At 58.0% G+C, this 60,948-nt stretch overlaps 5 protein-coding genes across 10 annotated transcripts in view; 4 read left to right on the forward strand and 1 right to left on the reverse strand.

The window, feature by feature from the left end:
- ABCD1 (ATP binding cassette subfamily D member 1) overlaps positions 1-14,071 on the forward strand; it is a 15,451-nt gene extending 1,380 nt beyond the window's left edge. Inside the window, exons 2-11 of one of the 4 annotated variants that reach the window (XM_068962152.1) lie at positions 3,076-3,251; positions 6,412-6,440; positions 7,067-7,161; positions 7,268-7,436; positions 7,842-7,936; positions 9,582-9,727; positions 9,986-10,131; positions 12,470-12,554; positions 12,798-12,923; positions 13,012-14,071. In XM_068962152.1, coding sequence (XP_068818253.1) covers positions 3,076-3,251; positions 6,412-6,440; positions 7,067-7,161; positions 7,268-7,436; positions 7,842-7,936; positions 9,582-9,727; positions 9,986-10,131; positions 12,470-12,554; positions 12,798-12,923; positions 13,012-13,219 — 1,275 coding nt within the window. In that variant the 3' untranslated portion in view covers positions 13,220-14,071. Of the gene's footprint in view, positions 1-3,075; positions 3,257-6,411; positions 6,441-7,018; positions 7,162-7,267; positions 7,437-7,841; positions 7,937-9,581; positions 9,728-9,985; positions 10,132-12,469; positions 12,555-12,797; positions 12,924-13,011 lie in introns of all 4 variants that reach the window. The other 3 variants (XM_068962151.1, XM_068962153.1, XM_068962154.1) reach the window with 3 other exon arrangements.
- Positions 14,072-24,176: 10,105 nt separating this feature from the next.
- PLXNB3 (plexin B3) lies at positions 24,177-38,860 on the forward strand. The gene is made up of 36 exons (XM_068963165.1): positions 24,177-24,290; positions 25,545-25,658; positions 27,064-28,158; positions 28,801-28,980; positions 29,437-29,565; positions 29,646-29,746; positions 30,182-30,311; positions 30,438-30,594; positions 30,685-30,793; positions 30,873-30,987; positions 31,071-31,196; positions 31,269-31,385; positions 31,655-31,748; positions 31,832-32,001; positions 32,168-32,319; positions 32,554-32,659; positions 33,188-33,318; positions 33,502-33,678; positions 33,773-33,965; positions 34,061-34,303; positions 34,395-34,550; positions 34,638-34,789; positions 34,933-35,033; positions 35,123-35,346; positions 35,492-35,670; positions 35,842-35,908; positions 36,159-36,486; positions 36,594-36,697; positions 36,787-36,883; positions 37,111-37,289; positions 37,444-37,604; positions 37,846-37,993; positions 38,138-38,202; positions 38,272-38,347; positions 38,425-38,499; positions 38,756-38,860. Exons 1-36 carry the CDS (start codon positions 24,177-24,179, stop codon positions 38,858-38,860), a joined length of 5,970 nt encoding a protein of 1,989 aa, XP_068819266.1.
- A 1,726-nt stretch (positions 38,861-40,586) lies between these two features.
- SRPK3 (SRSF protein kinase 3) lies at positions 40,587-44,929 on the forward strand. The gene is made up of 15 exons (XM_068962691.1): positions 40,587-40,639; positions 40,711-40,841; positions 40,975-41,083; positions 41,217-41,304; positions 41,595-41,682; positions 42,248-42,354; positions 42,441-42,606; positions 42,717-42,742; positions 43,227-43,356; positions 43,428-43,667; positions 43,755-43,855; positions 44,205-44,312; positions 44,388-44,457; positions 44,540-44,632; positions 44,745-44,929. The coding sequence occupies exons 1-15, from the start codon at positions 40,587-40,589 to the stop codon at positions 44,927-44,929; spliced, it is 1,695 nt and encodes a 564-aa protein (XP_068818792.1).
- Positions 44,930-45,255: 326 nt separating this feature from the next.
- IDH3G (isocitrate dehydrogenase (NAD(+)) 3 non-catalytic subunit gamma) lies at positions 45,256-53,809 on the reverse strand. Of its 2 annotated transcripts, XM_068962692.1 has the most exons (13): positions 53,663-53,809; positions 50,205-50,243; positions 49,879-49,890; positions 49,507-49,604; positions 49,086-49,198; positions 48,086-48,146; positions 47,871-48,003; positions 47,612-47,745; positions 47,328-47,430; positions 47,090-47,236; positions 45,854-45,948; positions 45,710-45,770; positions 45,256-45,449 (listed from the first exon to the last, which is right to left on the reverse strand). In XM_068962692.1, the coding sequence occupies exons 1-13, from the start codon at positions 53,741-53,743 to the stop codon at positions 45,348-45,350; spliced, it is 1,179 nt and encodes a 392-aa protein (XP_068818793.1). In that variant the 5' UTR covers positions 53,744-53,809; the 3' UTR covers positions 45,256-45,347. The 2 variants fall into 2 exon arrangements, with proteins under 2 accessions (XP_068818793.1, XP_068818794.1); XM_068962693.1 differs by lacking the exon at positions 49,879-49,890.
- Positions 53,810-54,016: 207 nt separating this feature from the next.
- On the forward strand, positions 54,017-57,888 carry SSR4 (signal sequence receptor subunit 4). 2 transcript variants are annotated; one of them, XM_068962561.1, is made up of 6 exons: positions 54,017-54,164; positions 55,955-56,073; positions 56,836-56,910; positions 57,074-57,163; positions 57,426-57,491; positions 57,672-57,877. In XM_068962561.1, exons 1-6 carry the CDS (start codon positions 54,098-54,100, stop codon positions 57,774-57,776), a joined length of 522 nt encoding a protein of 173 aa, XP_068818662.1. In that variant the 5' UTR covers positions 54,017-54,097; the 3' UTR covers positions 57,777-57,877. The 2 variants fall into 2 exon arrangements, with proteins under 2 accessions (XP_068818662.1, XP_068818663.1); XM_068962562.1 differs by having other exon boundaries at positions 54,064-54,164; positions 55,958-56,073; positions 57,672-57,888.
- The last annotated feature ends 3,060 nt before the right edge of the window (positions 57,889-60,948 follow it).

Raw genomic sequence — 60,948 nt, forward strand, 5'->3', positions numbered from 1 at the left:
GACGACCAGGGCCGTGGGCAGCCCGGATCGGCACAGTAACGGAGAAGCAGGAAGGCTGGGTGGAGACTGTCCTGGGTCACTTCTGCTTCCTCTCCACCTCCCTTGTCCTGGCCTTAGGGCTGTGGACCCTAGTGATGGGAGACCCAAGAGCTCCCAGCTTGCCCCCTGCCTGCAGCCAACAGAGAAGGGGCTCCTGCCATCTGGGGGCAGGGATGACAGGATGCAGCCTGCTGTCTGGTCCCCTCCTATTCCCCCAGGCCCTTTGAAGCCTGGCGTCCGGCCGGGCAAGTGGGCATTATGGGCATGACTCAGCCCAAGCGGAGGTTAACAAGCAGCAGTGCTCGGTGTGTCGATCGGATCTCAGCGCTCCAGATCAAGCTTCTCCCCCCTCCGGAGCCCAAAGGCTGGCCTGGCTGCGGGCTTGGCTGCCTCCCCGAGGCCCCAGCCAGGGGTGCCGGGGCCCAAGCCGCCACTGCAGCAGGACGCACTTCCTGCCCTCCCAGCGGCCACCTTGCCCCCAGTGTGGCCGCCCTTCCGCCCAGGTCCCAGCCGTGCAGCTCCCCAGCAGGCTGGGTCAGCGGCCAGCCGGCTAGGGCCAGGAGCCGGGGCCTGGGAGAGGTTACTCCAGGCCAGTGCTCCGGCCCCTCCCCTCCTCCTGCCTGGGTTGCAGCTGCCTCCGGCTAGGTTCTCTGCGACTCTGGTTTCGGTTCCCCAGTGCTTCTGGGGGAGGGGTACAATGGCATCCAGCTCCTGAAGGCCCATGGATCCTCCCTAGGTCAGATGGCCTTGTGTCCTCGACCTTGTCTCATTGGCAGCCCATCTTATCAGGCAGGGAGGCAGGCTTGTCCCTGATTTTTTTTTTTTTAAGACTTATCCCTGAGCAGATGGGGGCATTCCCGGCTGGGCTCCAGATAAGGAGAGAAAGGGCCGGATCTGCAGCCGCAACCCCCGTCCTCCTCCCCTGTGCTCCAGGGACGCAGGGTCTTGGCAGGCAGCCGTGGCCCTGGGTGAGGCACTTGGCACATTCCCCGCAGCTACATTGTCAGCCCCAGCTGGCACTCTTGCCAGCTCCCAGCACGAGCCTGGATTGCCAGGGCGCTCAGAGTAGACGTGCTCACTTCAGGAACGGCAAAGCGATGCCCAAGACCTAGCTGGGGACATGGGAGGTGGGAAGAAGGGAGAATCACTAGCTCTTTGAAGGATTTCCTCTGGGTTAGTTTCAGGAAATAGCATGTTCATGGGGCAGATTCACCGGCGGGGGTGGGAGGGGCCTGATGTGCGTCCCCAACCTGTCTGTCAAGGCCTCGGGCAAAGGGCTGTGTGATGTGATGGGCCTTCATGGGTGGCTTGATTGCCCTCACTGTGCGGGCACGTGGCTCAGCCCAGTCCCATTGGCTGATGTCCCCATGGACACTGGCCCAGGCTCAGATCAGCAGGCTGGGGCAGAGGTAGCTGGCTGACTGGAGGGCAGACCGCCGAGTATTTTGCTATTCCTGGGATGTCAAGGAGAAGGGTTATTGCTGCTGCTGCTGCTGCTGCTAAGTCGCTTCAGTTGTGTTCGACTCTGTGCGATCCCATAGATGGCAGCCTACCAGGCTCCTCTGTCCCTGGGATTCTCCAGGCAAGAATACTGGAGTGGGTTGCCATTTCCTTCTCCAGTGCATGAAAGTGAAAAGTGAAATGAAGTTGCTCAGTCGTGTCCAACTCTTGGCGACCCCATGGACTGTAGGTAGGCTCCTCAGTCCATGGGATTTTCCAGGCAGGCATTCTGGTGTGGGTTGCCATTTCCTTCTCCACAGAAGGGTTATTAGACGGGCTCATACCAACACATCCAACCTCTTATTAGCCCGAGCACGGGTAGACTTTCTTAATAAGTCAAAGCATCGTTCACAAGAATTGGCTTTGTTTAATGGCTCAGCCTACCTGGTCCAAATGCCATGTCTTACCACCTCCAGGCTGTGTGAACTGGAGCAGGTCACTTTGCCTGTCTGGGCTACCACAGACAGGAGAATACACATACAATGGGACGTGGTGAGAATCAAGTCAAGAGTCAGCTATAACATGGTGAATTGGCAAAGGAAACTATTCCAGGCTGGGCAGCTCTTGTCCGTTGGGTAGGGAGACAGGATCAGAGCAGGCGCCCCTACCAAGCCATCCAGGACCCAATGGCCACCTGGCTGCGACTGCTTCTTGGACACTCCAGCCCATCTAACTGCTGCTGTCCCAGAGAGCCTGTTTCTCGCCCACTCTTTCTCCTGAGATGGCAAGTGGTGGCCAGTGCACAAGCAAGCAGGGCAGGTCCCCTCATGGCCTGGCTGGCGGGCTGGCATCCTCAGCTGGCTTGGGTGTGGGACTGTCCACTGGGGGTGATGCCTGAACGAGCTTGCTTGGGAGTGTGCCCTGCCGTTCACAATGGGAGGACACAGTGCAAGTTTGTCACCCAGAGGAACTGTGGGAAAGGAAAGGGAGGCCAGGGCCTATGGAGGTAGAGATGACCGAAGCACGTTCTTCGAAACCAGCTATTGCCTTTGCGTTTCCTGCACTCCCCTCCGCTTCACTCAGGGTGACCCCTCCGCAGTTGCTCAAAGAAATGGGCAAGGTGGCTGCCCTCAGCCCATGTTGAAAAACTCTCTGGGGCAGAAAGGGGGCATGGTGAACATCCCAACTGAAGAGACAGTGGAAAAGGGGTGGGAGCCTCAGAAATGAGGGGGTGAGCCCCTTCACTGCCGTTGTACCCCAGCTCTGCATTGTCTATGCCATACCTCTCCTGAGTTTGAGACCTGTCCCCCGTCCATGGTAACCCAGACAGGGAAAGTGACCTGCTCCAGCTCACACAGCCTGGAGGTGGCAAGAGGTATGGCATTTAGACCAGGTAGGCTGAGCCATTAAGCAAAGCCAATTCTGGTAAACAATGCTTTGACTCATCAAGCATGGCCCAGTCCTAAGCCCCGGCTCTCAGCCCCGTCATGGCCTTTGTATGCCATGGCCTGTGTAGCCTGGCACTCAGGGATGCTCGCTGTTGCCCCGGGGGACTGACTGCCACGCCTCTGAGTCTCCGGCACCCCTTCCCCACAGGTGGAGCTGGCCCTTCTGCAGCACTCCTACCAGGACCTGGCTTCCCAGATCAACCTCATTCTGCTGGAACGCCTGTGGTATGTCATGCTGGAGCAGTTCCTCATGAAGTACGTGTGGAGCGCCTCAGGCTTGCTCATGGTGGCTGTCCCCATCATCACTGCCACTGGCTACTCAGAGTCAGGTGAGAGGGGCCGGCCTTCTGGACCACTGGGCTAGGCTTGGGAGGGCCTGGTGCCCAGCTGGCCCACCTGCCTCTTCTACTGCTGGGGACCCCAGCTGGCACCCTCTTGGTCCCACTCAGCCAAGCCCAAGGATGGCAGTTCAGGAACACCCTTCAACAGGCATCTGCACAGTTGCCCATCTGGCCCTGTCTTGACCCATCTTGGCAGTGGGAGGATGGGGGAGTATTTTCAAGGAACCCCTTTCTGGCTCAAACCTGGGCTTTCCCATGCCCGCAATAGCTCTTGCAGGTTGTCAAGGGCAGGACCCTCTTCCCTGAGGCCTAGGGGACTGTGAAGGATTCCCAGTTTGTTCCTCTACCAGTTTGCAAGGAATTCATTCTGTTTGCAGTCTTCATGGTTGCCCTTCAAAAGTTAATGTGCATACTTGAGAAAAGTCTGGGTTAACCAATAGCTCCTCCTCATCCCAGCCCTTGCTTACCATACTTTGGAGGACCAGCCCACCATCAAGTTTGCCATGGCTTTATCGGGTCACTGCATGTTCAGATTCGCCCGTGAGTTTCTGCTTTTTTTTTTTGGTTCTCTTTCTCTGCAGTTTTTTCTAGGAAAGCCCTTCCCTGCAGGCCGGTAACCCTCCTTCGGACAGACGTCCTTCAGAAGTTCTTACCATGAGGCTTTTGTCAAGGGAGCTTGAGAATATTTTGTTGCCTGAAAATGTCTTTATTTTACCCTCCCCCCACCCCACGACTGAAGTTTAGTTGGATGAGGAAGTTGAGGCGGTCCGTTGGTCTCTCTTTAGCCCATTGACAACATCCCATTGCCTCTATTGGAAAACCTGCCATCAGCTTAACTGCTCTCAGCTGTGGTCTCCCTGGTTAGACTTTTTCTCTGCAGTTTCTCTGGGAGGAGTTTGCCCGTGTGTTTCCATTTATTCTGCTTGAAGCTTCTTGTATGTCCTGTGAATATCCAGACTGTTCCGTCACTCAGATTGCTTCCATCATGGAAAGTTCTCAGCTGTTCCCTTTTCAAATATTTGAATGAATTGAATGAATTCCTCTCTCGTCCTTTGTGCTCTTTCCTTCTGGCCTCTGTCTGCCCCATTCCCCACCTCGCACTGTCTGTGCTAAATTCTGGGAGGGGTCTTCGGATTTTCCCACTCACTTGTTGGCTAGTTTTCTCTTTGGCTGCATCTAATTTGAATTATTTTAATTTTCAATTTTGTTTCTGTAAAGTTCTACTTGATTCTCTTTTAAATAGACATTTGAAAATAGAAATTTCAAGCTGTGTTTGTCTGCTTTTCTCATCTCTCTGACTGCCCCTTTTCGGCCAGCTACCATACTAATCATGCTTATTCCAAGGTCTCTATCCAGCCATTCGAGACCTGGGTTCAATCCCTGGGTCAGGAAGATCCCCCTGGAGAAGGAAATGGCAACCCACTCCGGTATTTTTGCCTGGAAAATCCCATGGGACGACAGAGGAGCCTGGTAGGCTACAGTCCATGGGGTCACAAAGAGTCAGACACAACTGAGCCACTTCACTATTTATCCAGCCATTTGGTTGTCTGAATTCTTGAAAGTCTAAGCCAATTTCATCTTCCAACTTCCGGTCTTCTTTGCTCAAGGTCCTTGTGGGCTTAGCAAGCACTGGAGGGTAGGATTCCCTAGAGCACTCATTGACTTTGGTTTTAGCTGAGCTCCCAGGTAATGAACCGTTTGGAGGCCATTTCCTGTTAACTTCTCCACTTGGGGTAGAGGGGTTCCTGAACTTGGAAGTGATATTAATTTGAGCCCTAGACACATAATCACCAGTTCGGAGAGGAGACCTTGCATCTTGAGCCCTGGCTTTGTGACAGCAGCTCCCATCTCTGTCTCCAGGGACATCACAGGAGCACTAGCTGCTAGCTTCTCTTCTCACTCCTGGGAATTTCCCTCGCTTCCCTGCAAGCACAGCTCCTATGGAAAAGGTGTTGTATCTTGTGCAGTTGGGTAGTTAGAGGGTTTCCAGTACTATGTAAAGAGAGTGAGCCTGACGTGCACATTCCAGAACCAGAAGCATCTCTCGCTCTCTCTGTATCGGTGCCTTTCTCTTGGGGCTTCCGTACCCTCAGCTGTCTCTCTCTGCCAAGAGGAAAGATCTAGTTGGAGGCAGTCGTTGTTTCCACCAATGGATCTATTCAAAGGGTGGCCTTGATTTAGGCCAGGAGCATGGGAAGGGACCCAGGAGGAAACCAACCTGTGGTTTCTGGGAGGATGCGCCTGCGGCCACTTCCCTCCTCTGCAGGCCTAGGACTTTCTGGAGCCTCTGCCATGTTGGGCTTTGTGGGCAATTCAGAGGCCTCAGCTCCTGTGCCCACCTTCGTGGCCAGACTCAAGGAAGTCAGAGGTGTATCTGTTTTGTCCCTGCTGTGTCTCCAGTAACTGCAAACTGGAGAGCACTGGGAATGAGGTAAGGAGGCAGGCGATCATCAGGGGAAACAGATGTAGCTAACTTTGCCCTTCTGGCCTGCCGGCACCTCCAAGCTAGAAGGCCAGGGAGGGGCCACCTGGCCAGGAATAGCTGTTGAGTGTCTAGCTGCAGGCACTGAGGAAAGCGGCAGAGGGTTATGCTGTCTCCAGGGATGTACCCGCTGTTGCCAGGGTCCCCGCAGACCCTTCCCCTTTGTGTGCAGCCCCTTTCAAGCTCTCAGGACATCTGGAGAAGATGGTTTGTGTTCCCCCCTCCCCAGCCCTGCCTAGGACCACGATTGGAAGGAAGGTCTTGGATCTTAGATTCTCAGAATCGCCAGTCCCCTCCCCTGCCCAGTGCCCTGGATTCCTGGTGCTCTGGCCAGTGGTCTAGCATTGTCTACCCCCTATTGTACCTGCCCTAACCTTTCTGCCCCTTCCTACCCCACCCTCACCATCATCCTTGAGGGCTCCTGGCTCAGAACCGTTTATGCCCATGGATAGAGTTAACCTTCAGAGTCAGCCTGTTTTGCTTCCATCACCATTTAGAGAACATTTCTTGTATAAAAGCCTTGCCCCTCTAGGGGACCCTAGGATCAAGAGAGTCAAAGCCATGGACAAAAGAGGGTTGCACTGGGCAACCATAAGGTCTCAACTGAGACAGAAAAGAAAAAAGCAAGTCAAGACAGGAGCAGGCTCCTTTAGAGAAACAGTGGCATTGAGGATGGCCAGAGAATACACCATCAAGGGGAGAGATGAGGGTAAAACAGGGTCTATCAACATTTTTTCACATGTTTATTTGCTATCTGTGTATCTTAAGATGGAAACGTTTATTTAGATCCTTTGCCCACTGTTTGATTGGGTTGTTTATCTCCTTACTATTGAATTGACAAAGTTCTTTATGTATTCTGGGACCTAGGCCCTTATCAGATTCATGATTTGCAGATACTTTCTTCCAGTCCATAGGCTGTGTTTTCACTTTGTGGATGATTTACTTTGGTGCCCCCAACTTTTTCTCTTTGGTGAAGCTCCCCTCTCTGTTTTGCTTTTGGTGTCCTATTCAAGGAGCTGTACCTAATGCCGAAGTGCTTTCTTCTAAGAGTTACGTAGTCTTAGCTCTGTGTGCAGGCTAGGGCTCCTCTTTGAGTTTGTTTTTGTGTGTTGTGTGAGGTCGAGGTTCATCTTTGGCACATGGAGACCCGGTTGTCCAAGCACCATGTGGTAGAGGGACTTCCTCTCTCCCCTAGTGGGTCAGTTTTGATTTTCCACTGTCCTTGCCCCCTCCCCACCCACCCCACCCACCCCCACCATGTTCTGTAGACTCAGAGACAGTGAAGAAGGCAGCCCGAGCGATGAAGGAGGGGGAACTGGTGAGCGAGCGCACGGAAGCCTTCACCATCGCCCGCAACCTCCTCACCGCTGCCGCAGATGCCATCGAGCGGGTCATGTCATCCTACAAGGAGGTAGCCCCCGGTCCAGCCCATGCCCCACCCCTCCCCCAACCCCATTTGTGCCCTCTCCCCTCCACCCCTGCTGGCAGAGGCTAAGCCAGGATCACCCTCTCTGCAGGTCACAGAACTGGCTGGCTACACAGCCAGGGTCTACGAGATGTTCCAGGTGTTTGAAGATGTCCAGCAGTGCCGTTTCAAGAGGCCCGGGGAGCTGGAGGATATGCAGGCAGGGTCTGGGGCCGTCATGAGGTCTGGCGTCCGCGTGGAGGGGCCCCTGCAGATCCGAGGTAAGCTTGCCCTCCCCAAAGAGGCCCCACAGGTCCCAGCCCTCCCACCACTGCCTGCTGTGCCCTGGAGGGCTTCCTGGGCAAGCTGTGGTCCCCACTGCCCTCCTTCCCAGAGCAATAGCCCTGGCCAGGATTTCTCTTTGCAAAAAAGGTAGAGGGTGGCCCCTGAGTGGAGTAGGGGCTGGGGGGGCATGCTGTGGAAGAGGCCCCAAGCATTGGAGCTGGTGTTGGGGGGCACTGCAGGGCAGGAGCAGACATTGTCCCTCTCCCCAGCCCCGAGCACAGCAAGGGGCGCATGGTAAAGCCACACGCTGGCGGGCTGCCGGGAGGTGGGGACCCATGGAAGCCAGCAGAAGATGGGGGAGCACTCCACCCCCCTCTCTCTGCCTCACGCCCTCTCTCCAGGCCAAGTGGTGGATGTGGAACAGGGCATCGTGTGTGAGAACATCCCCATTATCACACCCACTGGGGAGGTGGTGGTGGCCAGTCTCAACATCAGGGTAAGTAGAAGGCACAGCCAAGCACCAGCCCAGAAGCTCGGGTGGGGCTGAAGCCAACCCTGAGGCCCTGGGCCTGGCCTTCTGCACCCGCAAGCCACCCGCAAGTCTCAGCCCTTAGGACCCAGCCTGGTCATCCTGCCTTGTGTTGTCAGTAGCCATTGACCCCAGGTCTACGTGGCAGGCAGCTGAAGCTGAAGGTGAAAGAGCAATGTGTCTACTTATTAGTTCTGGGGCAATGGAGTCAGAGCTGATAAAAGAGCCTTGTGATTACCAGGATTGGGCAAGAGTCACCCATAGGTTCCTGGCCATATTATTGCCAGCACCCCACACCCTGCCCCATGCCTGAGAAGCCCAGGACTTGGGGACTCTGGTCCAACTGTGTTCCCAGGTTGGTAGAAGCTCTTCCACCAACCTGGGCATGCTGTCCCACCCATCTGCTGCAAGAGGCCCCCAAGGCAGATAGGTGGTGGGCATGGCCTGGCCCCTTGGGAGAGCTCTCATCCACGATGCAGGCTGTCTGTGGACAGGACTCCCTGGGGGCCGAGAGCCACCAGTCACCCGTGTGCCTAGCCAGGGCTTTGGATGGAGTGATGGACTAAAGGGGCATTCTGGGGATGGGAGTCATTCATTCATTCACCTAATGTTCCCTGAGCTCCAGGCTGGGCAATGTAAACCAGAGGTAAATCAGGGAAGCCCTTAAGGGTCACAAAGAGCCTGGGTCAGATGGCTCTCCAGTTTCAGCAAGAACCACAGCTCACCAGCTCTGGGGGCAGAGAAGTCACATGAAGCTTCACCCAGGAGCCTCAGGGCAGGTGGGCAGGCTGCCAGCTAGAGGCTGGGCACAGAGCAGTGGTATGATCACCATTACCCCTGGGAGTAGTCACCTTTGGGAGATTGGGGTGCCGCTGACGGCCAGTTTATCCAGGTTGAACGGTTGCCAGGCAGGCCCAGGGGAAGCCCAGGTGGGCAGCTAGTTAGAAGGTGAGGTGAGGCGAGGGAGTGGGGGCCAGGGGCTGAGAAAGAGCTCCATCCTGGCAGAGCCACTGGTGGAGTTGGGCTCTGGTTAGGTTAGGGACGGGGAGCCCCCGGCCCTGTTCAGCCAGGTGATGGGGTAAGAAGGGCAGTAGCAGAGGTTCAGGGAAGGGGGCGAGGGAGACCGCCTGGGACACATGCTCTGGGATGGTGAGAGGACCGCCCTAGCTGGAAGGCCCGGGGTGTTGCGGTGAAATCACACAAGGTGGTGGGGGGGGGGATCGGGGAGCTGTGCCTTCAGTGCCATCCCCACCCTGCAGACAGCAGCACCCCCCAGATGTCTCCAGATCAGCAGATGTCAAGCTCTTTCTGGAGCCTGAAGCACTTGCTGCCCACATGGCCTCCGGGTGTGCTGGGGGGTACCGCTGACTGTTTGCTGGGCCATGGCAGGACAGGCTGTCCTGCTGTCCCCGTGGTCTCTGGCGTATGTCAGGGACAAGCCAGGGCCCTGCAGCTGAACCCCAGAGCCTGCCCCAGGGGCTCTGCCGTGCTACAGCCAGAGATGGAGGGTGGGTGTGGGCCAGGTTCAGGGTGTTCTCTGAGGCCGGCAGGTCAGCCACAGGTGAGGGGAGGGGGCCTGGGCCATGCCCACAGCTGCCTGCCACCCCCACAGGTGGAAGAAGGCATGCACCTGCTCATCACTGGCCCCAACGGGTGCGGCAAGAGCTCCCTGTTCCGGATCCTGGGCGGGCTGTGGCCCACATATGGTGGCGTGCTCTACAAGCCCCCACCCCAGCGCATGTTCTACATCCCTCAGAGGTGAGTGGCACCCCCTGCCCACTCTGATCCGAGGGGGCTGAGGGTGACAATAGGCTGCCCCTGGGGTCAGAGGGGCTGTGCACCTCCACCTGCCAGTCCCCTACCGCAACCCGCTGGCCCAGAAGCCTCACTGCCATGGGGCACGTGTGCACACGTGAGTGTGTCTGAGTCTGCCAAGGGGTGGGTGTGCCACACTCTGATCGGTCCCCCCCACCGAGGTGCCAGCCTTGCCTCCATGGCCACCCGGCTCTCCTGCAGGCCCTACATGTCCGTGGGCTCCTTGCGCGACCAGGTTATCTACCCCGACTCGGTGGAAGACATGCGCCGGAAGGGCTATTCCGAGGAGCATCTGGAAGGCATCCTGGACATCGTGCACTTGAACCACATCCTGCAGCGGGAAGGAGGTAGGGGAAGGGGTATCCCCACCCACCAGTGCCGCCCCTGCCTCCCTCCTAGCCTCCCCCACCCCGGGGTGAAGATGACCCCAAGCAACGTGCAGGAGTCCAAAGTGCAGTGGAGTCAGGAGAGCCTCACCCTGGTGGAGGACCCACAGGAAGCACACAACTCCAGACAGCCTGAGCATGGAAGGAGCCAACCCTGGCAGGGGCATCCAGAGGGGCACTGTCTCCAGGCGGTGGGCTCAGGGGCAGGCAAGGCCCCCTCGGGCCAGGCAGGGAATGCACAGGTACGTTAGGCATTTCAGTGAGAGGATGGAGCCCAGGTGTGGGCAGGGCAGCCTAGCATGTGCATGGCGACAGTGGAGGTGGAGGGGACGCCTGCCCTCCCATGTGTCTGCCTCCAGCCTGGGGCTGTGTCCCCTGGGAAGAGACCACAGGAAGGAGGGACAGGCCAGTACTCGGGGGCCTCTCAGGTTGATCTTTAAATGCCCACGGTGCCTAGAGGAGGGTAGGGTGGCCCAACTGCCAATTTTGGGATTTCTGTACTGAAAGCCGAATGATAGAAGTCAGAGTCCTGCCTTGGCCACTGAGGGGCAGCTTAACTTTGAGCCAAACCTGACCCCTGGACATGCCCTCCACCTGTAGAAGGGGCAGGTGCTAGTCTCAAGCTCAGGGCTGACAGGTGTCATCGCCTGTGCAGAAAGGGGCCGCAGACAGTGGATTCAATGGGCCGGCTTCTCTGGGGCCCCTGGTTGCCATGATCCCTGAAAAGCTTTATCCTCAGCTTCCTCCTGGCAATGCGGAGACCCGGGTTTGATCCCTGGATCGGGAAGATCTCCTGGAGAAGGAAATGGCCACCCACTCCAGTATTCTTGCCTGGAAAATCCCATGGACAGAGGAACCTGGTAGGCTCCAGTCCATGGGGTCACAAAGAGTTGGCCACAACTGAGCGACTTCATTTCACTTCTCTTCCTCCTGGCCTGCTGGGGCCCCTTTTGCTCACCCTGGGAGCGCTCCCCTCCACCTGGGCTCCACATGTGCCCCTGAGTGCCTGGGGTCCCCGAGGCTGGCTGTTACACCCTGTTAGCATCGAGTTCAGCTGTGAGTAAGTAACAGAACTACCCACCAACAGTGGCTCAGATCATTTACGAGTTTATCTTACTGGGACATAAAAGTCCTGAGGAAGTCAGGCCACAGTTGGCAGGGATTGCCCCACCCCATAAAGGCCCCTGGGTCACTGCTGTATGTGGTCTCCATTCCTGAGGTCACTTCGCAGTCCACAGTGGATGCTATCACATCACATATCCTGGGCCATAGGATAGAGGTGAGGTGGGGGCAATCACTGAGTAAATGCTGTCTTTTAAAGAAAGTTTCAGAAGCTGCCACATGTGTAACACTTAAACGTACACCCCATTGGCCAGGATTCAATTCTGTGGTTAAACCTCCCATCGGGCCAACTTGGGCATTGAAGTGTTTTTTTTTTTCTGGTGGGTGGCCACATGCCCTACCGAAAGTTCTAGTTCTCTGGAAAGAGAGTGGAGGGAGCAAGCCAGGAGGCGTTTCTCATGAATCACCCACTTCCCTCCTCATCCAAGGAACTCTCCTGAGCCTTGCTGACATGCTTCTCACTGGGACACACAGGCCTCATCCCAGTGGGTGAGAAGGTTTCCAGAGAGACCCCCAGAGCCATTCTTGGGGCTCTGCCTTGACTGTCTGCTGCCCACTGGCACTTCATTAGCCCCATTAGGTCCTGTGTGATTTTGCTGGCACCAGAAACTGGGTGGGGCAAACAACAGAAACGTATTGTCTCCCAGTCGTGGAGGCCGGATGTCCATGATCCAGGCGTGGGCAAGGTCGGTTCCTTCTGCTGGCCGTGAGGGAGGGTGTGTTCCAGGCCTCTCTCCTGGGATAGGAGAGGCCGTCTGTGCCCTATGTCTTCACGTCATCTTTCCTTCGTGTGTGTCTGCATCTCCAAGTGTCCCCTTTTATAAGGACACAGTCCCATTGGATTAGGACCACCCTCGTGACCTCCTTTTAACTCAGCCACTCCTAAGAAGACCCAGTGTCCACATGCGGTGGGTGGCATCCTCAGGGCCTGCGGGTGAGGACTGCCCGGTGTCTGTTGGAGGAAATGTGTGTAAATCTGGACCGAGTCCTTTTGGACTAATACAGGGTCCGCAGACGTCCCCAGTGGCCGACCTTTCCCTGCCATATTCTGCTCTCACTTGTGTCTGTAGCCCTTTGAGCAACCCCAAGCCTTCCCACCACACCCACCATGCCCGGGTCCTTCTGCAGATGCTGCCCAGCTCTCTTGAACTGAACATCAACCCTTGTCCTGTGCCAGGTTGGGAGGCCGTGTGCGACTGGAAAGACGTCCTGTCAGGGGGCGAGAAGCAGAGAGTTGGCATGGCCCGCATGTTCTACCACAGGTGAGCTGCCAGCCTCCCAGTCCCGGGTGCTTGGGCTCCCTCGGGCACTGGGAGTTCCCCGAACCTCTTTCCCTGGGACCTCCTAAAGCGGGGAGAGCAGAACTGCTCGGAGGCCTGGCCCCAGTCCTGGGGGCCTGGCAGGACTGGGGGTCAGGCTCCCCGCCTCCACCTGAGGGGCTGGGACCAGCCTGGGGCATTGGCCCCAGAGGCCCACAGCCTCACCCACGTGGCCACACCCCCAAGGCCCAAGTACGCTCTCCTGGATGAGTGTACCAGCGCCGTGAGCATTGACGTGGAAGGGAAGATCTTCCAGGCGGCCAAGGACGCAGGCATCGCACTGCTTTCCATCACCCACCGACCCTCCCTGTGGTAGGTGTGCCCTCCCTTCCCACAGGACTCTGGCCAAGGGTCCTGGCGGCCCGCTGAGTGCCTCCTCCCGGTCCCTCTCCTGACGCAGGAAGTACCACACCCACTTGCTGCAGTTCGACGGGGAAGGTGGCTGGAAGTTCGAGAAACTGGACTCGGCTGCCCGCCTGAGCCTGACTGAGGAGAAGCAGCGGCTCGAGCAGCAGCTGGCGGGCATCCCCAAGATGCAGCGGCGCCTCCAGGAGCTCTGCCAGATCCTGGGCCAGGGCCCTGGGGCCAACCAGGGTGCTGCCACTTGACCGAGGGCCCTGGCTCTCTCTTACTTGGCCCTTGGCCCCCCTCCACCCCCACCCCAACCCTCGGATCACGTGAAGGAGACAGAGAGCCTGCGCAACCCAGCCCCATGCCCCCCCACCCCCCGCTGCATGCTTCACCATCCTCCCAGGCCTCCCAGGGGACCACCTACAAAACCTGTGCCCCCTTCCTGGGGACCTGAGCGAGGGGAAGGGAGAGCAGCCAGAGGTGCACCCTGCTGCCAGCAGCAGCCTGGGCCTTGGAGCCCTGGGGTTTGCCAGGCAGCACCTCCCAAGGCTGCAGCTCATCACTCTTGGCTTTGCAGTCCCTCGGAGACATCATGGTCCATGCCTCTATTGCCATCATCCCAGGGACCCAGCAAGGCTCCCATCCCCTGGGATGCCCTTTTTGCTGTAAAAACAGCCAAGTGAGACCCTCAGAATGAGACACAGCCCCTCATTCATGGCCCCCCCTCCACCCGTCATTCTGTAGAATCCACAAGGAAAAGAATTGCACAGCTTTTCCTACCGAGCCATAATAAGAATGTAGCCCCGTCCCTCCCTGCTTCTCCAAGCTAATTTATTGGATTCCTGTTTGTAGACATCTCCATTGCCAGCGGGAGCACCCGGTCAGCCAGCCCCTGGCCCGCCCACCACCCCACCAGCTTACACTGCCAACCACCAGAGTGTGGGTGGGGGAGGGCTGGCCCCAGGGGTGATGGACCCTGGGGCTGCCAGGCATGAGGGCACCGTGGTGCCCAGTCTAGTGCCAAAGAGGGGTCAGCAGGGAAGCTGTGTCCACAAAGGCAGCCTCGACCTGAGAGGGAGACCCCCACTGCCGCCATGCCGCCGTGTGCCTTTTGGGCCCTCAGCCCTGGGGTCAGGGAGCCTCCCTGAGTTCCTCAGTAAAGACCCGCCGTGGAAAGTGCACTCTTGCCTCCCAGCCTCTCTGTCCACATGGGGGCTTGATTGGGGGAGAGGCAGGAGGGGCAGCTGTGGGCCTGAGTGAGGGGCAACCTTGGTGGCCCACCTGCAGCCAAAGATGCTGGCCTGCACATCCTCTGGACCCGGCTGTGGCAAGGAGGCATCTGTAATATCTCCCAAAAATGATGTTTAAGCCCAAAGAGGACCCTGGACCCTGTGCCAGGGAAGAGGAAGGGGCTGAGGCCTGGTCCATGCATGAAAAGCTTCGAGAGAGATATCAAGCAGCGGACTGGTGGGAGACACAGAGGAACAAGAGTCCTGAGCCAACCAGCCCAAGGGAAGCGGGACATGGCTTCCAGACCTTGTAGGAGTGGGAGACGCTTGTGCCACATGCCAAGCGCAGGGGGAAGGGAGGGGCCAAGGCCTTGCTTAAAGAGCTTGGACTTACTCTGGAAGCAGGATGGAGATAACATGGGAGCTCTGCTTCAAGAGGCTGAGTGGAGGGAGGCAAGAACACCACACCTGACCCTTATCCCCTGCTGGTGGGGCCGGAAACGGGGCAGCCATGGTGGGCAAGAGGATGGTGGGTCTGGGAAAGCTGGGCACGGAGTTCCCACGTGACCCAGAACTTCCACTCAGAGGTTTAGACCCAGAGAATGGAAACTAGATGTTCAGTCATAAACCTTTACACATGAATATTCTTCACAGTACTGTTGATGGTAATCCAAAGTGGAAACAACTGGAATGTCTACCAACAGATGAATGCACAAGCAAAATGTGGTCTCTCCATACAATAGACTATTATTCCACTTACCAAGTAGACCGATGGCTGCCAGGAGCTGGGGAGTGACTGCTGAATGGGCTCAGTTTTCCTTTTTGGGGGTAGTAAGAATGTTCTAGATCTGTAGAGGCCATGGTTGTAGATACTGTCCATCTGCTAAATGCCAACAAAGTATGCACTTTAAAAGGCATGCCTTTATGTGAATTGTACCTAGAAAAATAGATGATATAGACACTGATCCTAAAGAGGTAGAAGTGATGGATGACCGATAGATAATAGAGATGATAGATTGATGATGATGATGGGTGGATGGATGGATAATAGGTGGAGGGATACAGAGAGACATAGATAAGGAGCACACTGCTTGACAACCCAGGCTGGATGTGCTGAGGCCTGAAACCCCAGATGGATTAGAGAGTAATTAGAAATCAACAGGGGGACTTCCCTGGCAGTCCGGTGGTGAAGGCTCTGCACTTCCACTGCAGAGGGCCCGGGTTCAATCCCTGCTTGGGAGAACTTAAGATCTCACATGTGCATGCCACACAGGGCAGCCAAAAAAATAAACGGATGGGAGTGACACAGCTCAAACTCCAGGGCAGGAAAGGGGTGGGGTGAGACTCAAGGTGATGGGTGGCCGGGTGGGTGGTGGCACCTGCTGAAGAAAGGACAGGTCAAAGAGAAGGTGCTCTGCCCAATGACTGCTTGCTGGCCCTGGGCCTACAGCCCCGGCAGAAGGCACGACTGGAGGTGATGAGCAGGCAGTTGGCACTAGGAGGGTGCAGCTGGCTGAGAGCTCCAGGCTGGAGGTCCTCTGAGGGGGCATTGGCCAGCAGAGAAGCAGCATGGGCAGGAGGTGCCTTGGTCTCTTATCTGGGAAACAGGAGGCAGATTGCATTTTATCTGAGATTTGAGGTTAGGAGTTGTTCCTGATCCTGGGAGAGCTAACAATTCAGAGGTTTAGGAGTCGTTCCCCTGTCTCTTGCAAAGATTATGCAAGTTGTCCCTACTTGACAATAAACCCTTTTTTTTTTCAACTTACAAAGCCAGAATGGTTCTGTGGTCTGCCACCAAACCCTAATTGATATCGATGGAAAGAGACATACCCAGTGAATATCACTCAAAAGGAAGTTAATGGAAAGAAGTTAACTTTGGACAAAGGGCACAAATCATTACTAGAAATTCAAGAGGTTGCTGCCCAATGATTAAAGAAGTAATCCATTGAGAAGCACTAACCATTCTGAAGGTGTGTGTGTAGCTGCCTAAAGACAGAGCCTCAAATGTACATCAAACAAAAAAAGTAGCAGGAAAAGGAAAAATTAATAAATTAGTAAATTCACCACAGTAAGTCACACTACCCCTCACTCCAATTGGTAGCTCAAGCAGACAAAAGGGGGAAGAATGTAGCACCAATTGAACAAGCTTGATTAACAGATACACGAAAACTAGGGAGTACACACTTCAAGTTCACTTTGAACACTACTAAAACCCACCATGTTCTCAGCCACAAAACAAATCTCAACAAATACTAGAATGAGCATCACACAGAGCATGTTCTCAAACTGCAATAGAATAAACCCATAAATGGATGATAAAGCTAAAATGAAGTCCTCCCACATTTGAAATTTTAAATTTACAGTTAAATTTAAAAATACACTTCCGAATAATTTATTTGGTCCAGAAGAATGATAATGAAAATCTAAAAGATGTTAGAACTGAGTGACAATGAAGACGTGCAGCATGTAGCTCAAGTAGGACTTATGAGGAAACGTCCAGCTCTAACCTGAGGGAGCTGAACCCCGACACAGGAAGTCAGAAAAACCGCAGCAGAATAAACTCAAAGAAAGCCGAAGGAAGGAACTCACAAAGACAGTAGAAGTTGATGAAATTGAGAAAAAACAAAGATAAAACTAAAAGTTCTCTGAAATTAGTAACATAGATAAGGCTCTGTCAAGAAAGACGGGCTTTCCTGGTAGCTCAGCTGGTAAAGAATCCGCCTGCAATGCGGGAGACCTGGGTTCGCTCCCTGGGTTGGGAAGATACCGTGGAGAAGGGAAAGGCTACCCACTCTAGTATTATAGAGAATACTGGAGAATTCCATGAAGTGTATAGTCCGTGGGGTCGCAAAGAGTTGGACACAATTGAGCGAGTTTCACTTTCACTAACAAGAATGAAAGGAGAGGGTATCCAAATAAATGATGTCAGGAGGGAAAAGAGGTAGAATCACAGCTGCCACGTCCCTCGCCAACGTAATGAGAGGGTCTGGATAAAGCATGGAAGCGTGCACACCTGTGTAGCCCCTGAAAGGTACTCCTTTTCTGTGGTACATTTATTCCTTTTTTCACTTGTCATCCCCTTACCATCACTTTTGCAGTATTTTGAGAAAGCAGAACTAATTTCAAAGTACCGGCCTTTGGTTTTGTTGAAAACAGCATTGAGAGGCAGCCGGCAGCAGAGGCTGGTTTCCACAAGAATTGGAAGCACCAGATAACTCAGAAGAAATACTGTGTGTATGTGCATGTATGTGTGTGTGTGCGTGTATGTGTGTGTGTCTGCATGTGTGTGTGTGTGTGTGTGTGTGTGTGTGTGTGTGTGCTGGGGTGGAGAACAGGAGGATCCATTGAGAGTCTGTGTAAGAGGCTACTAGATCATATGTATTTCAATTATATACATAAATTATATATATATATATACATATATGTATATATAAAGCTGCTAGATTCTCACATCTTTGTCCCACCTCATGCAGAAGAGCTGACTTTACTCTCTGGTGAGTTAGAAAAGGTCTGTGGAAATGCAAATTAAAGTCACAGTGATATATGGAATTTAGAAAGATGGTAACGATAACCCTGTATGCGAGACAGCAAAAGAGACACAGATGTATAGAACAGTCTTTTGGACTCTGTGGGAGAGGGAGAGGGTGGGATGATTTGGGAGAATGGCATTGAAACATGTATAATATCATATGAAACGAATCGCCAGTCCAGGTTCGATGCATGGTGCAGGATGATTGGGGCTGGTGCACTGGGATGACCCAGAGGGATGGTACGGGGAGGGAGGTGGGAGGGGGTTCAGGATGGGGAACACGTGTACATCCGTGGCGGATTCATGTTGATGTATGGCAAAACCAATACAATATTGTAAAGTAATTAACCTCCAATTAAAATAAATAAACATATTTTTAAAAAAATAAAGTCACAGTGAGGACTTCCTTAGGGGCCCAGTGGTTAAGACTGTGCTTCCAATGCAGGCAATGTGGGTTCAGTCCCTGCTCGGGGAAGTAAGATCCCATATGCCATACAGCACAGTCAAAAAAAAAAAGCCACAGTGAGATATCGTTTTAGTCCCATGCACTGACTGACAGAAATGAAAAAGGCAGAGGAGAAGGGGGCGACAGAGGATGAGATGGTTGGGTAGCATCACTGACTCACTGGACATGAGTTTGAGCACACTCAGGAAGATAGTGAAGGACAGGGAAGCCTGGTGTGCTGCAGTCCATGGGGTCCCAAAGAATCAAGGCTTAGCAACTGAAAAATGACAAAAAGTCAGACAATGCCACGTGTTGGCAGTGATCTGGAGTAGCAAGAACTCATACACTGTGGGGGAGATATAAACTAGTACAATCACTCTGGAAAACAATTTGGCATTATCTAGTAGAATTGCGTGAAAAATCTCATGGACAGAGGAGCCTGGCAGGCTACAGTCCATGGGGTCGCAAGGGTTGGACACGACTTAGCAACTAAACCCCAGTGGAATCGAAGATGTACATATTTACAACCTGACAATGTCACTCCTGAGTGTATCCTATAGAAAGTCTTTCACAAATACACCAGATTATGTGTACAGATCATTCACAACTGCCTTATTTATAATAAGCAAAAGCCAAGGGAAAAAAAAAAGTAGGTGTCCATTAACAGGAGAACAATGTTACAGTCATATGATGGAAAACTATTCAGCAATAAAAATGAATAAACTCTAGCTATATGTTTCAAACTTGGGTTCATGTCACTAATGTAATATGAAACTAAAGCAACAAGTTACAGAAAAATACATCCAGTATGACCCCATTTATATAAATTCCAAAAATATAAAACCAAACTATGTATATTGTTTAAGGATTATCCATATTTGGGCCAAGTACAAAGAAAAGTAAGGATAGCGCTTGCTTCTGTCAAGGGAGGAGGAGGGTATATGGGGGCTTCAGAGTCACTGGTAATGTTGCCCTCCAGTTGACACTGGGGACATATGTGTAGTAACAGGATACAATGAACAGAGTAAAACGGCCTCCTACAGAATGAGAGAAAATATTTATGTCATATAGCTGATAAAGGGTTAATACTTAGAATACACAAAGAACTCTGACAACTCAACAACAACAGATCAAATTACCTGATTAAAAATTGTGCAAAGGACTTGAATAGACATTTCTCCAAAGGTGATATACAAATGGCCCACAAGCCTATGAAAACATACTCAACATCACTAATCATCAAGAAATGTAAATCAAAACCACAATAAAATACTTCACACCCATTAGAATGGTTACTACTAAAAAAAACACAGAAACCATCAAATAGTGGCAAGAGTGTAGAAAAATTAGAAGCCTTGCACACTGCTGATGGGATTGTAAAGTGGTGTAAGCTGCCATAAAAAAAAAAAATGGTCTGGAAGTTCTCCAAAAAAGCAAACAAAACTACCAATAGCATTCCCACTTCTGAGTATATATCCAAAAGAACTGAAAGTAGACCTATATACATAGCCATGTTCTATTCACATGCAGCACTATCCACAATAGCCAAGAGGCAGAAGCAAGCTGAATGTCCGCTGACAGATGAATAGATGAACAAAATGTAGTCTATATGCAAAATGGAAGGGAATCCAACCAGATGCTATAACATGGGTAGCCCTAGATGACATTATGTTATGTGAAATAAGCCAGTCACAAAAGAGAAATACACGATTCCACCTATGTGAGGGCTTCCTCAGTGGTTCATAGGTAAAGAATCTGCCTGCAATGCAGGAGCTGCAGGAGACACAGGTTTGATCCCTGGGTCGGGAAGATCCCCTGGAGAAGGAAATGGCAACCCACTCCAGTATTCTTGCCTGGAGAGTCCCATGGACAGAGGAGCCTGGTGGGATATGGTCCTTGGGGTTGCAAAGAATTGGACATGACTGAAGTGACTTAGCACATATGCACCTAGGTGAGGTACCTAGAGTAGTCAGATTCATAGACACAGAAAGTATAATGGTGGGTGCCAGGGGCTGGGGAAAAGGAGGTGTGTTTAATGGATATAGTATTTCAGTTTTGCAAGATGAAAAAGTTCTGGAAATCTGTTTCATAACAATGTGAGTATACTTAACACTGCTGCTGCTGCTAAGTCACTTCAGTCGTGTACTGATACGTAAACAAAAATGGTTAAGATGGTAAACTTTATACAATGCATTCTTTTACCACAATACAAAAAATTGACTCAAAAAGAAACAGAAAACCTGAACAGTCCCACAATTATTAAAGACACTGCTAATTTAAAATGTATGAATAGAGGTGCTGGTGGCTGCAAAAACAAGGAAGGCCTAGATCGTTTTATAGATGAATTCTACCAAGCCTTCAAGGAACTGATAACCCTTGTATTAGATAATTTGTTCCAGGGAACAGAAAAAGAGGAAATGCTCCAAAAACAGTAACAAAACCAATCCAGCCAATACACCATGACAAATTTGAGTTTAGTCCGAAAAACACAAGAGTAAGCATTTCTTTGAAAGAAGGGTTTAAAATTACAAAATCAGTTAACATAATTTACCGCATTAACTGATGAGAGGAGGAAAATTCTATCATTGATCGACTCAGTCCATTCAGGAAAAATATTTGATAACATTCATCATATGGCAAACTAGGACTGGAAGGGAACTTCCTTAATCTCATAAAGGTGTCTATAAACACCCCCTGCAAGCATCATAATTAATGATGAAATCTTAATAATATTCTCTTTGCTTCCATTCAACCTTGTACTGTCTAGGGAAATAAAGTGAGAAAAAGAAATTGTACTTAAAAAGACTGAAAAAAAAACAAACACTCATTCCTTGTGGAAGCTATGATTGTGTAAGTAGAAAACCAAGAAGAGTCCACAAAAAAAGAATCCAGAAAGAATTATTAGACTTCATGCAAGCATTTATGAAATTACTTGATACAAAATCCATATACCGGAAGTAGACAACCACTTCCCTGGTGGTCCAGTGGTTGAGACTCCACTCTTTCAGTGCCGGGTTCGATCCCTGGTCAGGGAACTAAGATCCCACATGACACATGGTGTGGCCAAAAAACCCATCAAAATCCATACACTGAAGTCCACTGTGTTTCCTTTGTTGTACACCTGAAACTAACACAATATTGTAAATCAGCTAACTTCAATTTTTTAAAAACCAGTTGTGCTTCTATGTACCAGCAACACAGTCAGAAAGTGAATTTTTTTAAAAAGATACCATTTCTAATGGCATCAAATAATAAATAAATCTAACATGAGATGTGCAAGTCCTTAGGGGAAAATGTATTCAAATGATGTTAATAAGTAGAGAGAGGTGTCATGGTTAGAGATGGAGAAATGATATTTTAGAGGTGATTAGTCTAGAAAGGGATTCAAAATTCAACAAAATCTCCATTTACTGCTCAAAAAAGTACCAACAGTTTTTCCTGGAACTTGACAAGCTGATTTGAAAATTCTAAAACTTTCTATGGGCAGGGGGAAGGACGGTCCTTCCAGTCTTGAAATGCAGAGACATCTGCATTTTTTTTTGTCTCTGCTTCCAGTCTTAGTGTCCAGAGACCCTTGCCCCATCACTCTGCCAGCAGCCTGCCCCGCCCAGAGATTATAGATCCCACCCTTCTAAGCCCTTCCATTCTAGGCCCCTTCTTGGGCATTTGGCCTTCCGCCTTGGAGATGAAAGTTGTAGACGGAGACGACTCATTGAGCACCCACGCTCCAAATCTGCTGGACGTCAGGTTCTGGGTGGCTCACCTCCCTTGACACCCTGGTCTCCCAAGTTTCCTCCTGTGACCCTCACTCACCCCCAGAGCTCATCACCCCAAGCCAAGCTTCTCAGGCTAAGACCTCACCGGCTCCATTGGCCACCTTCTTCTGCCTTGTGGAACCCCAACCCTGTCCTCCCCTCCACTGGCAGTCCTGTTCTCTAGGGATCTCCTGGGTTCTCCTGCCTTCACCACCTCAACCAACTTGATTTCAAGGTTGGAGGAAATGCTCTGTGGGCGTGTCAACTGCAGGCTTGGCCTCAGGCAGATCCCCTCTCCCCTGCTGCCCAATGCCTGCTTCCTACTTCAGGGCCTCATGGCCTGATAGTTAAGGGTAGCGGCCCATGGTTGACTCTTGGCCTGGCCACTTACAAGCCATGTGATTTGGTGCAAGTTCCTTAACCTCGCTTGCCTCAGTTTCCCCACCTGTGAACCAGGGAAAATAACTGCAACCCCCTCCAGGGTAATTGGAAGGACTGAATGAATTCACATACACCAAACACTGAGACCAGCCCTTGTTCACTGGAGGACAACAGTAGGGGTAAGACCATGTGGTTCAAGGTCAGCTGAAACCTCACTTCCTCTGTGAAGCTCTCCATGATGCACTTGTTGCTATTGTTCAGTCGCTCAGTCGTGTCTGACTCTTTGAGATCCCATGGACTGCAGCATGCCAGGCCTCCCTGTCCATCAACAACTCCTGGAGCTGGCTCAAACTCATGTCTATCGAGTCGGTGTTGCCATCCAACCATCTCATCCTCTGTTGTCCCCTTCTCCTCCTGCCTTCAATCTTTCCCAGCAGCAGGGTCTCTTCCAGGGAGTCAGGTCTTTGCATCAGGTGGCCAAAGTATTGGAGCTTCAGCTTCAGCATCAGTCCTTCCAATGAATATTCAGGGTTGATTTCCTTTAGGATTGACTGGTTTGATCTCCTTGCTGTCCAGGGAACTCTCAAGAGTCTTTTCCAGCAACACAGTTTGAAACCACCAATTCTTCGGTGCTCAGCCTTCCAAGGTCCAACTGGCTCAGACGGTAAAGAATCTGCCTGAATGCAGGAGACCTAGGTTCAATCCCTGGGTCCGGAAGATCCCCTGGAGGAAGGTATGGAAACTCACTCCAGTATTCTTGCCTGGAGAATCCCTGTGGACAGAGCAGCCTGGCGGGCTATAGTCCATGGGGTCTCCAAGAGTCGGGCATGACTGAGCAACAAAGCCACAGCCACACTCACATCCGTACATGACTACTGGAAAAGCCGTAACTTTGACTATGTGCATGTATGTCAGCAAAGTGATGTCTCTCCTTTTTAATATGCTATCTAGGTTTCTCATAGCTTTTCTTCCAAGGAGCAAGCATCTTTTAATTTCATGGCTGTAGTCACCATCTGCAGTGATTTTGGAGCCCCCCAAAATAAATTTTGTCACTGTTTCCATTGTTTCCCCATCTATTTGCCATGAAGTGACAGGACCAGATGCCACGATCTTTAGTTTTTTGAATGTAGAGTTTTAGGCCAGCTTTCATTCTCCTCTTTCAGTCTCATCAAGCAGCTCTTTAGTTCCCCTCCACTTTCCACCATAAGGGTGGTGTCATCTGCATATCTGAGGTTATTGATATTTCTCCCAGCAATCTTGATTCCAGCTTGTGCTTCATCCAGCCCAGCATTCTGCATGATGCTTTCTGCATATACATTAAATAAGCAGGGTGACAATATACACCCTTGACGTACTCCTTTTCCAATTTGGAACCAGTCCATTTTTCCATGTCTGGTTCTAACTGCTGCTTCTTGACCTGCATACAGATTTCTCAGGAGTCAGGTAAGGTGGTCTGGTATTCCCATCTCTTGAAGAATTTTCCACAGTTTGTTGTGACTCACACAGTCAAACGCTTTCATGTAGTCAATGCAGCAGAAGTAGATGTTTCTCTGGAATTCCCTTGCTCTCTCCGTGATCCAAGGAATGTTGACCATTTGATCTCTGGTTCCTCTGCCTCTTCTAAACCCAGTTTGTACATCTAGAGGATCTGAGCACCCCTAGACTTGAGTCCCCATCCTTAGTGACCCACAGTGCCATCCACAGATGAGCTGGGGTCTCATCTGCTGGTAGGTAGTTATGCCCCTTAGATCCAGGAATGTCTTGAGACAGATGGCAGTGGGTTTTGTCTCTGAACGGTGCCAGTGCCGGGGTTGCATCTGGCACTCAGTAGGCACTTCATGGCAGGCCAAAGACTGCGTGCCTGCCAGTCCCGCCATGGGAGGGCACCATCTCCTCTGGGCAGATGAGCAGCTGGCCCTCTCACCTCTGCCCACCAAAGCCAGCAGAGGGCAGCAGTGCCCTGCCCTGAGTCGTCGGGCAAAGGGGCGGGTACAGAGGGGCTGGACTGCCCAGGCTGGGCCACTGGGATGAGGCGGGTTGGGTGCGATTGCATTGTGGGGAGGGAGGCCGGGACTCATTCCTGGCACTGCCAGCTGCTCCTTGGCCCCAGCTAGGAGCCCCGCCCAGGTAGGCAGGAGCTGGGGCTGGCCAGGCACAGGGTTCAGGGCCCTCCGGGTCAAGGGTGGGGAAGTAGGGGGCATGGATCTCCCCACCCCAGCCAGGGGGGTGGCCCTAAAGCTGGGTGGTAAGACTCCCACTGTGGCCCCAAATGGGAGAGCTGGCTCCTCTGGCCACGGGGCAGGGCACGGGGGGTAGGGAAGCAGCCCGCCTCGCTGCCCACCCCCACAGCTACCCAACCAGCCCAGCCAAGTGGCTGCCAGCCTTGCTACTGCCACCGGGCCCTGGAGTTTGCTGCGGTTGCACACCGTGGGTGAGAGGGGGAACCTGGCTGGTTCCCGCCCCACAGCCACAGCCTGAGCGCTGTCAGCTCGGTGTGCAGACGGGGCCATGTGAGCCTGGCATAGGAAGCTGGCCACCTGCTGGTAGTCTTGTCCCCACCCAAGGCTGAAGGCTGGGTGCTCATCTGCTCCTGTGCATCCTCTTGGCCACGGCCCCCTCCACTGGCACTAGATTGTACCTGGCACGACTTTGCCAGTCCCTGGGGGTGGGGAGTTGGGGGCATAGGGGGAGGTCTCCCAGCAGGGGGTGCTGCCTTGGCCGACGTCTCCCCTGCCTCCAGCCGGAACAAAGGCCGGCATTGAGGGCCAAGGCTTGCCTTCAGCCAGGCGCCAAGGCTGCGGAGGGTGAGGCTGCCCATGCAGGCACTGACCCTCGGCGGGTGGGGCGCTCCGTGACCTCCTCCAGGCCCTTCACAGGGACCCCTGGGGGCACACGGGGAGGAGCCTGGTGGCTGGCACCGGGTGGGCATGGGAGAACTGGCTGTGTGGGTCTCATTTTTTTCTGGATGAAGGCAACTCTGCCCCCTTTGTCCCCAGATCCCCAGGGGGGTGTCTCCCTGCGGGTGGGAAGTGACAGGGAGCCCCCGGGTCAGGGCAGCTTGGATGTGGGACTAGGAACACCAGAGAGTGGGTCCCTGGCCTGGGCCTCCAGACAGAAGGGACATTGTTGGGGCAGAGACAAAGCTGCCAGCTGTGGGGGAGCCCGCCTGCCAGGCCCCGGCCCCCTCCTTCTGCGGAGTGAATGTGAATGGGGCCAAGCCTCGACTGTCTCCCTCCCACTCAGGACAATGCCCCCTACAGCCGTCCTGTGTCCATCACCACTGCCCCGGGGCAGCTGAACCCAGGAGGTATGTGCCACGCCGCCCAGGAGATGCCTCTGCTGCTGCCGTCCGCCAGGGTAAGTGCCCGAGTCCCCCGAGCACAGAAGAGCCTGGAGCCCAGGGGTCCCCTGCCCAGCACCTCCAGCTGCAGGCCCTCTAGCCTCGGACCCCCCCCAGACACGGCCGCCGATACTGGGCTCCAGAGGAAATGGCCCAGTCCCCGAGGCAGGCCTGACTTTCCTGTCTGTGCCCCCAAGATAAGGGAGCAGGGGCCTTCCTCGGGGGCTCTCCCAGCAGCTGGCACGCCCATGGGGGCTGGAGCTGCTGGCTATGGAATGCCCGCAGATGCCCTCCTGGCTGGTGCCTGCCCGCACCCCCAGTGGTATGGGACCCTCGGTCAACAACTCAGGACCTGCTTTCTGCCCGTCTCTGGGGCTCTGCCCCCGGGCTCAGGAGGAGGGAGGCTCAAGAGGTCATGGGCCCAGGGGCTCATGACGTGTGTCCCTCACCTTGTCACCTGGGCACCATGCAAGGCTGCTAATTGCCCCTGGCCAGGAGGTGAGCTGGAAGGTGCAGCAGGGACCCCACTCAGAGCCTTCTGCTTTGGGCTCAACCTTGGGCCCCGACAGGGCCGGGGCAGGGTGAGGGGGTTGCGGGGGGCTCCCTCAGGTCTGGACCCCAGATGGCTGCAGGCCGGAGGGGACGGGGATGCCTGACTCCTGGCTTGAGTTTCCTTTCAAGCACTCCTCTCACTCCCCCGGGCCCACTCTTTCTGCTTGTCTTCTCTCTGCCCTGTCTTTTTTAAGTTTCTATTTAATTATTTGGCTGTACTGGGTCTTAGTTGTGGCATGTGCGATCAAGTTCCCTGACCAGGGCTCAAACCCAGGGCCCCTACATTGGGAGCGTGGAGTCTTAGCCACCGGATCACCAGGAAGTCCCTGCCCTGTCTTTTCTCATACCCCATCCCTATCAACACTCTCCATGCCAGACCCTGGTGGACCCCTGGCTGCCGGAGCCATGGAGCAAAGGACTGGCCTCCCCCGATCCCTGCACCCTGGGTGGTCTCTCGGTCCCTTGCACCTCCCCTGCCTCGGCACTGAGCACCCCCAGCTCAGTCTGGGCCACACCCCCCTCTATCCCCCAAGCCCTCTGTTCTCTGCCTTGGCCCTGGCCACTGGCCCCTGCTGTCTGTAGGGCCTTTCAGGGGTCTCTCCTCTCTCGGTGACTCAGTCCTTCTGTGGGTGTTCTCATGGCCTTGTAGAATCTGCATATAAAGTGAAAGATGAAGAAAGTTCTTCCCTTGCACACACACGAGCACCCCACTGTCATCCCTGGGGACTCTCCATCCCTTTCTTGGTCCCCCAGTCGCTCGGACTTTTTCTCTCTCCTCTCCTTTTGCTTCCATCTGCCCCAGCTTTCTACTTCTGTCTCTCTGCCTTTCTTTCCCTCCCTTTCTGTCTGTCTGTCCCTCCTGCTCCCCAGCGCTGTTCCTACAGCCACCCTGACTTGCGCCCTCCTGCACGGCCTCCCCAGGGCTCCGAGATGGCACCCCGGCGTCTGCTCGGTGCCCGCCTGCTGCTCATGCTGCCACTGCTGTGCCCGCCACCTGCCCCAACCGGGGCGCACCGCTTCTCAGCACCCAACACCACCCTCCATCACTTGGCGCTGGCACCGGGCCAAGGGGCGCTGTACGTGGGTGCAGTGAATCGCCTCTTCCAACTTAGCCCCGAGCTGCAGCTGGAGTCAGTGGCCATCACGGGTCCCGTCCTTGACAGCCCTGACTGCGTGCCCTTCCGGGACCCGGCCGAGTGCCCACAGGCCCGGCTCACAGACAACACCAACCAGCTGCTGCTGGTCAGCGGGCGGGCCCGGGAGCTGGTGGCCTGCGGTCAGGTGCGGCAGGGTGTGTGCGAGAAGCGCCGGCTGGAGGACGTGGCAGAACTCCTCTACCAGGCTGAGGACCCGGGTGACGGGCAGTTCGTGGCTGCCAACACCCTGGGGGTGCCCACAGTGGGCCTGGTGGTGTCTGGACCCGACCAGGACCTCCTGCTGGTGGCCCGGGGCCTGGCGGGCAAGCTGTCAGCAGGGGTGCCACCCCTGACGGTGCGCCAGCTGGCCGGGCCACAGCCCTTCTCCAGCGAGGGCCTGGGTCGCCTGGTGGTGGGTGACCTCTCCGACTACAACAACAGCTATGTGGCGGCCCTAGCCAACGCCCAGTCGGCCTACTTTGTCTTTCGGCGCCGTGGGGACAGAGCGCAGGCCGAGTATCGCTCGTACGTGGCCCGGGTCTGCCTGAGGGATGCCAACCTCTACTCCTACGTGGAAGTGCCCCTCAGCTGTCGGGGCCACGGGCTCGTACAGGCCGCCGCCCTTGCCCCAGGCGCCTTACTGGGGGCCTTTGCCACCGGCCTGAGGGGGGTGCAGGCGGCCCTGTGTGCCTTTCCCCTGGCCGAGCTGGATGCCAGCATGGAGCGGGCCCGGCGCCTCTGCTACACGGCAGGCGGCCGGGGCCCCAGCGGCACCGAGGAAGCCACCGTGGAATATGGCGTCACATCGCGCTGTGTCACCCTGCCATCCGTGAGTGACTGGGCTCAGGCCTCACCCCTGCCTTGTCCCCTGAGACTCTGCACGCTGGCATCTGGCAACCTTATCTTATCCCAGTGTGCCTCCCTGGCCCTGGCCCTCTGTGGACCTGAATCATCTCCCAGCCCAGAGCCGCGGCTGTCACAAGTCGTCCTGGCCAAGGGTAAAGTGAAGTCACTCAGTCATGTCTGACTCTTTGCAACCCCATGGACTGCAGCCCACCAGGCTCCTCCATCCATGGGATTTTTCCAGGCAAGAATACTGGAGTGGATTGCCATTTCCTTCTCCAGGGAATCTTCCTGACCCAGGGATCAACCCAGGTCTCCCACACTGTAGGCAGACACTTTCACTGTCTGAGCCACCAGGGACTCTCTGAGCCATCCAGCCACTGTCTGACCAAGGGTGGCTGGATGCTTTCCCCATCACCAATGACCTCTGCTTTAGAGGATGACACAGAGGGCCAGCTTAGGCTAAGTCTCCGGGCTCTTCATCTCTCCCTCTTACTTGTGAACTTGGGCACGTCCTACCAGCTGCCTTGCCCTCTTCCACGGACCGCAGACCAGGGCCTAGGGAAGGCACCTCCAGCCTCCCTCTTCTGGGCACTAATTCCTTCCCTGCTCATCCTCACCTCTGCAGGACTCCCCGGAGTCATACCCCTGTGGCGATGAACACACGCCCAGCCCCATCGCAGGCCGCCAGCCCGTGGAGGCAGGGCCTCTGCTACAGCTCAAACACTCCATCAGCGCTGTTGCGGCCCTCCAGGCGGACGGACACACGATCGCCTTCCTGGGGGATGTCCAGGGCCAGCTGCACAAGGTAAGGGCCTGAGGAAGGCGAAGGGGTCCTCAGCCAGACCCCCAGTGCCCAGCCTCTATGCTGCCAGGCCGGGACTGGCCTCAGTAGCCCGACTGGATGCCCTCTTGCCCTGGGATGGCTCACAGAAGCATCTGTCTCCTTCCACCTCTGGATGTGTAGCTTAGGGATGTCCCGCAGGCAGCTGCAGCTGGTAACAGGGGACTCTTGCTTCTTTGTGGTCTGCGTGTCTCCCTTAGCTGGGTAAGGCTCAATCGAGGAGGCTACTTGGGCACGCTGGATGCCCAGGGGCCTGCCTCACCCTCCATAGCCTGGCCCAGCTTCCCTGTCTTGGGGGGGGAATGGGAGTCGGCTCTGTGGGCCAGGAGGTTCCCTTAGAACCCCAGCCGTGACAGCACCTGCCCCGAATGGTCGGCCTGTGGCCATCTTGAGAGTGGGCTTTGTCCCCCACTCCCCCAGGTCTTTCTCAATGGCACCCAAGGCCAGGTGTACCACTCACAGCAAGTGGGGACCCCGGGCTCGGCCATCAGTCCTGACCTGCTTGTGGACAGCAGCGGCAGCCACCTCTACGTGCTGACGTCCCAGCAGGTGAGGGCTGTCCAAGGGGCCCAGGCACACGAAGCCAGAGGCCCTGCACCCACCACCTCTGCCCTCTGCCTCCTGTCCAGGTGGCCCGGGTACCCGTGGCAGCCTGCCCACAGCTCCTGGACTGCAGCAGCTGCCTTCAGGCCCAGGACCCTCTGTGTGGCTGGTGCGTCCTGCAGGGCAGGTGAGGCGGGGCACTGCGCCTGCAGTGCTTCTAGGTGGGCCTGGAGGTCAGTCCACCTCCCCCAGCCTGGTTGGTGTCCCTTTGCCAACACTGCCTCAGGCTGGGCAGGGCCTCTGTCAGCCTCTCTCGGGTGCCCCCTGGCCCACTCCAGCTCCCCTCCACCTGGCAGCCCCAGGAATCAATCCCCGATGGCGCCCCTCACTCAGGTCCGTGTGCTCGTCTCCACTGCAGCAGCAGCCCTCGACTCACAGTCAAGACCAAAGGCTGTATGTCAGGCCCCAGGCCCTGCGGGGTCAGCCCCTTCCTGTCTGAGCGGAGTCCCTTTCCCTGCCCCCCGCTTGCTGCGCTCTGCCTGGACCGTATCATGCCCCTAACTGCCCATCACCCAGGGAGCCCGAGTCCCACACAAGGCCCCATCGGGCCTCTGCCCCACAGGTGTACCCGCAAGAGCCAATGCAGGCGGGCAACCCAGCCCAACCAGTGGCTGTGGACGTACGAGGACGGCCTCTGTCTGCACATCCAGAGCATGCTACCAGCCCACCACCCCCGCCAGGAGCAGGGCCAGGTGAGCCCCGTTTTCCTTCTCTCCTTCTGCCTCTGCCCACACCCTCCCTGCCTGGACCCCTCTGCCTCAGCCCCGTGGCCCCCTCCAAAGGCCCCCACCTGCTGGGTTTCCTCGCATGTGCCCCAGGTCACCTTGTTGGTACCCCGGCTGCCCACCCTGGCCATGGATGAATACTTCCATTGCGCCTTTGGCGACTATGAAAGCTTGGCTCATGTGGAAGGGCCCCAGGTGGCCTGCGTCACCCCTCCCCAGGACCAGCTGCCACTGAACCCTCCAGGCACAGGTGAGGGGCCCCTGGGGCAAGGGGCGAGGGCGGGAACTGGAAGAGGCAGGAGCCACCTGACCTGTCCTGCCACTGCCATCCCCCTCCCAGACCACATCACCTTGCCCCTGGCCCTGATGTTCGAGGACGTGCCCGTGGCTGCCACCAACTTCTCCTTCTATGACTGCAGCGCAGTCACAGCCCTGGAGGCAGCTGCCCCGTGAGTGCCCAGCCTGGCTGTGGGGTAGGGGTGGGGACCCCAGATAGTGCCCCGTCTCAGCAGCCCCCTGCCCTCCCAGGTGCCGTGCTTGTGTGGGCAGCCTCTGGCGCTGCCACTGGTGCCCCCAGAGCAGCCACTGTGTGTATGGAGAACGCTGTCCAGAGGGTGAGAGGACCATCTACAGCACCCAAGAGGTGGGTGGATCCACCCTGCCCCACACCCCCCCTGCCCCCAGGCCCCTTGCCTTCCAAAGTGCTAAGCGGTCTCCTCCGGCCAGGTGGACATCCAGGTGCGTGGCCCGGGGGCTTGTCCTCAGGTCGAGGGCCTGGTGGGCCCCCTTCTGGTGCCAGTGGGCTGGGAGAGCCATTTGGCCCTCCGCGTGCAGAACCTTCAGCATTTCCAGGTGAGCATTCCAGCAGGTGGGGGCCGGGGGTAGCTGATGGCATTCAGGCTGCTGACAGCATACACCCCCCAGGGCTTGCCTGACTCCTACCACTGCTGGCTGGAGCTGCCCGGACAACTGCAGAGGCTGCCAGCGTCCCTGGAGGAGGTGGCTGGGGACTCGGGCCTCATTCACTGCCAGGCCCAGCAGGTGGGCAGGTGCCCGACCCCCCAGTCTCACTTGCCGCTGGACACCTCCTGCCGCCTGGGCTCATCCCAGGCCCTCAGGGGCTCACTCACCCCCTTTAACCCACTGTCACTCATGAGGCCTGCTCTGGGCACGCCACGGCTGGGAGATGTGCCCTGCACCGGGTGGGGGTGGGGAGGCATACCCGTGGGGAGGAGCTTCCCGGAGGAGGCGGGCAGGGGTCCTGGGAGGTTCTCAGTTGCGTCGGGCCTGACCCTCCCTTCCATCCCCAGTTCCAGCCCTCCACGGTCCAGCAGGAGCTCCCGGTGCCCATCTATGTCACCCGGGGCGAGGGCCAGCGGCTGGACAATGCTCACAGTCTTCATGGTCAGCTTGGGGGCGGTGGGGTGGGCAGGGCAGGGCATGCAGCCAGTGGGGGCGCTTTACCATGCCTCCTAACCCCCCACCAGTGACCCTGTACGACTGTGCTGTGGGCCACCCTGACTGCAGCCACTGCCAGGCAGCCAATGGGAGTCTGGGCTGCCTGTGGTGCAGCCACGGCCAGCCTGCCTGTCGCTATGGGCCACTATGCCCACCTGGAGCCGTGGAGCCGCTGTGTCCCACACCCAGGATCGAGACTGTGAGCCCCTGAACCTTCACCCACTGCCGCCTCCCCCACGGCCTAGCCGTCTGCCTCCTCCCCTCAACCCCTAGCCCCCACTTTCTTGGTCCTAGCAGCCCTGCCCACGCCCCCCCTCAGAGGGTGTGGGTCGAGGGCATTCCCTCACCATCCTTCTTGGTTACAGGTTGAGCCCCTGACTGGCCCCCCTGAGGGCGGATTGGTTCTTACCATCCAGGGCTCCAACCTGGGCCGGGACTTCGCCGACGTGCAGGACGCCGTGAGTGTGGCCGGCTGGCCCTGCAGGCCTGAGCCGTCTCTCTACCGCATCTCGACCCGGTGAGGCATCCTGGCAGCCAGGGGCAGAGGGATGCCATCCCAGGGAGGCCCACAGAGACTGGCCACCCAGAAAGAAGGGAGGCTTGGAGCCAAGACACGTGGGCCCCGGGTCAGATGCACCAAAGGACGATAAGCCAGAGGGAGGGGGGCTGGGCCTTGGGCAGCGGCTGGCAAATGCCCTGTGGCTCCCACTAGGCAAGGGCCCCTGAGCAGCCATGGGCTTTCCATCACCAGGATCGTGTGTGTCACATCGCCTGCCCCCAACCGCACCATGGGGCCGATCCAAGTGGCCATCAAGGGGCGGCCCCCAGGCATCTCAACCCAGTACTTCACCTACCAGGTCAGTGCCTGCCCAGGGTGTGTGCCCACACAGGGGGATTGTAGCAAGAAGGGGCAGAAGGCTACTGACATCTGGGTGAGCACTTCCAACTTGACCCGAGGGGAGCAGGAAGAGTTGCCTCTTGTCCAGGAAGGAAGCCATGTGATCTGAGGGGTCATTCTGGCCACTGAGTGTGGGGTGGGCTGGGGGCCGAGATGGGAGGGTGAGGAGGCCACAGGGATGCAGGAGAGCAGAGATGCCTCCAGGTGCCAGCCTGAGCCCTCCTGTCCTCCTGCCCGGGGCCCTTTCCAGGGCCAGGAAGCCCTTGGCACAGACAGCACCCCCGAGGAGGTGATGAAGAGGTCCCCGAGGAGGTGACGGCATCTTAGGGCTTAGAGCTGGGGCTGAGGACAAGGCGACACAGGGAGGGGACCAGAGCACCCCCTGGTGGGGCATGGCAGTGGGGCACAGGGCTTTAGGGACTGGAGCCAAGGTGAGGAAATGCCAGGCCAGATGGCTATGCCTGTCCTGGCTTGCCTTGTTTCCCAGGACCCTGTCCTGCTGAGCCTGAGTCCCCAGCGGGGCCCCCAGGCAGGGGGAACCCAGCTCACCATCCACGGACAGCGCCTCCAGACAGGAGGCAACATCAGCGCCTTTGTGGGCAGCCAGCCCTGCCCTATGTAAGTGGCTCCTGCTTCCAGCTGGTCGCTGCCAGCTGGGGTGCTCCCGACGGGCCCGAGTCCCCCGGCATACAGTGGTGGTGGGGTGTCTCTGCCCTTGGTGGGGGAGGCAAAGTGGGTCTCTGGCGGGCTGGCCAGGCCAAGGTTCAAACCCAAGGTGCCAGACCGCTCCCCACCCTGCAGCCAAGAGCCGGTGTGTCCTGAGGCCATTGTGTGCCACACCATGCCCCAGGCTAGCCCAGGAGACGCAGTGGTCCGAGTGGTCTTTGGCCAGGCCCAGCGCTTGCTGCTCGCCAGCCCCTTCCACTACACTGCCAACCCCCAGCTTGTTGCAGCCGAGCCCAGTGTCAGCTTCCGGGGGTGAGGACCTGGTGCACTTGCACCCTGCCAGCAAAGTGGGGTGGCAGGACGGGGCCAGGCTGCCCGGGCCACGCTGACTCCCGTCCTGGCGCAGGGGCGGGCGGCTGATCCGAGTCAGGGGCACGGACCTGGACGTGGTACAGCAGCCCCTGCTGTCTGTGTGGCTGGAGACCTCAGAGAGGGCTGCTGTGAAGCTGCAGTCCCAGGACCCGACCCCAAGGAGTGGCTGCGAGGCTCCAGCTGCAGCCCCCCAGGCCTGTACCCAGCTGGAGCGGGGCTGGCTGCAGGTGAGCCTGCAGCAGCAGGCGAGGCTGTGCCCAGCAAGGGATCGGGGCAGGCCCGGAGCCCCCAGCTCACCTCACCTCGGCCTGCCCCCTCACAGTGCTCCAGCGTGTGCTCCATCAACTCATCCACCCTCCTCCTCTGCCGGAGCCCCGCGGTGCCTGACACAGCGAGCCTCCGGCGGGTCTTCTTCAGCCTGGACAACGTGCATGTGGACTTTGCCAGCGCCAGTGGGGGCCAGGACTTCCTGTACCAGCCCAACCCTCGGCTGGCCCCCCTCCATCACGAGGGGGGGTCCACCCGCCCCTACCGCCTCAAGCCAGGCCACATTCTGGATGTGGAGGTCAGGGTTTCAGCCAGCAGTCCTGGGGGGCGAGGGGGACCTGCAGACACAGGCTGAGTGACTCCACTCAGGCCCGCGATCGGCCTCCCAGGGCGAGGGCCTCAACCTGGCCATCAGCAAGGAGGAAGTGCGCGTGCACATTGGCAACAGCGAGTGCCTGGTGAAGACGCTGACGCTCACCCACCTGTACTGTGAGCCGCCCCCGCAGGTCCCACAGCCCAGCAATGGCACCCTGCTGCAGTTCGTGGTGAGGCTGGGACCCCAGGCACAGGCGTGGGCGGCCAGAGCCATCAGAGCCAGTGCTCAGGAATCCTGTGCCTCCCACCACCCCCAGGTGCAAATGGGCAACGTGCGCCTGGTGCTGGGCCCGGTCCAGTATGAGGCGGAACCCGTGCTGTCTGCATTCCCCGTAGAGGCCCAGGTGGGCCTAGGCGTGGGTGCAGCCCTGCTGATCACTGCCGTGCTCCTCCTGACCCTCATGTACAGGTGAGGATCACACACACGCCAGTGTCCAGTCCAGTCCCCTCTTCACTTATGGCAAGGGTGCCCCACAGCCAGCCATCTGGGCTTGGGGGTCTCGGCCCAGGCAGGCCAGCTTGTGTGGCTGACACTCGGTGCCCCGGTGGCAGGCACAAGAGCAAGCAAGCCATGCGGGACTACCAGAAGGTTCTGATGCAGCTGGAGAACCTGGAGATTGGCGTGGGTGACCAGTGCCGCAAGGAGTTCACAGGTGGGGCAGGGGTGGGAGGGCAGGCGGGGGGAGCGAGACGCAGGCAGAGCTGCTCCCAAGCTCAGACCCCGGTGGCTCCTGGCCTGCAGACCTGATGACAGAGATGACTGACCTCAGCAGCGACCTGGAGGCCAGCGGGATCCCCTTTGTGGACTACCGCACCTATGCTGAGCGGGTCCTCTTCCCTGGGCGCAATAGTGGCACCCTGCAGCCGGCCGTCGAGGGGCCGGGTGAAGAGGGTCGCCGTGCACCCGTGCACCAGGGCCTCATGCAGCTCTCCAACCTGCTCAACAGCAAGCTCTTCCTCCTGACCGTGAGGGCCACGTGGGCAGGCTGGAGGGGGGCCTGGGGTGAAGAGGGAGGCTGGGTGGTCGGCAGGCATAGGCTGCGTGGTGGGAGGCCACGTGGGCTGCCGGGCTCCCCAGAGTGAGCGCTGGTGCCCCCCAACTCCCGCTTAGCTCATCCACACCCTGGAGGGGCAACCCAGCTTCTCGCAGCGGGACCGCTGCCATGTGGCCTCGCTGCTGTCCCTGGCACTGCACAGCAAGCTCGAGTACCTGACCGAGATCATGAGGACGCTGCTCAGTGACCTGGCCTCCCATTACGTGCGCAAGAACCCCAAGCTCATGCTGCGCAGGTTGGCCCTGGATGGCTCTGGGCAGGGTGGCCCCGGGGAGCCCCAGGCGGCCAGCTGGGTCCCAAGCCACTGGTAGGGCAAATCAGCCCTGCCTGCCCTCTGCCACTGGCCTTGGGTGGGGGACAAGATGGCCCTGCGCAGCCCCTCTGACCTGGGGCCCACTCCACGCAGGACGGAGACCATGGCGGAGAAGCTGCTCACCAACTGGGTGTCTATATGCCTGTACGCCTTCCTGAGGGTGAGGGCCCCTCTCCCCTCACCCCATGCCAGGGCTGCTGCCTCGGGCCTCCCTGACCTGTGGCCCGATCCCTCCCAGGAGACCTCGGGCACAAGGGCAGGGTGTTGGTAAGGGACAGGTGGTGAGCCTTTGCCCTGGTCGCGTGCAAAGCTGAGCCCGCTGGCATGGACCACCCTCTGCCCTGGCTCTGCGCAGCCAGCTGCCCCTATGAGCTTACGCAGCTGGCTGATCCCCAGATTGATGCTTGCAGGAGGTGGCCGGTGAACCAATGTACATGCTCCTCCGGGCCATCCAGTACCAGGTGGACAAGGGCCCCGTGGACGCAGTGACAGGCAAGGCAAAACGGACCCTGAATGACAGCCGCCTGCTGCGGGAGGATGTGGAATTCCGGGCCCTGACGCTGATGGTGCTGGCCAGCCCGGGGCCAGGGGGGCCATCAAGGAGCAACACAGCACTGCACATCCCCACCCGGGTGCTCGACACGGACACGATCACTCAGGTCAAGGAGAAGGTGTTGGATCAGATCTACAAGGGCACCCCGTTCTCCCAGAGGCCCTCAGCGCACACCCTGGATCTCGGTGAGTGCCCGCCCCTGGCTCTCCCCGCCCCTGGCAGCTCGGCTCTGCCCAGCAGGAACGGGCTGTGGGCTCACTGGCTCCCCCGGGTCCCCACCCTGCACCCCCAGAGTGGCGCTCGGGCCTGGCAGGTCACCTCACCCTGTCAGATGAGGATGTGACATCAGTGACTCAGAACCGCTGGAAGAGACTCAACACCCTGCAGCACTACAAGGTGCCCGGTGGGTGGGGTCTGGGGAGGCCGGCCCCCCACCTCGGGCTTGGGAAGGGAAGGAGCCCAGCCTTTGCCCCCCTCCCCGCCAGGTCCCAGACGGAGCCACGGTGAGGCTTATCCCCCAGCTGCACAACGGAGGAGGCATCATCTCCCAGAGCCTGACCCCCAGCTGCCCATCAGGGGAGAGTGAGTGAGGCCCTCAGGAGCTCGAGGCCATGCCATCGGCCCTATCTGGGTCTCCCAACACCTCATCAGCGGGGAAGCCAAGACTCCCTACTGGACCCAGGCCGGCGGGTGGACGAGGGTGGTGGCGTGTCGCCATCAGGGAGCTCCTGGGTGCGAGCTGGAGCTCCCCGGCTGGTGGCATGGGTGCAGGGGGGCCAAGGACTAAGGCCCAGCTTCTGTGCCCTCAGACACCCCCATGCTGGAGGATAGCGAGGAGGGTGGGGTCCGTCTGTGGCACCTGGTGAAAGCCCCCGAGGAGCCGGAGGCAGCCAAGGCACGGCGGAGCAGCCTGAGGGACCGGGAGCGGGAGCGGGCACGGGCCAAGGCCATCCCGGAGATCTACCTCACCCGCCTGCTGTCCATGAAGGTGGGGCTCCCGGGGAGGCTCAGCAAGGGCACCTGGACAGATGCCCAGGTGGAGAGATACCTGGGGAGATGCTGTGGGACGATGGGGCTGGCCACAGCTCGAAGGGCCTCCCACCTTGACCCCCCACCAAAGTGCCCCGTCCCCTGCCTTCTAGGGCACACTGCAGAAGTTTGTGGATGACGCCTTCCAAGCCATCCTCAGCGTGAACCGGCCCGTGCCCATCGCCGTCAAGTACCTGTTTGACTTCCTGGATGAGCTGGCGGAGAAGCACAGCATTGAGGACCCGGAGACCTTGCACATCTGGAAGACGAACAGGTGTGTCACCTGCTGGCCTGGACCCGGGCAGATGAGTCCCAGATACACCAGGACACTGCCAGCGGAGCCAGGACAGGAGCCCAGGCCTGGGGGCCGTCACCTCGGGTGACCAATCACGCCCACCCCCCCTCCCCACCCCGATATGGCCAGCTCGCCAGGCAGCTCAGGGCCACTGGGGTCCAGGTGGAGGAGCTGAGCTGGACTGGCCGGGCCTCACTCCATGGATGGCCTGTGTCTCCAGCCTGTTGCTGAGGTTCTGGGTGAACACCTTGAAGAACCCGCAGCTCATCTTTGACGTGCGGGTGTCAGACAACGTGGACGCGGTCCTCGCCGTCATCGCCCAGACCTTCATGGACTCCTGCACAGTCTCGGAGCATAAAGTGGGCCGGGTGAGGGCCGAGGAGGGCAGGCCGGGGCGGGGGGGAGGGTAGCCACAGGGGCTCTGCGCTGAGCCCTGGGTGGGGCTGGCTCCCCACAGGGCATGGGGCCAGGAGAGGGCACCTCCCCGCTCATGCCCACCCCGCCCGGAGCAGGATTCCCCAGTGAACAAACTGCTCTACGCCCGGGAGATCCCTCGCTACAAGCAGATGGTAGAGAGGTAGGTGTTGGGCATCATGGACGAGGGACCTCCTGGGCTGCCTGCCCCTAACTCTGTGCCCTTCTGCAGATATTACTCTGATATCCGCCAGAGCCCTCCAGCGAGCTACCAGGAGATGAACTCAGCTCTGACTGAGCTCTCAGGGGTGAGGACACAGGGGAAGGGGGAAGCTGGGGGCTCAAGGTCTGGGCCGGGGCCTCACCCACCATGTGCCTCCCCCAGAATTATACCTCGGCTCCCCACTGCCTGCAAGCTCTGCAAGAACTCTACACCCACATCCACAGGTACTATGACCAGGTGAGACCTGGGGGTGCTCCGGGGAGAGGGGCGTGCCTCTGGAGCCCAGAGGGAGGCCCCAGGAGTCTTCCTTGGGGACGGGAGTGTCCAGGTCCAGTGTAGGTAGAGGAATGGAAGGGCCTGGGGCTGGGGAATGGGGCTCGGCTTCCTCATGGAGGAAGATTCGGTAGGAAGGTCTGGCTCCCAGCCTGCTACTGAGATGGAAGCAGGTCAGAGGCCAAGGCCTCAGGCTGGGCGGCCTCCTCTGTCCTGGCAGATCATTGGTGCCCTGGAAGAGGACCCTGTGGGCCAGAAGATGCAACTGGCCTGCCGCCTGCAGCAGATTGCTGCGCTGGTGGAGAACAAGGTGACCGAACTGTGAGTCAGGCGGCAGCAGGACCCACCATCTCCGCGCCTTCCCGCACTCGACCCCGGATGGAGCCCTGGATGGAGCCCGTGACCAAGGCGTGGTCTGCACAGAGTAGGAGGGCCTCCCCCTCTCCCTCCTTGCCATGCCGCTGGGGGGCTTCTTTCTAATTTATAGCAATCCTTCCCCCATCCCCCACTGTATTTATATGCTTGCTGGAGGATCACATCTGGAAATAAAACACAAACATGTCTTTTTAGAAAATGCCTGGTCCCCAGCCCCACCTTTCCCGTGAGTCTCCTGGGTGCCCTGGCCCAGCCCCCAGCCCGCAGCTAGAACTTCTGCCACATGCTAAAAAGAGGACCCCAAGGCCTTGTTCTCCTCCCTCACATGACCCCTGCGTGAAAGATGCCCCTGCCCTCCCGCCACTATCTATGCCCACCCCACCTTCCCAACTATTTCCTGGTACACGGATATAGAACCAAGAGTGTCCCATCTCGGGATCGCCAGTTACTACCAAGCTCCCTCTACTCCATTCTGACTCCATTCCCTCCCAGGAGCAATCAGTGTGTTCTCTCTAAAGAGCCAAAGTGCCCATGACCCTCTGCAGAAACCCCACATCCGTGCCTGCAGGCTCTGGGGGGCTCCTTGAGCACCTAAACCCCCCTGCCCCACCTTGCCTTCCATACCCACAGCCAGTCTTCAGCAAAGACCAGCCACAGAGGTCTCCAGGGTGTCCTGCTCCCTCTCTGGAGGTTCCCCTGCCCATCCCATTTTGGGGGACCAGATTCTTCAAAACCTGGTCCCTTGGCTACCACCCCAAGGTCACAGGCTTTGGAGGGCTGTGTGACCTGGACCACTAGAGCCATGGGCTCCTTTGCTTCCCATTTGAGGATTCCCCGAGGGCAGGGCCAGGGTGGACACCTCCCTGTGCATCCCACATGGACACGTGCACTTGTTGGAGCCAGAGAGCAAGGCAAAGATGGACCCAGGGAGCCACAGGGACGCCATACTGCACTGGGGTCCCAAGCGGGCAGCCCCCAGGCCTGTACCTCTGGTGGGAAGACCTCACGCCCTCGATCCGCGCCTGGCCAGGGCCCCTCAGGGATGCCTAATGGAGGGACGAGAGGACACTGGACTGCCACGTCTTGGGGCTCCAGGACCCGAGTGGCCAGGGAGTGAGGTACCCACGAGAATGGCTGGGGTCGCCTCTGGGCAGACTTGCACAAGCCAGAAGCCAGAGCATATTTGCAGTTGTGGCCGCTGCCTGAGGGCATATGAGAGGGGGCACCATGCCCACAGGGCCCTTAGCAGGCTCTGGAGCCCCGGGACTCCAGTTTGAGGACCAGGTCACCACCACGTGGCCACTCTGCAGCGCCCTCTGTCAGTCCTGGAGTGCAGGAGCTTAGCCCAGGGTCCAGGTCACCACATCCCGGTGTGGTGGTCCTAGGGTGCCAGGGAACTCCCCGGGGAGGCAGTGGCACACCGTGTCCCCACAGCAGCGCCCTTGCCCAGCCCTGGGATGGGGGCGGGGGGCTCATCCTGGGGGATCGGGCCCTCAAGGGCCGCTGTCACCGCGCCGCCCCCTCCCCGCTGCATACCTTGCCCACAGCCGAGCAGCTGGGAGGCTATTTATAAAGGCGGGTGAGATCAGCGGCCGAGGCTATAAATGTGCGGGCTGTGACCGGGCCCCAGAGGAGCGGCCGCCCGGGGTGCCGGAACTACAGGCAACGGGGCCAGAATGAGCGCCAGTGCAAGCGGCGGCTGCGGCGACGACAGTGACAGCAGCAGCAGGTAAGGCCAGGTCGGGCTGCCCAGGGCCCCTGGCAGCCCGTGCCCTCACTGCCTGCCTGCCCCACCCGCAGCTCGCAGGCCTCCTGCGGGCCCGAGTCCTCTGGCTCCGAACTGGCCCCCGCCGCCCCCACGCCACAGATGCTGCAGGGGCTGCTAGGCTCCGACGAGGAGGAGCAGGAAGACCCCAAGGACTACTGCAAGGGTGAGGCCCCGGGGAGGAAGAGGAGGGGGCCCGGAGCCCGCCCACGTGGGCCAGGGGTCCCAGCAGGACGGCGCCGTGCCGGGGCAGGGGCAAGGTGCCACCCTCAGCGGCCTCTGTGGGCTCCCTTCCCCAGGCGGCTACTACCCTGTGAAAATCGGGGACCTGTTCAATGGGCGGTACCACGTGGTGCGCAAGCTGGGCTGGGGCCACTTCTCCACCGTCTGGCTCTGCTGGGACATCCAGTGAGTGTCCCCCCACCCCCACCCCGGGGCTCCATTCCAGCTGGGATCCTGCCCCTGGGCATGCCTGCAGCTATGGCGAGGGCCCCACGAGTCTGCCTGGTGCCAGCGGCCAACACGGGTCTTGGTGTTGCAGGCGCAAGCGTTTCGTGGCTCTCAAAGTGGTGAAGAGCGCGGGGCATTACACGGAGACAGCTGTAGATGAGATCAAGCTCCTGAAATGTGTGAGGCGCCTCCCCTACCCGTTCCCAGCTCCCTGGGAGCCGCCTGGGGCCTGGCAATGTGGGTGTGAGGCCTGCCCGCCCGGCTCCGAAGGCTGGGGCGGGGCGCCCACAGGGGCAGGCTCCAGCTGGCAAGGCCGAGGGGGAGGACCCAGAGGGCGGGCCTGAGGCTTTTCTTCCAGTGAGGCCCAAGCACAGTGGGACAGGGGGTGCCGGAGGGGCTGCCCACCCTGGGGGAGCAGCCGGCAAGGGGCAGGTTGAAGCCATCTGTGGCCCCTTGGCTTTTACTGCAGGTCCGAGACAGTGACCCCAGTGACCCCAAAAGAGAAACCATTGTCCAGCTCATCGATGACTTCAGGATCTCAGGGGTTAATGGAGTCCGTATCCTTCGCAGGCTGAGCAAACAAGTGTGGCATCTCAGCAGGAGCTAGCTGGCTGGTGCCTTCCAGCTCCAGGGGCCTCAGTTTGCTGATCTGTGTGATGGGCGGTTTATCCCTTCCAATGACACTAGTCTATGAAATACCCCCACCACTTCAGGGATTTGTGTCTGGGCATGGGAGGTGGAGCAGATAACCAGGTTGGCATTGGCAATCCATGGCTAGGTTACCCCCAAGTGGGAGGCACCATCTCTGTGTGCCTTCCCTTTTGGGGGGGGGCTGTCAATAGGCTCTTGGGCAGACATGGGCACAGGACTGGGGCTGTTCTGAAAAACCTGTCTACTCCTCCAGTGCCCTGTCCCTAGGAAGACCACAGAAAGTATGGTGCCAACTGGCACACCAGAGAGTGACAGGGACACTAGGGCGCCACTGGGATGGTGGTGATACAGGACCTCCCAGACCTAGCTCTATGCTGCCTGAGGCTTGGGGCTCCCCCACCCCAGCTGAGGGTGGGCAGGACCTGGGCCCCGGCTGCACGCCCAGCGGCTGCCCTTCACTCCTGGCCCCAGATGTGTGCATGGTGTTGGAGGTCCTCGGCCACCAGCTGCTCAAGTGGATCATCAAGTCCAACTACCAGGGCCTGCCCGTGCCCTGTGTGAAGAGCATCGTGAGGCAGGTGAGCTCTTCCTGAGTTCGGCAGGAAGAGCCCTGTGGCAGGCAGCCAGGGCAGGGCGGGTGGACTTCAGGACTGGCTCTCTCCAGGTGCTGCACGGCCTGGATTACCTCCACACCAAGTGCAAGATCATCCACACAGACATCAAGCCCGAGAACATCCTGCTGTGTGTGGGGGATGCCTACATCCGGCGCCTGGCTGCTGAGGCCACAGAGTGGCAACAGTCAGGGGCACCACCCCCATCCCGCTCCACAGGTACCCAGATCCTGGGTGGGGCTGGGGCAGGGCCCGTGGGCCTCAGCCCCAGCCCCAGCCTGAGTTTTGGTTCCTTTCTCTTCCTCCCGGCTCTGCCTGCTCCACCGCAGTCAGTACCGCCCCCCAGGAGGTCTTGGTAAGTTGGGCCGCCTCTTTTCCTAGGCCTCATTTTCCCATCTGCTCAGAGCTCACTTCTCAGCCTCTCTGGTTCCCCTTTCTCCCTAACTCTCCCTGCTGCCCAATACTCCTGCAGGGGCATTTCCAAAAGGCCAAGTGGCCTGGATGAGGGTGATACAGAGGGGGCCACAAGCCCCAAACGGCCCCGGGTGGCCACTGGGGCTCACCACCACCTCCCCGGAAGGACAATGTGTTTATAGCTGGCCCCAAGGGAGGCTGGCGCCCAGCCAGAGGCTTCTTGGTTCCTCCTCGGCCTCCAGCTCTGGAGAGTGGAGGGCAGGAGGGGACCCAGGAGGTGGGCGAGGTTGCAGGACCACATCCTGATGGTCATGGAGTTCTGGGACCCGCAGACTTTGTCCCCTGCGGGAGCCCTGTGAACAAACTTGGGCTGCTCCGCGGCTGGCTGCCAGGCACCCCCGGGCTGACCCTGGCTCTCTTGGCAGACAGGGAAGCTGTCAAAAAACAAGAGGAAAAAGATGCGGCGCAAGCGGAAACAGCAGAAGCGGCTGCTGGAGGAGCGGCTGCGTGACCTGCAGAAGCTGGAGGCCATGGAGGCCGCGGCCCAGGCCGAGGGTGAGGATGGGAGCAGGGAGCGGGCCCCCCAGCGGCAGCTGCCCACTCAGTACCTTGGCCTGTCTCCCCAGACTCCAGCTCCAGACTCGAGGCGGGCAGCGGCTCCACATCCTCTTCCGGTTGCCACCTGGGCGGCGTTGGGGCTGACCCCTCACCAGCTTCTTCATCCCCGGCCCCCAGGGGCAACCTCAGCCTCAGCCCGGGCTCCCAGACCTCAGGCTTCTCGGGCTCCCTCTTCTCTCCCGCCTCGTGCTCCATCCTCTCAGGCTCGTCCAACCAGCGGGAGGCCGGCGGCCTGCTCTCCCCTAGTAGTAAGTGTGACCAGGCCAGCGGGCAGTGGGCAGGGCTAGGCCGGTGCCTGACTAGCTCAGCCACTCTCCCTTCTCTTGCTTCCCCAGCACCATTTGGTGCCTCCAATCTCCTGGTGAACCCCCTAGAGCCCCAAAACGCAGACAAGATCAAGATCAAGATCGCAGACCTGGGCAACGCCTGCTGGGTGGTATGACCAGGCACCTTGCTATGAACAAGGCCGGTCCCTGGGGCTCGACCAGACCCCCGTGACAGCCTCAGGCTGCAGTCCCAGGGCCGAGCCCAAGACAGCACCTCTCCCACCCAGTCGGCAGGACTGGGACCATGGGCGGGGGTAGACGGCCATGGTGCAGGGGCTGGCCTGTCTCAGGTCACCTTGCCAGGCCCTCTTAGGACAACGGGGTCCCCTGAGGCTCAGAGCGAGCCCCACGATGCTCCTGGGGTGCATGGGCCCACAGGAGGTGGGAGACGTGTGGGGGGCGACTAAGAGCAGCCCAGCCCTGGCCCCAGCCCCTCCCCCGGGCTCCCCTTGCCTCCAGCACAAGCACTTCACTGAGGACATCCAGACACGGCAGTACCGGGCCGTGGAGGTGCTGATCGGTGCCGAGTATGGGCCCCCGGCTGACATCTGGAGCACAGCATGCATGGTATGTCTGCCCGCGGCTGTTCCCCACCTGGGCAGACTCACTGGGGCCAATCGCTTTAGCCTCTGCCCTTTTCAGGCCTTTGAGCTGGCCACTGGCGACTACCTGTTCGAACCGCACTCGGGAGAAGACTACAGTCGTGATGAGGGTAGGAGGTGGTGAACCCTAAGGTCCGGCCTTGGGACCTCCCAGTAGCCTGGCCAACCTCCCAGCTCCCTTTCTGTCCACAGACCATATCGCCCACATCGTGGAGCTGTTAGGAGACATCCCCCCAGCCTTTGCCCTCTCAGGCCGCTATTCCCGGGAGTTCTTCAACCGGAGAGGTGGGGCCACCTGGATGGAGGGATGATGTGGGAACTTGGGGGCCAGCGAGGGGTCTCAGATGACCGGCCTCCCAGGCGGAGGCTGACCTGCAGGGTGCTGGCCTGCCTCCAGGGGAGCTGCGGCACATCCACAACCTCAAGCACTGGGGCCTGTACGAGGTGCTCATGGAGAAGTATGAGTGGCCCCTGGAGCAGGCCACACAGTTCAGCGCCTTCCTGCTGCCCATGATGGAATACATCCCTGAGAAGCGGGCCAGCGCGGCTGACTGCCTGCAGCACCCTTGGCTCAATCCCTAGGCCCTGTGGGCACTTTGGGCAGCTTGGGGCGGGCCTGGCTCCCTCCTTACCCCCCGGCCCCCAGTGCCTTCAGGGAAAGCAGTACAGTTCCTGCCCACCCTGCTGAGTGGGAGCTTTCTCATACCCACCTGGGCGGGGCAGGCCAGGGCAGACAGATCTGCTGAGGCTAGGCCCTGGCCTTTCAGGATGTGTTCTGCCGCCCAACCCTCACAGAGGGGTCCTCTGAATGGGAAGTGTGCTGTTTCTTTTCTTAATAAAGTGTGACCTGAAACACCCGCATCCATAGTGACAGAAGCACGCCACCAAGGGCTGGGGCGGAAGTGGGTTTATTCTGGGTCCACCCACTGAGCCACCGTGGGTGCTGGTTGGTGGCACCAAGCGGGTCTGAAGAGTGGGCCTCCACAGTCCTGGAGACAACCTAGGCCTCCACAGCCCGGCCGTTGATGACGCGGATATGGCGGATGATGTCCTGGATGGCTTCCGATGTGGTGCCCTGGCCCCCAATGTCTGGGGTGTGCATCTGCAGGAGACAGGCAAACTTGGGCACACGCCAGGATCTGGCCAATCCCTGAGCCCTGGCCTGCAGGCGGCCCAGGGCTGCCCACTACACGCTGTGGCCTGCAGGAACTGGAAGGGCCACCAGGCGGGCCGTGGTACCAGCTAAGACCGAGAAGGCCCAGCCAACCTGGTGTCACCCTCCCCGTGGTGGCGCTAGGTCACCATTTCCGGCCCCTCAGGCGTCCTATCAGCTCAACCTGGGCGGGGGTTGGGGGGCCTCACGTTTTCATTGTCCATGGATGCCAGGACGGCCTTGCGGATGGAGGTGGCATAGGAGTGGAGCCTGAGGAAGAAGAACAGAGTTCAGTCCTCTGGGCCTCGGACACAGTCTGAGGGCTGATGGCCAGGCATTGAGAAGCCACTTACTTGAGGTGGTCGAGCATCATGCAACTCGCCAGCAGCGTAGCTGTGGGATTGGCAATGTTCTTATTGGCAATACTCTTCCCTGTGTTCCTTGTAGCCTGGAAGAGGTGACATGATAAAGGAGGGGGCTGGTGAATGTAAGAATGTCGAGGGTACCCTGCATTGGTGTGAACTGTCCAGAACAGGCAAATCCAGACTGAGCAGATGAGACTGGTGCGAGGAGCTGGGGGGAGGGGACAGAGAATGCTGGCCACAATTACCAGATTTTTTTTTTTTTTGGTAAGAAGTGGATTTATTCAGATTCAGAGAGAAGCACACTCTACAGAGTGGGCCATCACAGAGGGTGAGGGCCTACAAGATTTCTGTGGTGATGAAAATGTTCTAGGATTAGTGGGGATGTTTACACAGTTTTGAATATTCTAGAAACCACTAAATCACTTACTTTCAATGACTGAACTAGAAAGTGTATGAGCTATAGTTTTTTGCCAACCTTTGTCGACAAAAGTCTGTCTAGTTAAAGCTATGGTTTTTCTAGTAGTCGTGTATGTGGACTTCCCTGGTGGCTCAGATGGTAGAGAGTCTGCCTGCAATGCTGGAGACCAGGGTTCAATCCCTGGGTTGGGAAGATCCCCTGGAGAAGGAAATGGCAACCCACTCCAGTGTTCTTGCCCGGAGGATCCCATGGACAGAGGAGCCTGGCGGGCTACACTCCATGGGGTCGCAAGGAGTTGGACACGACTGAGCAACTCCACTTTCACTTTCATGTATGGGTGTGAGAGTTGGACCATAAAGCAAGCTGAGCGCCAAAGAATTGATGCTTTTGAACTGTGGTGTTGGAGAAGACTCTTAAGAGTCCCCTGGACTGCAAGGAGATCCAACCAGTCCATTCTAAAGGAGATCAGTCCTGAATATTTAGTAGAAGGACTGATGTTGAAGGTGAAGCTCCAATACTTTGGCCACATGATGGGAAGAACTGACTCCTTGGGAAAGACCTTGATGCTGGGGAAGATTGAAGGTGGGAGGAAAAGCGGATGACAGAGAATGAGATGGTTGGATGGCATCACCAACTCGATGGACATGAGTTTGAGCAAGCTCTGGGAATTGGTGATGGACAGGGAGGACTAGCATGCTTGCAGTCCATGGGGTGGCAAAGAGTCGGACATGACTGAGCGACTGAACAGACTGACTGAGCTCTAGTTCACAAAGGCCCATGGCCTTGGCATCACTGGTGGCACTCACCGTCTCAAACACAGCATACACATGGCCATAGTTGGCCCCAGCCACAAGGCCAGGGCCCCCAACTAGCCCAGCACAGACGTTGTTGACGATGTTACCATAGAGATTGGGCATTACCATGACATCAAACTGCTGGGGCCGGGACACCAGCTGTGGGATGGGGAGCAGCAGTCAGGAGTTGGAGCACCAGCAGGCCCATGCACCCAGGGCAGGGGCCCGTGCAGCATGGCAGCCCAACTACCTGCATGGTGGTGTTGTCCACGATCATATTCTCAAAGGTGATCTGGGGGTAGCGGGCTGCCACTTCCCTGCAGCACTGGAGGAAGAGCCCGTCGCCCAGTTTCCTAGGGTGATGCAAGACACCAGCTTGGCCACGGCCACCGCCCGCCAGAGGGACAGGATTCACCACCACAGAACCACCAGTCCCGTCTGCAGAGTGGGCAGAACCCCGTTCCACCTCCCTCCAACGTGTGCACTGAGAGCAGGCCTGGGCCCCAGTACAGAGAGGTGGCGTTGGGGACCTACATGATGTTGGCCTTGTGCACGGCTGTCACTTTCTTGCGCCCACTCTCCTGGGCCAGTTGGAAAGCGTACTCAGCAATGCGCAGGGACTTGGCCTTGGTGATGATCTTCAGGCTCTCCACCACGCCTGCCACACTCTGGGAAGGTGAGGAGGGACCAGAGACTCATATCCTGTCGGAGCCTGCCCTCCCACATGAGGTTCCCTCCAGGCATGGCCTTCCTGACTGCCGGCCTAGCCAGGCGGCCCCCGTGCCCCACTCACCTCGTGTTCCAGGCTGCTGTACTCGCCCTCTGTGTTCTCCCGGACAATGAGGATATCAATGTCCCGATGCCGGGTCACCACACCTGGAAGGCTCTTACAGTGGATGACGTTGGCATAGAGATCCAGGCTGGTGCTGCAGGTGTACCAAATCAGATCAGCTGGCCACAGCCACTGCCATCCCCACCCAGCACCCAAGCTGCACCCTTGGCTCTCACCGAAGGATGTTGTTTCGCGATTTGTGGGAGGGGGGCAGGTTGTGGTTTGTTTCAATGTTGCCTGCAGGACAGAAACAAGACCGGCAGGCTGGAGAGGGGCCCAGGCTCCAGCGTACTCCTGCATTTGAGCTGGTGGGAGGAGGGCTTCATAGAACACCCTAGCGCACTTGCAGTCGAAGCGCCATGAGGGCGGATGGGTGTGTGCGTCTGGGTGTTGAGTTCACTGATGGCTTCCTGGCGTATAACAGATGCTCGATAAATACTGAATGAAGGAAGGGATGAAAAAAGCTGGGAGCTAGCCAGAAGGTCTTGCGAGACCCTGGGTGAGGCTTGGCAAGGCCAGGGTCCAGCTGCAAGGGCAGCTTGGCCAGGGTTCGTGCCAGGCCTTGTGTCAAGGTGCCACAAGAGCTCCAGCTCGGGAGCAGACAATAGTTGCCTATAAAAGACCACGGCTTCACCTTGGCTGGAACCAGGGCACCCAGAGGGCCAGCTGCCCCTGAGAGAAGGCAGTCAGAGAATGTCAAGTCGAGGGGGCCCTTCTCAGGTTCCCCCAGGGGTGCCTCGGGCACCCTATCGTTGGCATGTCAGCCCCTCCAGGCGACAGCCAGGGCCTGTGTCTCTACCTTCATCTCGGCTCACTCACTGCTCCTACAGAGCAGGTGATGGGCTCAAGTGTGCAGAATGAGTGATGGAAACAGTTTAAGGACCTGGATCCAACTGAGGAACACTCAGCGAGGGTCAAGCTCCCAGCTGTAACTTCCACAGCTGTGCCGACGAGAGCCAAGGCCACTGGCGGGGGCTTAAACCTGCATCGGTGTGACACCCAGTGTGTGAAGGAAAACTCTGAGAGCCACAGCTGACTCCAGCAGAGAGGGCGGCCCCAGGCGGGAGGGAGCCCACGCCTGGACAGGCTCCTGCAGCAGCTAGCAACACCGAGACCACCAAGGTGCAGCACCCGTGGGCACCCAGGGACAAGGGTCAGCTCACAAGGGAGTCTCACCCTTCAGGGCTACGCGGTTCCGACGGATGGCCATGATGGCATTGCGGATGTCCTCCTCGTCGGCGGTGGAGCTCACATGCACTTCTTCAAAGTCCACAGGCACACATGCATGCCTGGGGCAGAGTGGGATCAGGACAGTGACCCTAGGCCCCGAGCACGGGGCATGGGGGGTCTCTCCTCTGCTGCTGCCCACTCTGTCTGGGCTCTGGCCAAGGGGAGACTGAGCCTAGCTATGCCAGCTGATGGGGGTGCCCTGACACGCCAAGACGGCATGAGTCGCTCAGGTTCCACCCTCCCCCTCACCCGGCTCAGCCTGGCAGGAGGGCAGGCACCAGGACAAGGGGCCACCCGCCACTGGCTCGCTACCCTCATGGTGCCCCATTCTCAGGGTCTCCCTGACTGGGCCCAGGGGGCTCTGTACCTGAACACCGACTTGACGTGCAGCATGAGCTCTGGCCCGATGCCATCTCCCGGGATCATGGTCACTGTGTGCCGCCCACCATACTTCGCCGACGGGGGCTGGAAGGGAGGGGGAGGAGGGCAGCCCTTCAGTTCCTTTCCTCCCTCAAGCCCTGACTCAGTGGGCCAGCCAATTGGGAGGTGCCAATTCAGGGTACCCCAACCATATGCCCTGCCCCACCCACAGTGCAGCACTGCTTGTGAGGGGTTTCAGTCCCCCCAAGTCAAGAGGGCAACCACAGAAGCAGGTCCCACCTCCACCTGGAACTGGGTCAACCTCAAAGCCACCAAAAGCCCCCAACCTGACAAACAGGTAGATCGGAAGGATACTCACAATTGTTTGTTGCTAGAGGTGGGGACAGGAAGGAAGAAGACACAGATCAGCTGAGGTTAGAACAAGGCAGGGCCTGGGGAACCGGGCTTTGCCCCCAGGGTTCAGGGGAGGAGAGGAGAGGAGGGAAGGAGGAGAGGTGGAGATTGCATCTCAGGGGAGACATGGAGGGAACAGAGCCAAGAGGTGTGGCACACACACGTGCCCACACACACACCCCTTTACACCCCAGGTGCCCACAAACCCATCCGCATACACCTGCACACACACTCCTCTGCACACACGTACAGATGGACACGTGCCCGTATGCACTAGGGCAGGTTACTTACTGAGAAGCTCCTCCGGGGGGCCTCGTGGGCACCTAGAACCTGGCAGAGAGAACCCAGATGCCAGTGGTTGTTATCAAGCTGGCCAGGGTCAGCCAAGCTCCTGGCAGGGGAGGTGGGCAGCCCCACCATGCCCAGAAAGGCCCTGTGGCTCTGGAGCTTCCGCTGTCCAAAGACATTTACAGAAATGTTGACACTTCCCTCCCCACCTTTTGCTGTTTCTGAGTTTTCTCAGCCAATTTTTCCTGCTCTGTGAGGTCTGTTGAGTGAGCAGAAATTGGCACACTCAACACAGTACAAAAGGGAAACCATAATAGCAAACCACAAGGCTACCACGACCATCATCCACGTCATTTTTTTCCATCATGTCTCCTTTTTACAAAAGCAGCATTCAGTCAGAACATGGCAACGATCCAGATCATGGAAACCAGAGAGGAAAAGATAGCACCCAGCCCTCTGCCCAGCCAGAGATTAGCCCTAGTGGCCACATGGGGAATAGCCCTCTAGGGTCAGAAGAAGAGCAGATGCTCATCCTTAATCAAGGCCTTCATAAAGGTTGGCAAAGATGCTTCATGGCCTGCGTGGATGACAGATGTCCACAACCCCCCACTCACAATGGCCACAAGTGGTCATATCAGTGTCACGCCTGAGAGCTTCAGAGCAACAGCCACTTTAGTCAAATGGGACAGGTGCTCAGAGGGACCCATCTGGAGTCCCCACACTTTCCTGGAGGAAGAAGCCCAGGTCCCAGCTCCTGCCACAGGGGGCTACAGGCTTACACTTTCCTCTCTGGGGGGGCCCCACCTGCGTGCCCCTCAATGCAAAGAGGCAGGGACCGAGCCACAGTCCCTCCTTCTCACTCAGGGATGCCCTGCCACTTGCCTGCTGGGGGAGCAGCAGAGGATGCCAGCCAATGATAGAGTCACTGTGGCAATTTTCCAAAAAGCCCTGCCTTCCTGCTAGGAGTCTAGAAACCTCAGGCAAAGGCTGACCACCCCATCTGGGTCTCTTCGGCTGGTATTCACAAGGTACCCACTTGCACAAAGCTGTGTAGGTACAGGAGTTAGGAAGGGGGTGACGAACAGGACAAGATACTCCTTGGGTTTCTACTGATCCGCAGAGCCCCTGGATCAGGAGCCAGATGCATGCTTGGAGTTTTTCTGTTTGCCTTCTAGCAACTGTCAGTATCTAGATTCATCTGTCTATAGGCTCTCAACACAAACTTGTGCATGGTGGCTTAGACTGCCCTTCCTCCAGGAAGCCTTCCCTGATGCCCTAAGGCTGCTGAGCTGCTGGTCCCCTTGGGCTGCAAAGCCCTACTCGTTCCCTTCCTCCCAATCCCCATCTCCCCAGGTTACAGCTGCCTCACTCCTTCTCCAACCCTTAAGCCCCAGAGAGTGGACGCCACGTCTGTCTGATCTCCTGCTATCACCCCAGGACCCAGGAGAATCCCTGGTCCAGAGCTGGGACACAAAACACATTTCTTGACTGAACGGAACACATCAGAAGATGAAGAAAGATATGGCAGGTTCTGAGGCTAGGGAGACCTCAGTCCAAAGCCTCCGTCCACTACTCCTGGTGGCAAACAGCTTAACCTTGCTAAGCTTCTTCCCCTTTACCTGAAATCCATGGAACAGAAGTGCCTACTTTATCTGACCACTGGAAGCATTAAGCAAAAAGAGGTACGCAAGCTGTTCAGTCCTGAGCTGAGGGATGAGGGCTCCCCTTCACCTCAGCAGCCCCTCAGGCCAGTGTGCAAGGCTGGTGACCAATGAGGAGATGCTGGGCTGGCCCCTATGGCTGCCAACTAATTCCTCCTGGGTTCCAGCTCTCTGAGGCCCACAGGCACGGGGCAGGTAACCTGGCCACGATGGTGAGCCACCACTCACACCGGGCCTGGGTCTATTTCAGTGCAAGGACCCCCCACCAGACCATGGGTCCCCTGACTACCACCAGGGCTGAATCTCTCCTTCATCTGGTCCCAATGCTACATATTCCATCCAGCTTTGGCCAAAGACCTGGAGAGCTCTCGGAATAGCAACTTCCCTGACCTTGCTCTGGACAGAGTCAGGCCCCTTCCTTCAGAGAGTTACAAAGATTCTGTGAACCTACCCACTCTAAGGACCCCAAGACAAGGCAAGATGTGATACATGCATTGGTCTCCAGCTTGTTCATCAACCAGGAAGGTGGACTGTTACCCTTGTCCTTTGATAGTACCACAGAAAGCAGTCCAGAATGGTATGTGGTTCAACCAAAGGGCTCCCGTGCTGCACACCTTAGTGAAGTTTCTCTCTTCAGCATGTTTCTGTTGGATCAAGTATCAGTGGTGTCTGCATGTTTTCCCACAAGGTCCCACTAACTGGGACCAAAGATCCAGGCTTCATCTCTAAAGGTTCCCATATCCAAGACAACCAATCTCGGGGCAAGGCACTGCCCAGCTAGCAGCCTTTCAGTCTCCTCATTCCCGCCCCAATATGGACACAAGCACACACACAGGGGAAGTCAGCAAGGAGACAAATGTCTCCACCAGGATCCTGCAAGAGCCTAGAGGCCAGAGACCTTTGGAAAGCCTCTTGCCAGCAAGTGGGAGAAGTCAGCATTTTACACAGAATTTAATAAGGCAGAAGCTGCGACAGGCCAGCCTTCCCAAGGGCTCAGAGAGGGGAAGCATGCCAGGAGATGTGACCGCAAGGAGTGTCAGCAAAGTCACTGAGTTCTGGAAGGTCAGAGGTGGGTGGATCCTTTGACAGTGAGGGGAAACTGGAGCCCAGAGAGAGAGGTCAGACCTCTCATCCCTTCGGGACAGTCCAGACTTGATGACGCTTCGGACTTCCCACCCACCTAGGGACTACACTATCCTCATGGAAGTGTGTCACGAGAGGAATCAGACCCGAATAAGCAAGATCCCAAACGGAGAACGACGGAAGCAAAGCCCTCGCGGCCTCCCGACCCGCCGCCAGCTTCAGGAATCCTAGCTCCTTCCCATTCCCAGCGCCTGCAGGGTGGGGAAAGCCCCTGGGGCACCGAAAAGTCCGACAGGCCACCTCCACTGGGAGAGGTGGCAAAGCGGTTCATAAGAGGGAAACCCGAGGAGGACGGGCGGCCGGGAACGGATTCCCAAGAGCACAAGAGCAAGGCGGGCCGGACACGCAACCGCCTCACGAGGGTTCCCACAAGGACACTGGGAAGTGACACTGCCACCCGCTCGCCGGGAGCTCCCCCGCCACCACATGCAGACTCCTGGAGCGCCAGACCAGGGTCAACTTCAGCTAACCCCTTCACTGACAGCGGAGGTGGCCAATCAACCCCAGGCCGCGACACTCTCCCCTCCCTGCGAGGCCCGCAGCCAATCGGGCTCCAGAACGGTCCGAGCGTGGCGGCGGCCCGCCTAATCTCGCCGAGGTGCTAACACCTCTTAGTGAGCGCGGCGGCTGTCCCCTTGGGCCGCTCCTCCCTCTCACCTCCCAAGGACGCCAGAGGAGGGCCGGCCTGAGTGCTGCCTTCACAGCGCCGCCCGCGGCCGTCGCCACCTTCAGCGCCATGACAGAACGTGAAGACAGCCGCAGGTCGACACGCAGCTGTCGCTCTCGCGAGAGCTCGGCGGAGCGCAACGTCTCGGGAGGGGGCGTGGTCCCGGCTGTACGCACGCACACGGCCGCGCCGGTTTCCCACGCCTTTTTCCGGCGCCAGAGGCGCCGCCGCCGCCATCTTTGGGGGGCGGCCGGCTGGGCGCCTGGTCCGGGGAGGAGACACGTCAGTACCGCCGGCGACGTCACAGGCCCGCCCAGCCCGCCGGCGCCCGATTGGCTGCGGCGGCTGCTGACGCGTCGCGCTTCCTCGTCTACTCCTCGTGTTCAAGCTAACTGTTCTCTTTTTTCCTTGGCAGAGAACAGGCGATGGCGGCGCTGGCATCTCTCGGCGCCCTGGCCCTATTGCTGCTGTCCGGTCTCTCCTGCTGCTCAGGTAGCGGCCTGGCCGGAGTTCTTTTCTGGCGAGTCTCTCACCCACGACTGGTGGTGCGTCGGGGGAGGACGGATGCGGGCAGAGCGGGGGTCTGGGCCTTCTCCCTTCGAGAGGCAGGTGGTCTCTGGTCGCGGCGGCCGAGGCCACCACGCTCTCGTGCACCACACACGTTCACCCAGCAGCTGAGCTGCTGGAAGAAACAGCCTGATCTGTGCCCCGTCTGCTCCAGTGAGGAAGACTCCCAGAGCCTTTCTGTGCGCCTGGCCCCAGCTCCAGCAGGGAAAGTGACACTCGTCCCTGCCGCCACTCCTAGAGCCCCGGATCTGGGGGTAGGGGGGTGGGGTTGGACAGGAGCAAAGCTCTGCATTTTAGGGCGATCGGAGCGAGAAACTGAGCCGGTGGAGAGGAACCACCTGACCCGATGTGGGGTCAGGCCTCCCTAGGAATGGGGCTCCGAGTGAAGCAGAGACGGTCCAGGCAGAGGGGCCCAGAGTGCGGACGAGTTAGAAGGGACCTGAAGAGGGAAAGATGAGTGTCTAGATCAGACGCTTGGTTTGTGTACCCTAAGGCCTTGTTGGATCCGTATAGAGTTTTTCAGCAGAGTCAGATGGGTTCACATTCTTGAGAGGTTGTTAACAGTGGCTGGGCTGAGTTCTGACTGACACTGGGGTCCAGAAGTGTGTTTAGCAGGAGGTCCTTCCAGGAGCCCACAGTGGGCCTGGGGATCTGGACTGGGTTAGGACCACTTTGAGCACTTTCACTTTATCTGCCCTACTTCAAGCCAGCGCCCCTGAAGCTGGGAGTGTTTCACCAGCCTCAGTGGCCACCCCACCTGCACCCTGGTCACTGGCTCCTCAGGAACTACCCATCCTGTAGGCAGTGATGCCTGGAAAGGACAAACCTGACTGTGAAACTGTGCTTTCCCTTGTTTGGAGGAAGGTCAAATTTGGCAAAGTGTGGAAGCATCTGAGGAACGTGGCTCCTGAGAGCCACTTCCCACCGACGTTCCCAGGCATCTTCCTCCCACTGGTTCAGTCCTAAGCCTCAGCCCAAGTCATGGCCCTGCCCTGACACTGCGTTAGAGCAGTTGGAGCCTGATGGTTTAGGTGGCACCTTTCCTTCCCTGTGGCCTCTAGCAGTGTAGAGATGGTGAGGGTGTGTCCTTTCAGCGCAGCAGGAGGACAAGTTGTGCTTCTGGACCCAGATCGCCCATTTCCTTTCCTCCGGAACCGCTGGGGCCAGTCTTGGCTTTCTGTCAATTGGGGCAGAGACCCTTCATGTGGGAAGCCTGCATAAGTTTTTGTGCTTTTATGTCTGCAGAGCACGCCTTCAGTCAACTAGCTAGGGCCTTGCGGCTCTGAATTGAGGTCAGCCTGGCCCTGAGCTTTTGGGGTGTTCCAGGGCAGGCTGTGTCTCTAAACCGTTGCATGGCTTTTCTGTCTATAGGTCCAGGCACAGAGTCGAGTTGTGCAGTGAATTCACACAGTGTACTCCCCACCCCTCAACATGCTCACCTGTTCTTTTGTCCTGACATCGAGGTTCCACACGCACAAAGTCTTCCCATCCCCCTTTCTCTGCCTTCCTTAAAGGCCACCCCACCCCTCTTGGCCCCTGCACTTCTGATTCGTCATTTGGATCCGTCTCCCAGACTCCACCTGGCAGGGTCCAATGGGCCCGTTGTGTCTTTAGTGGATGAGCTCTGGGAAGTGGGGTAGGATGGTCCCTTCTGCCCTGCAACTCAGTGAGCGAAAGCCATGCCTTATCCCTCCCTCTCTGCCTCCTCCCTGCAGCAGAGGCCTGTGTGGAGCCCCAGATCACCCCTTCCTACTATACCACCTCGGATGCTGTCATTTCTACCGAGACTGTCTTCATCGTGGAGATCTCCTTGACTTGCAAGAACAGGGTCCAGGTGAGGCAGCAGGGCTTCAGCCAAGAGGGCGAAGGCTCAGAGGTGGGCAGGGAGCCTGAGCCTTTGGGCCCTTGGTAGCACCAGATGAGCTCAAACCTAGGGCTCCACGAGGACAGTGAGCATCAGGGCTTCACCGCCCGGCTGAAGGCGAGAACAGGGCACAGATGATTAAAGAACATCCAGCTCACCAGCCAGGTCTACTTCTCCCCCACAGAGCAGTGTAGGTAGACACTTTGCTGTGTCTGGAAAGCATGCTCGTGGGAAGGGAGAAAGCCAGGCTCAGCCCCAGGGCTCCTGTATCCCCTTTCTGGTTGCTCTTGGCTGAAACGTGCGTCTGCGTGGGTGTTTGGTGACTTAAAAACTGAGCAGTCCTGGCCTGGGTCCCTGCAACCTGAAGGCCCAAAGAAAGATGGAAGTTGGGCTTTCTTAGGTACCACCTTCCTTAGGCAGCTCCTTGGGCGCCCCTGATCCCAGTACTTGCTTCCAGACTCAAGAAAAAAGAACACTTCAGTCATCCTACCCCTGTTCAGCTAACAGGCTTGCTGGGGATTAGGGAGGCCAGGCCAGCAGGGAGGTGTGGTCCCCAAGGAGCAAGACCAACATGGACAGACTGGCCCCCATGGTTCTCACTTGGTGCCCCTACCAGACCCAGCGCAGTCGCTGACTCTGCCTGGCACCCTGCTTACCCCAGGCGTGGGCATAGCAGAACCTCACAGACAGCCTGAGGGGAGAAGGTGACTCTCTTTTTATTCCCTCCCCCAGAACATGGCTCTCTATGCTGACGTCAGTGGAAAACAATTTCCTGTCACCCGGGGCCAGGACGTGGGACGTTACCAGGTAAGGGAGGCTGTGGTCGTCACTTTCGGGGGAGGTCACCTGCTTGCAGGCATAGCCTGAAACCCTGGGCGGCTTGGCCAGCCGAGCTGAGGTTCTTGGACTCTGCGCTGGTAGCAGCAGCACATCCATCGTATCCACCCCTTGCCAAATGCACCCCACCCAGGTGTCCTGGAGCCTAGATCACAAGAGCGCCCACGCAGGCACCTATGAGGTCCGGTTCTTTGATGAGGAGTCCTATAGCCTCCTGAGGAAGGTGAGCGTCCCCAAAGCCCCCCAGGCCTGTTGGAGGGCGGGTGCAGCCCACAGCCACAGTTGTCTCTCCCCTGTGGTCCCCATCCCCCTCCCTAACTCAAAGCAGGATGGGTGGGTAGTCACCTTCCTGCCTGACCACCCACCCCAGCTAGCCCCATGCCTTCTTTCCTTTGCCCACCTCTCTTCTCCCACAACTCTGGGCAGGGTTCTGCCCCAACCTGCCCACCCAGCAGAGCCCCCTGACCCCAGCACCTCCCTCGCAGGCTCAGAGAAACAACGAGGACGTTTCTGTCATCCCACCTCTATTCACGGTCAGCGTGGACCATCGGGTAAGCTGGAGGAGGGGACTGGCTCAGCCCAGGGGAAGGGGTGGCGCACACGGCCAGCCTCGCCTTTGAGGGGGCACTGGGGGCTGTGCCAAGGTGGCTGGCGTGTCTTTGTGTCCCCTGGAGTGGCTGGCCCTCTCCCGTCTGTCCCTGTGGGAATGACCATGGTCTCCTTTCTTGCAGGGTACCTGGAACGGGCCCTGGGTCTCCACCGAAGTCCTGGCTGCAGCCATCGGACTAGTGATCTACTACCTGGCCTTCAGTGCCAAGAGCCACATCCAGGCCTGAGGGTGGTGCCTGCCCCCCACCCTTGCTTCTTTGAATAAAGAGCTATTGGCTATCCCAAGCACTGGAGCTGGGTCACGCACGTGGGCAGAGCTGGGTGCCCAGCATCTGTCCACCCGGGCGGACGGCACAGGTCTGGAGGTCCTCTCCTCCTCGTGTGTGTTTGCTTCATTCCTTGGCCATCACTACTACTCCGTTCTTAGCCCCCAGATGGCTTTTGGGACCGAATGCTCAGTGCCCAGCATCTCTCAGGGTTACCTTTGTGGTTCCCCTCCCACCCGTCTTCTGCAAGTGTGGCCTTGTCTGCCTGCCCTCACCCAGCCTGCCTGGGCCCACCTAGCAAAGGGCCTTCTGACCACCTGCTACTCTGAGGGCAGGGTCCCAGGGACAGTGGTGTGGGAAGCTTGCCTGAACTCAGGAGTTAGTAGCATTTGCAGGCTCAGCCCTTCTGGCCTTTGGAAGGGTTCCTGGGCTTTAGAATTCGGGGGCATGAGCCACACCGCAGTACTTCATGTGTTTTTCCTGGGGGGTGTTGCAGGTACCCCTATGGAGCTGATGCTGTTGAATCAAGTTCAAGTAGCTCTCTGGGGGATAGTCCTTGCAGGCTCTCTGCTCCAGCCAGTTACCCTCAGGATGCTCCTGTCTCATGGCATCAGGTGGGGCCCAGAGAAAGGCAGAGACAGACCCCTGAGCTTCCGAGGAGTCCATTGTCAGCCCTTTCCAGGCTGGCCTTGCACCTTGCTTCCTAGCAGCCGCCCCCACCCCCACCCCCAGCACCTGGCAGGCATTCCTGTGCAGGCTCCATGCTCCGAGTCAACCCACAGCCCTCCCTTTAGCCCGGTTTCCCTCCTGCTGCTGGTGGGTGAGGGGGGAGTGCCTAGAGTCCTTCCCCACTGCACACGGGGATCAGTGAGAGATTGTTTTGGAATCAGCCAGCAAAGCACCTGGCTCCCATCACCTGTTACCAGAGAGAATGAATAACAAGCCTCCAGGGAGGCTGCACCAAAAGGGAAAGTGAAAGTGAAGTCACTCAGTGTCCAACTCTTTGCGACCCCATGGACTATAGCCTACCAGGCTTCTGTCCATGGAGTTTTCCAGGCAAGAATACTGGAGTGGGTTGCCATTTCCTTCTCCAGGAGATCTTCCCGACCCAGGGATTGAACCCAGGTCTCCCTCATTGTAGGCAGAGGCTTTATCATCTGAGCCACCAAGGTAGACTCAAAACCTACCTGAGTGGGTAGGGGGTCTCCTCGGGGGTCCCAGCTGCTCCTTGCCCCCACCCTCAGGTGGGCAGGGTGTGACTGGGGAGGTTCCAGGACACAGCTGAGTGCCCCTAAGACCAGAAGGGGCGAGGGCATCCTGGCTGAGGGGCTTTCTGTATTCCACACAGGTGCCTGCTAGCTGGGCACTGCTCCTAAAAAGGCATAGTAGCAGTTGGCCACCCTGGGACTCTTTAAGATGCAGGCTTCATCACCACTTTGCCCTGAGAGAGTGAGACCCAAATGTGAAGTCGCTGGTCCAGGGCATTGTGGTGTCATGTCTGCCAGAGCCAATGAGAGCTAAGCTCTCACATGGGGACCCAAGGTTACAGGCCTGTCCTGGACCCCATCCTGGGAGCCCTGGGCATCTGGCACCCCACCTCAGAGCAAGAATGACATGCTTCTAGAGTCACCTGCTCTAGCCAGTTTTCTGTGACAGGTTGGGCCCTGGGCACCCCATTCTTGCGGGGACCTCTCATGTCCCAAGAGTTGCCATGCCTAGCCCCCAGCTCCAGAGGCCTAGGGTGTCAGCTGTTTGCCCTTTTCATGAAGAAGCCACTGGTGTTCCATGTGCTATGCTGGGTTTTCCCTCCCAGCTGTTCGTTCAGCAGGGCACTCTGCTTCAATGGGCTCAGATTTCTTGCTCACACCAATCTTGGCAAATTAGAGGAAGTCTATTGCTCTTCCAAGAAAATGTTTAAATGTATTCTCCGTGCACTTAAGGTGCTGGCAATGTCCTGTCCTGTGTCTGTTCAGGACACCAAGCTCAAGGGCTCATCACACACATGGTCCTTGGAATTGCTAGACTTAGCAGGGTTCCTGGCACTGAGCAGGACTGCTGTGTTGGATGGACCCTCTGGGAATTCCCACCAGCCCAGATCAGAAGACATATCTCATGAGTGCTAGCTGTTGCCTTCCAGAATACCGCAGCCCACGGCCCTGTAAGGCTCTCCGTGAACCACTTCTCTAGGACCCGACCAGAGCTAGGGCGTTGGCCTCAGGTGCATGCCAGCACCAGGCCATTGCCATCCTGAACCCAGTCTCTGCCTCGCTTCCTGCACCTGGGTACCATCCCTGTGACCGAGCCAGACCTTGGAAATGATCCTGGCGCTCTGTCCCTCCTCCCGGCATTCTGGAGGCTGACTGCAGGACACTTCCCTGTTTCTCAGCTTCCCCATGACCCACCAAGCCCCAAACCAGCCCCCATTGCTGGAGAATGAATACCAGGAGACCAGGAGTCACCCTCAAAAGGCAGCTTGCTTTATTCTTATGACGTCGGCAGGGGGCAGGGATGGGTAGCCTGTCTGCCTCCCATCTGAGGCCCTCTGAACTGCAGAAGGGTCCTGAGGCCAGCTCTTACTGATACACAGGTCCCTGAGGGGGGCCCTGTCCACACTGGCAAAGTGAGGTGCAAGGGCATCTGCTCCCCAGTCCGCCCAGCTGGCAGCACCTGCCTGTTGCTCAGTGCCTGGGTGCTCCCTAGCTCCATATGGGTCTCGTCACCAGGGTCTTCTGCTGCAACTCAGGGGACTTGGCTTCTTTCTGGACCCCTCCTGCCACTCAGGAGAGAAGGCAAGCTCCAGGGGCGTCTGACACAGCCTGGGCTCGCTGATGTCTTGGATGGAGACTGCCCCTTCCGTCCCCACGGCCACCAGGGAAGGAGGTGACCTCCAGGGTGAGCCTGGCAAGCCACACCTACACTGCCTGTCCCCACACCTCGGACAGGAGGCCCCCTGCAAAGCTGCTTCCCCTTCTTGCCTTCATCTCCCCACCTTCCCTCCCACCCCAAAACTGCCCCCCTCCCGTCCCTTCTTCCCCCCACCCCCTCCTTCCCAGCCATCACTTGGGGATTCCACCTTGGTCAGGCTGCCTGAAGGAGCTGCCAGGCTCCAGAGCAGGTCCACAAAACAAAAGAA

The sequence above is a fragment of the Capricornis sumatraensis genome, chromosome X, assembly GCF_032405125.1.
Source record: "Capricornis sumatraensis isolate serow.1 chromosome X, serow.2, whole genome shotgun sequence".
In the NCBI taxonomy this organism is placed as follows: Eukaryota; Metazoa; Chordata; class Mammalia; order Artiodactyla; family Bovidae; genus Capricornis; species Capricornis sumatraensis.

Bases quoted from the DNA above. Each gene is read 5' to 3' on its own strand.
- PLXNB3 (XM_068963165.1), top strand. From the start codon at position 24,177: ATGGGAGGGCACCATCTCCTCTGGGCAGATGAGCAGCTGGCCCTCTCA. The intron at 24,291-25,544 runs GTACAGAGGGGC...CCTCCCACTCAG, and splicing joins GTCGTCGGGCAAAGGGGCGG to GACAATGCCCCCTACAGCCG. The intron at 31,386-31,654 runs GTGGGCAGGTGC...TTCCATCCCCAG, and splicing joins TTCACTGCCAGGCCCAGCAG to TTCCAGCCCTCCACGGTCCA.
- SSR4 (XM_068962561.1), top strand. From the start codon at position 54,098: ATGGCGGCGCTGGCATCTCTCGGCGCCCTGGCCCTATTGCTGCTGTCC. The intron at 56,074-56,835 runs GTGAGGCAGCAG...TCCCTCCCCCAG, and splicing joins CTTGCAAGAACAGGGTCCAG to AACATGGCTCTCTATGCTGA. The intron at 56,911-57,073 runs GTAAGGGAGGCT...CACCCCACCCAG, and splicing joins AGGACGTGGGACGTTACCAG to GTGTCCTGGAGCCTAGATCA.
- IDH3G (XM_068962692.1), bottom strand. From the start codon at position 53,743: ATGGCGCTGAAGGTGGCGACGGCCGCGGGCGGCGCTGTGAAGGCAGCA. The intron at 49,199-49,506 runs GTACAGAGCCCC...ACTCTGCCCCAG, and splicing joins CACGTCAAGTCGGTGTTCAG to GCATGCATGTGTGCCTGTGG. The intron at 45,771-45,853 runs GTAAGTGGCTTC...CTTCTTCCTCAG, and splicing joins ATGATGCTCGACCACCTCAA to GCTCCACTCCTATGCCACCT.
- SRPK3 (XM_068962691.1), top strand. From the start codon at position 40,587: ATGAGCGCCAGTGCAAGCGGCGGCTGCGGCGACGACAGTGACAGCAGC. The intron at 40,640-40,710 runs GTAAGGCCAGGT...CCCCACCCGCAG, and splicing joins GACAGTGACAGCAGCAGCAG to CTCGCAGGCCTCCTGCGGGC. The intron at 44,633-44,744 runs GTGGGGCCACCT...GCCTGCCTCCAG, and splicing joins GGAGTTCTTCAACCGGAGAG to GGGAGCTGCGGCACATCCAC.